The sequence below is a fragment of the Sphaeramia orbicularis genome, chromosome 12, assembly GCF_902148855.1.
Source record: "Sphaeramia orbicularis chromosome 12, fSphaOr1.1, whole genome shotgun sequence".
NCBI lineage: Eukaryota > Metazoa > Chordata > Actinopteri > Kurtiformes > Apogonidae > Sphaeramia > Sphaeramia orbicularis.
The window spans coordinates 44,524,350-44,596,438 of NC_043968.1; the positions used below are offsets into that span (position 1 = coordinate 44,524,350).

Here is a 72,089-nt window from a genome sequence, read left to right on the forward strand (position 1 = left end):
CTGTGCAGTGACCTTAGACAGAATATTTACACAAGTTTTGATGTTATTTCTCATTTAATTGGTATGTGTGTAAACAAATCAGCTGAGAAATATATGGTGATTAACAGGATATAAACCCACTGTAACTGTTTTGATTACTTAATGCATTTCTTTTATGTCTTGGTGCTGATAGAATGTTATTTTAATAACTAAATATACACAAAAGCCATCTTTAAGAGGGTGCAGACTGTGTAAGGTACTGCAAAGATCAAGAGCTCAAATATACAGGTCTTGTTTCTTAATTGATAGGCATGAAATATACATGAATTATTTTGATGTGAATTTTTTTCGATGTTTCTTCTTTCTTTCTTTTGTTTTTTACATGTATGGTTAGACTGTATATAAACCGCAGCAAGTGCTAGTTTGCCAGCATTATTTTTTCATGTTATCTCACTGTCAAACAGACCTGGTGTGTTATCAACCTTAGCTTGGCTTTAGCTTAGTGACTTCACCCAAGACAGACTTTTTTTTAACTAAATTTATAATATGTAGCAGTTCCATAATTATGCCAAACAACAGACAGAGCCATCCCAGAGGATGTAGTAACATAAAACTTAATGCGCAGTACCCAAATGTAAACCAGACATTATTACCAGCCTTTTATCGTCAAAACCTTTAAAGAAACTCTGCACATCACCTCAGCAGCTCAGTTTCACACATTCAATTTAGAACCCCAGGGACTTGGATCCCAACAAAACCTGATTTACACCAAAAGTACAATAATGCTTCTTTATGTATCAACAATATTATGTGACTTCATAAGCCCACATTGAATCTACATTTTCAGAACAAGACGCCAATAAATGGATCTTCAAGACTTGTAGCAGTCATTTGTAATGCACCCTGCTTTTATAACTACTGGTTGATTGCACGGGTGCAGTTTTTTTTGTTGCTGCTTTTTGTTTTTAGAAATTATCTGCGTCAGAGCTAACATGTGCTAAATCTTACATACTTTAATAGGATGACTTAAAAACAAAATGACAAAGTGTGGGTTGTTTTCAGTGTATACAATAACATTTATACACATAAATTGGTTTATGTACATTTATACAATAGATTAATACATCTTCGTCTAAAACAACCTGTAAAGTGAATGTATTTGTAATGTGCCAACAATGTTTCGAAGTAGATCTGGTAGCTCTGAGACTAACATTCCTTTTGAGTGAAACACACTCTCTCATTAATTCTCAGACTTTATCTAAGTACAGTCACCAGGATTTTTGAATTGATTTTTCTTTATTAGTCACTCAAACTTGGTCAAGTTTCTCTTTCACAGACTGAAGGGTGGTAACAGTGGCTTCTCTAAGCTCACTGCTGATGTCTTTTCTCCTTGGGATTGTGTTAACATACACCTGAATGCTTCACCTGCTAAAAATTCTGCTTTTTGTAGAGATGGTCACACTGGTTGATGATCAAAAAATCACAGACATATGTTTAACTGCAGTCGGCTCCGACGTACACTCTTCATTCCAATGGAAGCACTAAGGATATACTTTGTTTTTCATGCATCCCTTCTCTATTTTGGCTTCATTTTTGTCAGTAAATAATGAAACACTGGAAAATATTATGTGGTGTTTTACACATGAAATTAGAATTAAATAATTTTAATAACCTGTTCTGGACCAGATTTTTTGTGTCCTAACATATAAATCCATAGAATTCATTCACTGATGTTTATTTCAACAATTATGTAGTTTCTAAAATGTGAGGATGTAAAATGTGTCAGTTATCTTTTTTTTTTTCAAGGAGGGAACAATAATGGCTAATTATATGAATCACTCAGTGATCTGCTTTTCCACACTCCAAACTGTTATCAGCCTTAAATGTTCACTAGGGTCGAACTCCAGCAAAACCTATTCAGAAGTTAATCTGATGATAATTACACTTTGTTCATTTGAATATGACACATAACATGACTATAAATGACTACATATATGTATGACTATCAGCCTTTTCAGCACAGAAGTCCCCTTCTTTAACCATATTACATCTACTGCTGCTCAAAAAGCACAGACTCCAAGGAAACACTGAAATTGGAAAATACTTACCCAGTCTACTTCTGTACATTTCTATAAACAGTATTAGCAGAAAACAACGAGAAACAATAGGCAGAACAAGGGCTGTGAATTTTGTCCCCCGTGACTTACATCATAAAAGAATCTACAAGTGGCCAGAGCAGAATTTCAAACAGTAAACCACGCCTGTTGACAGTGGCAGAACTCAGAGGTGGAACTCAGTTACACTGAGGAGAAAGTCTGTCACTTTGAAATTATCTGCTAACCTGTCGAACCTCATTCCCTCCAGAGGAAGCAAATACTTGTCTGATCTCATAGGCAACTTCCATCAGGTTGAATTATTGCTTCAGTTAAACTTGTAGGCGTGATGATGGAGGAACTCATGAAAACTCCCAACTAATGAGGTTGTGTTTACAGTTTTGTTGTGTCGCTGACTCAGAAACTGCTTCAGTCAGTTTTGTAATGACATAAGAACAACCGATTCACTTAAACTTTAGTCAATATGATGACTTATCAGTTCAGACTCTTCTCATCATTCATATGAATTCACCTCTTCATCTACCAACTAGTAAAACCTGGTGTTTAAATCATCTTTTCTTCAGCGTTAACTGGACATTCACAAAGTAAACCGTATTTACCATTTTTCTAAGATGTATTAAATGCATCCAATTAAATAGTACAATCCATTGATATTAAAAACCATTAACAAAGATTCATAAAAAGCAATTCATTAAACTAACTAGAAGTTGGAATGTAGTTCCAACTTCCAACATATCATGATTTGTCCTGTATTTTAGTAGTAAAACAGTATTCTGCACACATACTTTATTTGCAGGTAAGCTAACTATTTGGTGTGATACTTTAACAATTTTTTCATCAATCTGAAAGAACAATGTTGTCTGCGACCAATTGGATATCCACCCCCTCCCCCACTTCACGCAACATCAACAAATACCTCAGAAAGAGTTAAGTTTAACCAATAAAAAATGACTTACAGATCATTAGCTTCTTTCCACATCCACTGTACTTTATCTTGTTGTTGTTTACTTTTCTTTTTCTTTTCTTTAACCGTGATCCAGCTCCATGCAAGCTCATACGTAAACAACTGGTCCTGTCATTGTGTTGATGCATGCCACAGTCCTGGACAGATCCTGGTTGGCTGATACACATGTTCTTTCAGATATGCAGCTTTTGTTTGGTATAATAAATAAATATTGTGATTAAGAGTTGAAAAACATAAACCAAAATGCACATAGTTTTTTTTATCCAGTACTTAACATTAGATTCAGTTCCCAACTTTAAAAATAAACTATTCATTCATGCAATTATTACATCTACAAGAAAATCTGAAGTATAAAGTAATCTAAAAACACTCTCACTGTTTAAATACTGTAAAGTGATCAGACATCTATAAAAATACATAATTCTAAGTCGTTAATGTACATTTGTGATTAAAAACTATAAAACAACATGCAGGTTTTCAAAGTGACTGCAGTGATGCTGTAGGAGCCATAGGATCTGAGGTCAAAGGTCAGCTCTTTCCCCAAAAAATTCTCTCTCCTCTTCTGAGCACGCTCCAGGACAGCAGACGCCATGGAACATGAAGCTGCTGAGCGCCATGGACATCACTGACAGCCGGTCATCTACACAATTAGGGGACAGATAGAAGATTTGACCTTTTTAAAATGAAGAGACAAACAACGAGTGAGAGTGAAAGCATGAACTGAACCAGATGATGACGATGTGAAATCACGACAGGGATGAGTTTTATTCAAAGACCTGCAAATGGTCACAACACTCACATCGAGTCGCACTTTTTATTTATTATTTAAAGTATCCAAGGCTTACAATTCAGCTTCCCTGATAAACTTGAGTTTAGTGGATGAACAGATATTTAAACTGGTCCAAAATTAAAGTTTTGGCTATATGTTGGTATGTACGCTCATGTTAGCAGATGAACCCATGTTTAGCAATGACTCAGCTGAAAAAACGTGTTATCACAGTCCATACTATTGGAAATAAGAATGGCTGATGTTCAGTTCTGTACAGTATATATCACTTACATAAGCAAACTCCCTTCAGAAACTATAATACTCAGTCTGCAGTATGTTTCAGTTGAGGTTAAAGAGGAATTAGGCACCACATCGGTTTCTACATTGTACAGTGACCACTACAGTGGATGTATTGATGTTGGCCGCAACGATTATTTTTTAGTGACATACTGTGTGTACAAATGGCATCTTCTACTGAAAATTACCTTATTTCTGTATTCCTGGGAAGAACTGAGCTATTTGACCTGGAGTCTGAAGCTTTCTAACTGTGGCTTCTAGAAACATGTGTAATATTAACCAGTGGTCAGTGACCCCAACTTATTACCTGCACTTGGTGTTTGGCCAGTGTTCATTTGTATCCTTTATATTAGCTACAAATAAAGATTACTTAGACAAAAAAGTTGTTTTCTAGATGTTTTGTGTCACTGCTAAATTGAAAATAAATAAATAAATAAAGTTGTTTCAGAAAACCAACATACTGACCTTCGTCAGAACCGCAGCCTCCTCTTGAACTCTGCAACTCTTGAACCTCAAACCCAACTGACCTGAGGACAGAAAAGGGGCAGACGACCCACAAAACAGCATGACGCAAGTATTTTTTTCAATACATGTTTTTGTTTATGTTTATGGAACGCCCTTGGCACTTCCTTTTTCTATAAACAAAGCTGTGAAATTATTGTCCTCTACAGATGATACACATGCATTGCTGTTCTCAGGAGGATATAAGGAGTGCACCATTGAGTTTTGTGAATATTCCCATGTATATTTTGTCCCAATGGATGACATTAATCAGATTTATTCAAATCTTCCAGGTTAAATGTGAAATGTGATATGTTGAGAAAAATGGACGAAAAGAAAATGAGAAGGAAGTGAAAATGAGAGGGGGAGTCCCACTGTGTGTAGGTATTAGTGAAAGATATGAGAGAAGTAGACGCTCCCTGCACACTTTGTCGCAAATAAACATGTCTCGTTAAATACGGTCAAATTTAATTGTAATATATCTTATGCTTGGAGACTGAAGACATGTTTAAAAAATACAATCATCAGCTTCTGCGTCTACTGTTTTTCCACATAACAGCTTTGAAATTAGATTCTATTTTCCTTCTTCATTAAAAATCCACAATCTGTTACCACAAAATGAAAAAAAAAACTTTGATCATCCTTCACATTTACTGCAAAATTACTTTCACAGAAATGAAAAGCTTTACTTTGACATTAACAAAATTTGGAAATAATCCAGATCATTTTTATATTAAACCATGAAGTTTTAAACCAAATACTGGAATAAGTTAAATGTTGATGAAATTTTTGATCAAAAGGTATGAATGTGATAGTAAATAGTTGATAGACTGTATATGTCTGCCTGTGATGAACTAATGAACTAATTAAAAGAAATTCATCTTACAGGTTTTTTTTGTAGGGGAACTAAAAATATGTACAATAAATAGAGCTTCTCATATATAATGCAAGTATCAGTCCATTCTTATATTGTTCTCAGTGAGAATTTTATCTAAATTTAACATACTGCATTTCTTTGTTGCATGTCAGTAAACTGTATACTGGCTGTAGAAGATTACTACAAGATTTTATATATTTTCTGAGACTTTAAAGGCAGCTCTGTTTGTCAGTTAATTAGAGAAATGAATTTGATAATTGAAATATCCTCATACACGCGTAGAAATAACCAGAACTGTTCAAAGGTCAGAATGTAAGAATAATAATTGCTTTGAAGGTAAAGAAAACAGCAGGCGTTTTTGGTTTACAGAAAATTAACAGCAGTGTTGGTATCAGTGTTATCCAGTCTCACCATTGTGTTGGAAGTCGGCGTGTCTCAGAGTTCCTTGGATACAGTGTAGGGGAACTGCTGGGGGCGGAGCTACAGGTGACAGTGGTGTTTGCTTCATCCTGATTGATTTACAAGGAGGACTGGAGGATGGTTTGTGGTTGGGGGCAGGACCAGTGGAGGGGAGGTGGCTGATATTATTTTCTGGCCACGCCTCCTTCACTGTGACTGGTCGGTCTCCAGCTATCTCTGCGCCCGTTGCGATGGAAACAGCTGTTCCACACCTCTGAAGCCACAAAGAATCACATCCATACCTTAATAATACATTAGATTACAATCTAAGTAATAGTGATGGACTATAAAGTGTTACCTGTTGCTTGTTTGGAGAAGATTCATCAGTGCTCTTTAGTTTTCCCACTAATATAGCACCTCCTAGTGGACAAACAGAGGTCAGAGGTCATGCACTCTGTGGCGTGGGTGTTGTGCATGTGTAGGACAAATTACAGGTACATCTCAAAATGTTAGAATATCATGAAAAAGTACAATATTTTTTGTCAGTTATTTCAGAAAGTGAAACCCATATATTATACAGTCTCATTAGACCAGTGTTTTTCAACCTTGGGGTCGGGACCCACATGGGGTCGCCTGGAATTCAAATGGGGTCAACTGAAATTTCTAGTAATTAGAAAAAAAAAAATGTACTAATAAAAAGTGTATGGTGAGTTGAGGGAGACAATCCCAGTCCATAAAAGACATGACAAACTGTGAAGCTGAAACTGAAGCACTGTGGTACTGTTTATCTGTCAAATGTTCATTGTGGTCGGTTTCAGATGCTGCAGCACTTTCATAATTCATAGTTGAGTTATGTTTGTTCAGTATTAATTGTCAGCCTTATAAATCCAAAGCTTGACTGACTGTACATATCCTGACCAAGGAAAATAAAATTCTCACTTTGTGAAGTAATCTCCACCTGCTTTTCTGCCTCCGTCCATAATAATATACATTATATAGACTAAATGTCATCTAAAATAACATTATTTGCAGCATAGTATAGCAAACTATTACATGATCAAAACAAATTAATTTAATTTAATAAAAGGTCTCCGTTTTGAATGTCTGGGGTCACCAGAATTTGTGATGTTTAAAATGGGGTTATGAGCCAAAAAAGGTTGGGAACCACTGCATTAGACACAGAGTGAAATATTTCAAGCCTTTATTTCTTGAATTTTGATGATTATGGCTTATAGATAATGGAAACCCAAAATTCAGTGAGTCAGAAAATTAGAATATTACATAAGATCAATAAGAAAATATTTATTTTAAACAGAAATGTCAGGCTTCTGAAAAGTATGTTCATTTCTATGTACTCTATACTTGGTTGGACCTCCCTTTACATGAATTACTGCATCAATGCAGCGTGGAATGGAGGTGCTCAGCCTGTGGCACTGCTCAGGTGGATTGGAAGCCCAGGCTGGTTTGATAGTGTCCTTCAGCTCATCTGCATTGTTGGATCTGGTGTCTCTCATCTTCCTCTTGACAATACTCCATAGATTCTCTTTGGGGTTCAGGTCAGGTGAGTTTTCTGCTCCATCAGTCACAGTAACACCATGGTCAGTGAACCAGCTTTTGGTACCTTTGGCAGGATTGGCAGGTGCCAAGTCCTGCTGGAAATCAGCATCTCCATAAAGCTTGTCAGCAGAAGGAGGCATGAAGTGCTCTAAATGTCCTGGTAGATGGGGGTGTTGACTGTGGACTTCAGAAAACACAGTGGACCAACACCAGCAGATGCCATGGCAGAACAAATCAGCACTGACTGTGGAAAGTCCAAAGTCCTCTTTTGAAATGAAAGTAAATTTTGTATATCATTTGGAAATCAAGGTCCCAGAGTCTGGAGGAAGAGCGCAGAGGCACAGATCCATGCTGCTTGAGGTCCAGTGTGAAGTTTCCACAGTCAGTGTTGATTTAGGTTGCCATAGCATCTGCTGGTGTTGGTCCACTGTGTTTTCTGAAGTCCACAGTCAACCCCTCATCTACCAGGACATTTTAGAGCACTTCATGCCTCCTTCTGCTGACAAGCTTATGGAGATGCTGATTTCATCTTCCAGCAGGACTTGGCACTTGCCCACACTGTCAAAGGTACCAAAAGCTGGTTCCTGACCATGGTGTTACTGTGCTTGATTGGCCAGAAAACTCACCTGACCTGAACCCCAAAGAGAATCTATGGAGTATTGTCAAGAGGAAGACGAGAGACACCAGATCCAACAATGCAGATGAGCTGAAGGACACTATCAAATCAACTTGGGCTTCCATTCCACCTGAGCAGTGCCACAGGCTGAGCACCTCCATGACATGAAACATTGATGCAGTAATTTATGTAAAAGGAGGCCCAACCAAGTCTTGAGTACACAGAAATGAACATACTTTTCAGAAGCCTGACATTTCTGTTTAATATGCTTTTTTATTGATTTTATGCAATATTCTAACTATTCTGAGACCAAATTTTGGGTTTTCATTATCTATAAACCATAATCATCAAAATTTCAAGAAATAAAGGCTTGAAATATTTTACTCTATGTCTAATTAGTCTGTATAACATATTGGTTTCACTTTCTGAAATGAGTGACAAAAATATTAAACTTTTTCATGATATCAAATTTTTTGAGGTGTAACTGTATAATGTTAGTAACTTTTAATCCATCCCAGTTTAAACGGGTTATGGTCAGCTGTTATGGAGCGTTTAGATTCAGAACCCCAAATATAGCATATGGGGGCTCAGTGCAAAAGACATAGGGAGACTGAAGAGGATGTAATTAGCGTTATGGAATATAATATTCATAATTATATTTTACTTTTTGTGTGGAAACCATTTTGTTTCTTTGGCTTCCTCCTCCTGGGAAATTGCACGTTTTTTTGCAGCTACCGAAGCTGAGGGTGAGGATGGTACTCCTAGCTGACTGCAATCTGCAATCACTAGATGTCATAAATATTACACACTGAACTTTGAAAGAGATGGGGAGTGATATGTGACAGTTTATATGGCAGGGGCAGATGTGTTCATATTAACCACATCCTGCTTTGTTATGATGAATCATAACACGAAGTGAGTTTGAGGCTGCCAAGTTACTGCACAGTGTCCTTGAGCAAGACACTCTACCTGACTCTACCAGTTCATTTATCTGTGTTCTGCTAAGGTACACACACCTATAACTGCAACTGCCTGAAATGGGAGAACAATGCAAGACAGATATCCAGAAAAAACACACAGTCACCCTTTATCTACACAGTCTAAGCAATTTGTCTATCATGCTAAATGTTAGAGTTAGGGTCATCAGAAAGCTTTATGACAGTTCCTGTGTGTGTGTGTGTGTGTGTGTGTGTGTGTGTGTGTGTGTGTGTGTGTGTGTGTGTGTGTGTGTGTGTGTGTGCGAATTTACCAGTAGCAGGTGTGGTGAGGTCATGGTGAGTTCTTTGAACAGGAAGGATCTTCAGCCTTGGCGTCGGTAACCGTCCTTCCTCCTCTCTAAACATGCATATTAGAAAGGCAAGAATTACCACCCAGAGATGATAAAAATAAACTTGTTTAAAACAAGAAAAATATTACATGGGGTATTAATCAAATACACATTCTCACTGTATTGACATGTATTATTCCACTGAAGAGAGTAACTTTGAATAATATCCAGTTTAAAAGATATCAAAGACTCAAACATGTTTTTAAGCGGTAGATGGAATTACATTTAATTGTGATGAAACACATCACAGAATTTGTATTTTTTAAAAATTTGGCATCACTAGTGTCTCATTCAGTTTGGCTATATCCTCTGTGGTTACAATTAAAAAAATGTTTGAAGAATGTGAATCCACTGAAGATGTAAATATCAGAACATGAAAAGGAAAAACTCACTCATCTGTCTCTTCTTCTTCATCTCCTGCCAAAAGACCTTCAGGAGGGAGACTTGGAGATTTTGTACATTTGTTTGTGTGTTTTTGTTTGTCTGATGAAGTCGTCCATCTCCTGATCTCAACACAGATGTCCGATGACTGGAGATGCTGGAGTGGCTGCAAATAACACATCCATTTAGTCCTAGTTTACTTTAACTCTGTAAAAAAGGTGAATGTCTCACCTGGCCAGGTCCAGGGCCTCCACACAGGGGGGCTACAGCTGTGTGGATCTGCAACACTGCCCTGCCCCGAGGACTGATGAGGGGTGGGGGGGTCAGTGGCAGAGTCTGTGGTGTCTGTTGGCTCCCACAGAGTGTTATGTTGAGACTGCAGCTGCTCAAGTGATCTCTGGAGAAGTTCGTCCCCCAGGCCCTACGACGGTACAATAACGCCTGCTGCCTCAGCTCCTTCACCTGGACAGGCAGACAGAGTCTTTGAAGTGTTTTGGAACCCATGAAGAATTTTAACCAGGAACAGGCAAGATCTGAATAAACTTGTTTAATTTAGTTTTCAAAACAATCTAACCAAGCTGAATATGTCTACACTACGAGCAAGATGAATTGGTTATATTTAGGAACATTTGGTTCTTTTGAACTTTTCAAAATGATCATCAAACATAACTGCTTTGACTTGTACAAGATAAGAAATAAAAGTTTCCCAAATTAAATAAATACATTACTAACATAATGCTGGATATTGGATAATCAGCTAATAATCAGTTCTCGTGGTACACAACTGGATTTCTAATCTGTTTTAGGATATACACATGAAGACAAGAAAGCCGGAACAGAGGCATGTGATGACTTTAAAACTTTTCTGAAAGTTGAAAATGAACCTCTAGATATAAAAAACAACACTAGACAAGAAGCAGGAGGAAAGGCATGTGTTGTTACTGCACATGTATTTAACTAACATCAGAGTAGAAAATCTGAACGGCAAATTTCAAGGGACTTGGTTGTGACAGTTTGTGTCTCTGAATCCAAAGGGTTTAAAAAGCACCTCAGTTTGACTTTGTTTTGATTGAGTGTTTGATGTGACTTGTCGCTTTCACAACAGATTCTGGTAAACCTAACGGTAACCTGACCTGACCCAGCCAGGACTCTGGACAAACCCAACCCACTTTCAAAGTCAACCTAAACCTAAACCTCAACCCAAAGATGAACAGTAAACCTGACACTACATGCCTCTCTGCTGCAGAAGATGAATGACAGCAATCTGTGAAAGCTATTTGATTTCCTCAGAACACTAGGTGCATGGCGTCAGCTGACTACTTCCCCACACATAATGAAAGTCTGCACAGCCACACTAACCACAGAGATGGAAGTTAAGAGGCCGTTACAAATAAAGAGCCTCCTCATTTGTTTAAATTACCTTTCTAAGAACAACTTCATTTCAACTTCCTTAGTGCATGTACATGTATCTAAGGTTATGAAGTTCATCTGTTAAATCTGTCAGTTACACCAAGGGTAACTAATACATTCAGGTTTCCTTTCTTCAGCTTTACGCAGGGTTTCAAAATCATTTAGGTAATTGCAAATCACCTAGAAAATACCAGCGTTAAGTGATTCAAAGCCTTAACAAAAACACATCCTGCAGAAGTTCATGGTTCTGTTATTTCTTTACATATTACATTCAGACTGTAGTATAATAGCTGATTACTACTGATCCCAATAATTTGCATCCTGATATAACACTAAGTAAAACCCATTCCAGTAATGATACAGTTACTATAGGGTGTGACATCACCAACAGCAAGTTTGAAGTCAATGGGAGGTATCTACCACCTGTGCACCATCACTACCCACCCCTAGCATGGTTAGAAAGTACTGTTGCCATGTCATTAGTGACAAACCAGATGAAATCTAAAGCATAGGATTACTTTTCATTTACTTTTGTGGTGTCAGCACCTGGCTCAGCTGGAGCTGCAGAAGGTGTACATGTCCTTAGACAAATTTCACCCACAAACCAAATCTCTCATAGACCTAACGATATGGAGCGATGCGACCTTACTTCAGGTAAATGCAGTGAATGGGTCAGGAACAGTCAGTAAGAATTTTTTTTTTTTTTTTTAATTTTATGAATAAATAAAAAATAAAAAAGTAAGAAATTTGTAACAGGGCTGTATGCATCAAATGCAACTGCCTTCATCTTTCATTTAGTGTAGTGTTTCCAACACAGATGGTGGATTTGAAACCAGGTTACAGATGACTACAGTTATAACTAATTAAACTGATAATATGACCATTTTATCACATGAGTAATGCACTAATGTAAAGGCACTTGCGAACACATCAGTCAAGATAAAAACTTTGAATTTGTGTCATATGTTTTGTGAGAAAAGTATCTATTGATAGAAATTAATATTTGGACGTACTGTGTGTACATAATTGATGCTAAATGTATGAGGGTAGCACCATGGGCATTAATCTGCTTAACAGCCTCCACTTGGTGTGAGTGAATGTCGAATTGCTTGCAGGTTCAGGTTCAGTTGGGTGTTGGATAGGGTGAAGGTCAAAGCTCTGCAGGCAAAACTGAGAAAACTAGTCTTTATGGAGTGTTATATTAAAACAAGAAAAAAGTAAAGTAAAAAAGAAGTGTATAATATTAAAACTCCAGTCACAGATTAAATTCTCTAAAATTTATATCTTTATTCTGTAGCTTATTTCTTTTAATTGTACTATCTCACACTTTCATCATTCAACCCCATTGAAAAAACATGAACATAATGCCAAACTGACAAATGCGATAGTGAATGTTTCATTTGAGTACTGAGTTTTAATAAATTGATGTCATCTAATTACAAATTCCTTTGCAGAAAGTGTTTGATGTTGCACAAATTGCCCCTCTCATCAACAACACTTTCCATAAGGTGGGGGAATGTACTGGTGTGCGTGTGTATGTGTGTGTGTGACTAACAATGGGTTGTTTCCCTGAAATGAAGCTCTGTGGTTTCTCTACGAACACTCAGCACCCTGTGTTTCCATCAGTGACACACAACAAACACACAGTTTAGTGAGCAGGCAGGCAAAAATGACACAAAACCCCTGACTATCAGTTAGATCTAATGCCTGCTGCTTGTCATGTGTTTAGACAGACAGACAGACAGATAGATGTACTTTATTTATCCCAAACTGGGAAATTACAGATGGTCTTCAATCGGACAAAAGCTACACCTCTTGATATCAGTGTCTCATACTGAATAAGGTTTTATTAAGTATTTAAATGCACATAAGTTCCTCTGTGAAATGCACCAGTTGAGAAATTACTAAACCTTTTTGAAATATAGATCAAGAGATGTATGAGCTTTTTTTAAGCAGCTACAATGCCTATTATTAAATATATATCGAGTTTGTTCAGAAAGTGTGATAAAGACTTAATTTAAGATTTTTAATGTTATAACTCATTGGAGGTAAATACATCAATGATGTGGTGATTCTGGCCTTAGAATAACCAATTTGACCTTATTCACTCTCCAGTTTGACCAAATCCAGCTACTACTACACTTGAGAAATGTCTCTAATGAGCTCATCTGTCTTCATGACACGTTCAATTTATGCTGCAGATGCACCTTCCTGTGGAATCAAGTTTGACGCAATCGAATTGAAGATGATTTGTTGATTCTTACTAAAGGATGGAAAAGCACTAAAATTTGGATCCATAATAAAAACATAAAGGAGCCAAAGAGTTTGACAGGTCACCACTGAGCTGGGATGTAGTGTTTATCCACTGCTGCCAAAACCAAACTGAAACTTCAAATGTATCTACGAAGTGTTCTTGTATTTATTATCTTGTTTTAATAAGTCATAGAGTATAGTAATGCATTTTATGAGACAAAAACCCTCAGTCTGGTAATTGAAGATTTCTGGATTAAATGTGCAGAAAGGTTGCAAAACAATGTTGATAAATATGATAAATAAAAAATCTGTGATGCTTTACATGTAGCCAAATTGGTTATTGATAGAAAGGATTAATCATCAATGAAAACTTGATTATCATGACACCCATGGTGCCACCTGTTTCCAATGAACAACCACTAAAGTTGAGCTAGCACAATCACCTGCTCACAACTCACGTCAGGAATCAAGTTGGCGTGACTGCGTCATACAGTGTCCTCCTGATTCAGGTACATCTACAGCGCAGCGACTTACAATATGAATGTATTTAGGAACTATTGTATAAGTTTACCATTGTACTGCATTGTTAAGCAAGAGTTAGCATAAATGTAACCATCACCACTCCCACACACCTCAGTTCCACACTCTGATCCAAATGTGATTATTTCTGGCTACAAAAAGCCACGCTCTTCAAAACAGTTTCAGAATAGTAACCCAAACCACAATGGGTGGCATTACAATGGCGACATCCCCTTCTTTAAAAGTCTATATTTTACATGTAGGTCTACCCATAGAATCTAACAGAATTTCTTAAGTGGAATCATTTTTCAATCAATAAAACCATTATTAAAGCAACATTATTTGTCAAATTATTGATAACTTCAGAAAGAATCTGTGTTATTATGGGGATAATGAACAGTGAACTAGTCCGTATTGTGAAATAAACCATGACAGTATAATGTAGGACCCAAACACAAAGTAATACCAAATATACTTAACATTAATACTTGTTTAAGATCTAAATTCCAATTAGTGGATTTTTAGTCTTTTTGAGGACCTGCTGAAAAACTATTGAATCATGGCTGAGATAGCATGGCTGAGAAGTCCTTTAATCTCAGCCATTACTATTACTAAGTACTACTCTACCAATGCAGTTATGCCTGTGGTAATGCTGTAATATAAAAATCAAATCTTTGATACTAAACAGAAGATCAGTTCTCTGTTTCTGCAACTTCTGTAGTGTTCTGTTGTCTCCATCCTAATCAGGTTTAGAAAAAAAAAAGAGTCTTTATTGTAACCATATTATGCAGTTATACTATGGATCAGACAAACATCAACTACCAAGCACCATCATAACTCCATTTAAGTAACAGACCCTACTCCTTATAACTGGAACCCATGCTAGGCAGTACTAAAACCTGACCTGAGGTGTTCCTCCATCCATGGCTCCACCTTCCTCTGGAATCCTGTAGAGAGGAGAACGAAAGCTGGACTCATATTCTGTCAACATCCTGTCAGACAGACACATGGTTTCATAAATATGATAAAATGATAATGTGCATGATCACAGACGATCACACATAAAACAGACCTGTGTCTCCTCTGAACCTGAGGAGGAGAAGCAGGGATAGGGGGTGACGCCTTTAGTGGTGAGTGTGACCTGATGTCCTCTTTTTGCAAGTCAGGGATTTCATGTTTGGGGTGGGTCTTGTTCTCTAATGACTCCCTCTTCTTCCTGTTGCTCTGGAGTTCACAGGGAAGTAAATAGTCAGTATTAGTACAAGTACAAGACAATCACCTGATCGACAATGTGACGATCAGCCAATATGTCCTCACACTGAACAGATGGATCTTTAGAGGTTTAAGACATTTAAGTGTGATGTTAAGATTAGGGTACAAACTGATGTATGCATTATGTCATTAAGTGTCCTCTGTATTTGCTGCAAACATGCATGTACCATGTTCATGTGGAACAGTGGTATTCTCTCATGTTCCAAGTGTTTACGAAGGCGGGGTCCAGTGGGAGGGACCTGACCCTGGAAACTCCGCTGATACTCTGTTTCCATGGATACAGGATTCTTCTTAAAGGGAGGGACAGCTCTGCTGCTTGAGTAGAGCAGCTGCTGGAGGAGATGGGGGCAAACAGTCAACAAGAATGACCAGTTCTGTGGTCATTTACATCAAAAAGTACAAACCGCATTTCATTCAATTGGTACCTCTCTGTTCTAATCAGTGCACTTGCATTAAAGAATATCAGGAGGGAAAACTGTCTCCACCTTGTGGCTGCATATTTGAACTGCACTCTGGTCATTTCTTAATCACATGAAGGGCGACAGGTTATTAATAACAATTATAGTTATAGACATAACTTATATTTATTCATTTTGAAAATTTCAGAATGGTTGCACAGATTTGTACTGAAGAGAATGACACTTTTTTTTTTCTAAAATATTGTCAGAGTAATGATGTAGCAGTCCTACATCAGTCACGTACTCTGTATAGTAGTAAAGTACTATCTTGTTACAGTCAACAGGAGTAAAGTTAAATGCATACATGTTACTGGCAAGCCACTAGTTATATACATTTTAATAATAATGACTTTTTTGTAATAATGGCTGAATTAGTAATAGTAAGGAATGCATGACTAAGTATCTTATGGTATTTAAAAATATTAAGTTATATTTATTCTTGCCTGTTCTGCAGTCAGCACAGGTGAAGTAGCAGTTGTAGGTTTCTTCCAGCTGAACTGTCTATGGTATTCTGTTCTCTGACTTCTTGACCTTTGACCTCCTGACCTCATCCCTGCCCTCCACCTCAGCGCATGCTGAAACAACACGGTGGAGCGTTAATTGATATTTTCAGAGTGATATTTGAAAAACAAACTTCAGCACAAGTCTTAAGGGGCTCACCTCCTCACTGGCTGATGGACGCTGCTGATCGGGGGCTGTCAAAGGGCTGGTGCTATGTGGTTGGCTGTCAGACCTGCAGGGCTGGGGCTTCACTAAGAGGAGACAAGGAGTTACTGGAGGCTGAACCACATAACATGACTTTGAGGAAGTAAAGGTGGCAGAAGTCAGTGGGAAGATCAAAACAAAATCATCCAAAATTTTGTTAAGCCATTCCACATATTCTGTGTGCGTATGAATCTGACAGGTGAACATGTCTATATAAAATACTGGAGACACTAAAGCTTATATTTTGTGAAAAGAATAAAACTATGTGGCTGTTGTTTCATGACTTGCTGCTTGTCTTCAACCTTTTAAAGCTGAACTACTTGCCATCCACCTGTTGAATGAGAAATTAAAGAACACTGACAAATATGACAAATTGCAAATCATGAATTGCAAATAGAGTGGAGTTAAAAACAGTATAGGTGGGTTTCCAAACAATGTGTAAAAAATACAATTTTAAGCAAATTGCTGTCATATACAAAGTTAGTGCAGTACACATGTTTTAACTCTGTAAACCTTTGGTTCCCAACCATTTTTGGCTAATGACCCCATTTTAACATCACAAATTTCTGGCAACCCCAGACATTCAAAACAGACTTTTTTTTTGCTAAAATTAATTTGTTTTTGACCATGTAACAGTTTGCTATACTATGTTGCAAATAAGCATTAATTTTAGATGACATTTAGTCTGTATATAATGTATATTATTATGGACGAGGCAGAAAGTCAGGTGGAGATTACTGCACAGAGTGAGAATTTGATTTTCCTTGGTCAGGATATGTACAGTCAGTCCAGCTTGTATTTACAAGGCTGACAATTAATACTGAACAAACAAGAAATCAAACTATGAATTATGAAAGAGCTGCAGCATCTTAAATTGACCACAATGAACATTTGAAAGATAACAGTACCACAGTGCTCCAGTTTCAGCTTCAGAGTTTGTCATGTCTTTATGTGTTGTGATTGCCTCTCTCAACTCACCATATGTTTTTTATTAGGATTTTTTTTAAATCAGTTACTAGAAATTTCAGGCAACCCCATGTGAGGTCCTGACCCCAAGGTTGAAAAATACTGCTGTAAACATTATTAATATTATATAATTGATACACATTACAATAAATCAAGGCCTCTTCTGAGGAATCCTCAAAATGAAAAAGTGTCAGTTTGACAATGTGGGTGACATCTAAGGCCATAAGTTAGCTGTTACCTGTATTTTTTAGTTACAACCATTACAAAAGAAAGATGAAATCTCCCAGAATCCTGAGAATTGAGCAACATTTCAACTCCAGGGCAGTGTCACAAGCAGCAGATTCAAGCTAAAGACAAGACTAGTTTAAGCATTTTTTTCCCATTATTCTAAATATTGAGATGCACTTGTATGTTCCTCCGAACTGGAGCAGAGTCCAGGTTTGTAGTAGTAGGCAGCAGCAGACAACCAGAAGCCACATCTTAAAGGACAAACACTTCAACAGAAAGGAAAACCCAAATGCTTCATGAGGCTGCATCTGCTCACCACAAAAGATAGACTAAATTATGTAATGTAGTTTCACCTAATTTTTTCTCTGCAGCTCTTGGTTCAGCTGGGGGTTCAGGGTCTGCAGCAGGTCGTGGTCCAGGCGGAGGCTCAGTATCTGCTTGACATACAGGAGGTGCTGGTGATTTTGTGACCAGAGGTGACCCCTTTCTTTGAGCTGAGGAGCTCCTAGGGGCTGGTTAGAAAGACAGACACCTGTTTATTAGTAGGATGATTATTACAGTGTTAATGCCTTGACAGAACCTTACTGGAGGTTCCTTTATTCCACAGTTCAAAAGAGTAAAGGCAAGTGAAATAATGGACTGATCAACATTTGTACAGCTATAATTTGTATTTCAACATAGACTGAATACCATCAGGAGGTGGGGTCCTGTGAGCTTGGCTGATCGCCTCAGTGAGGGGTGTGATGTTGATCTGACGGACAGAGCAGAGAGCTACAGGACTGAGCAGGACCGACAGGCAAAAACTTCTTCCGTCGCTGAAGACCTGGCTCACTGCTTATACCTGAGACACAAGGTATAGAGTAAATTCTGTATAATTTGTTCTCTGTTTTTAAAGTCCTAGTGAGTCCTGGCATGTTAAGTCTTCTGAAATGCCAAATGAGTTAACAAAATGGTGATTTAGCCTCCGACCCATTGGCAATATATGATTCTTGCATGTATAGTTTTTATGAGGTGGGGGCTTCCTACAAAAAAATTAGCATCTACATACATTTCCATCAGCAGTGACCTCATGGCATCTTTTGTGGTGATATTAAACTGTCCTCACCAAGCACAGTAGCCATAAGGATAGAACTACATGTCGCCAGATTTAGCTTTTATTTATCTTACTCTTATTAATATAAATATGAAAAAAAAAAAACTGTGTTGGGGTGGTGCTGTGTCGTCATGGGAATCTCAGATCATTTTAAGAATCTGGATCATTCTGAATCAGTCACTGATAGGATCCAGATAGTACATGTTACTTGTGTCACTTGAGTCATTTGAGCGAGAATTACCCAGTCACACCTGAAAGGACAAATCTGAATCAGAGGATTCACAGTGTAGCGGATTGTGTATGCAGCCAAATCTGAATCAGAGGACTCACATTGCAGCTGATTCTGTGAGTAACCCAGTCATGAGTAGTTTGTCTGTCTGCAAGTGAATTTCAGGAAAGAGATTAGATTATGGATTCACTCGACTGTCTCACTTTAGCTCAGACTGTTGGGTTTACAGAAAGATTTGGCTAAAACAGTCCCTTTCCTCCCTACAATTCAACCTCTTACTGTAGTTTATGGGACTTTTGGCAGCCTCTATAGGAGTATATGTTGTTCTGAATGTATGTTGTTGTATCTTCTAAAAGTTCCAAGAGGATTGTGGGTGACACCATTTGGAATTCGAATGTGGCAGGACTCAACACATCCGAGTACATAGACACACAGATCCATGACTCGTGAGAGTAGAGATTCACTTGGTTGTCTCCAGATCAAATCAATTAATTTCTAAACCTACTAAATGCAGTTAGCGACAGTGATGGTAAAGAGGATATCAGTTCTGTGACCCTGAATTGGACTTGGATGACATTTTTTTTTATGGGCCTTTTAAGATAAACATCATTTTGTGCTGACACTCTGTGGAAAATGTCTTGTGGACCTTTATTTAGTGTTGAAGTAGGGCCTATTTAATTGAACTTGTTTATTTTTCCAAGGGAAAGGGGATTAATAACTCTTTTCGCCTTTTCTACAGGGTGGGGAAGCAAAATTTACAATGAACATTTAGTTGTTTTTTCTCAGCAGGCACTACGTCAATTGTTTTGAAACCAAACATATATTGATGTCATAATCATACCTAACACTATTATCCATACCTTTTCAGAAACTTTTGCCCATATGAGTAATCAGGAAAGCAAACGTCAAAGAGTGTGTGATTTGCTGAATGCACTCGTCACACCAAAGGAGATTTCAAAATAGTTGGAGTGTCCATAAAGACTGTTTATAATGTAAGAAGAGAATGACTATGAGCAAAACTATTACAAGAAAGTCTGGAAGATACTATTAAAGAAGAATGGGAGAAGTTGTCACCCGAATATTTGAGGAACACTTGCGCAAGTTTCAGGAAGCGTGTGAAGGCAGTTACTGAGAAAGGAGGAGGACACATAGAATAAAAACATTTTCTTTTTTGTAATTTTTCTTGTGGCAAATAAATTCTCATGACTTTCAATAAACTAATTGGTCATACACTGTCTTTCAATCCCTGGTTCAAAATATTGTAAATTTTGCTTCCCCACCCTGTATACTTAGCGGAAAAAAAAAGATCCCAAACACATTAAGATTGCATCTCTACACAGTGTGTATTCTACAACAGATAAACAGTGAAATTATGAGTTAGTTATAGTTCTTAATTGGAAAGGCCCTTTACCATTAACAGAAAAAGCAACCAACATGCATCTTAATCCAAAGTTGTTGTTTTTTTTTGGTTTTTTTTGGTATCTGTTTGTTACTATTAGTTGTATCATTTAAATGCCTCATATTTAACCGTAATTACAACTTGTTCCATTTTCAAGTATCTAACAGACAGTAGATGTTCTGGTTACATTGTTTTTGTTTATGTAGTGGGAAAACTACAGACAAACTTGAAATCTATCTTGAACATTTCATCCACTGAGAGACATGGTCAGGTTCTTACCCATCTGGTCAGAGCGCAGGCCGGCAAATGGGCACAGCGCTGAGGAGAAACACTTCTTGACCGGGAAGCCTTGTAGCTTTTCTGATATTCACTCTGACACTAAAATAAAGAAGCAAACACACAAAGCATTCCTGACTCTGCTTTACTTGTTCAATTCGGTTTTTCCTGTAGCAGGAAGATTTCTTAAGATATGATCCCTTTTTCAACAAACAACAATCTTATCATAGTGGAACAATTTTTTTTTTTTTTTTTTTTTTTGGGGGGGGGGGATCCTAAAATTAATAACAGAATTTCTGATAAAATTTTCTGCATCTGCATATAGGTGAAGTACCATTTACATACACATTTTTCCTGCTTTTAGTTTTTAAAGGAGAATCATAATCGGTATATGTTAATGGCCTCTCTTCCCAAGCTACATCATGTTTCTGAGACAAACAATTTAAGAAGAAGATAAAGAATAAAAAGGTTTATGATCAGTTAGAGGGTTGTTTTCTCAGCTAATTTATCAATCTACTTTATAAAATTTCCAAACAATGGCCACAATGCCTAAATTACTTTTCCGACACAGTCTATAGGTTTGACCATTAATTCATTTTCTGAAAAGCTTAATCCTTTAATTATTTGAACTTCAGACATCTTACCTATTAACAAAGTACGCTCATATATAAAATATAAATTATATTTTCTGCACAATCCACTGGATGCTCCGAGAAGCAGATGAGTGAATACAATGTGTGATGGATTAACTCTGATTATAGCAGATTTAATCACTTTAATCCTGACTCTGCAGACTCGTACATGCTTCTGTCCAGTAAACCGATACACGGACATGTTAGCGATGGTCATTCATATCCTTAATTTAGTAATTACCTAGCTGTAAATATTACAATTAGTGCAATGACAACAGTTAGCTTAGTTTGTCTGACTGACATGTTGCTAATGCTAACACTTGCAACTAGTTTACCTTGAACCGGACAGTCATGGCGTTCTCCCCCGCTGAAAAAAACACCGGAAGAGATCACTTATTTGTCATTACACCATGAACTGAATTAGTTAAGGCGCTAGTTACAGTCACAGACAACTTGACTAGCATGCTAAACGAGTCCTTCACCTGTCCAGTTTCCGGGAACAAGCTGGAGCCGTTGCTATAGCAGCTCAACGTCCTGCGCAGGCGTATTGGTGACAAAGCGGCTAAACCTTTACCACAATGAAGCATCCTTCCAAAAACACCAACTCATGAGTAAAAACCATCAAAGTTACAATGTATGTGATGTCGTAAAATATCTAAATACCAGTTTATTTATTAAAATTCTTTCATAAACAAACATTGTAATACTTTTTTTTATTTCAGTTCCCCAGATTTGATCATTTTCAATTTCCTGAATCTTTCTGTGGAAATTGCAAATGTTTAAATAGTTACATTCTTTCCACAGATCTATGGATTGTCTATTCAAAGTCTAATATCCACAAAGATGTACAAATGAATGCTATGTTTAAGTGTGTTGGTAGCTGACTACCATTCCAGGGTTGGAATTCAACTGCTGGTACGATCTTCCTGCAACCACTGTCATTCTGACAGCTTGTCTTTAATGAGGATTAGGCAGTAAAGCGTATTAATACTACACTGCTGTAAACTGCAAGTCAGTTGATAAAACATCACAATTCTTATTTGTATTTTTCTTGAGGATACACCAAATTGGAGGGGAATTTTGAGCTGAAACAGTTTCAAACCCCAGATCCAGGTATCTGATCCACAAAAACCGCAAATCATATGTTGCTGTTACAAAATTGCACCACTTTTATTCATTTAAGGCTTTTAAGTTTTTAACTTTACATTTGGCTTCACCCCCACCCACCCACCCCTAAACCCGCTGCTGCTGTGGGTTTCTGGACTAGAAGAAACCAGTTCAAGCCACTTCTATACCAGTAGAAAGGAAGGTTTTTACCCTAACAGATAAACCATAAAAATGAAAATGAGTTTTGACCTGATATTCAAGTGGCTGAGCAGGTTTCTTTTACATTTCACTGGTCATCATGCCATACAGAGAAAAAGAAGCAGATTTATTTCAGCAATGTAAAATAATTTCTTCTCAATGTGAATGAATCATTCCAGTTTGCATGTGGCTGTGGTTGCACTCATCACTTCAGTTCCACTTTACACAACTCGTTTGCCTCAGATAAGAAAATTATAATCAGTTTAATCTCTAAGTCCAGTGCAGAAATAGGTCCAACATGTGTTCAGCTTAGCTAAACACAGATACTGGAAGCAGAGAGACATGGCTAGACTTGCTGCATCAAAAGTAAAAAAATATATCCATCCTAAAGGATACACAATTTTTCATTATCTGGCTCGGAACAATCACATATATAGACAATATATTTGTTGATGTCTTATATGAAATAGTGGGATTTTACACTACAGAAAATCTGTTTAAATCTTCATATGGAATTTTTGTTCTCAGACAGAAAAATTGAAAAATTGAGAATCAAAATATCCTTTAACCAACGTTTACATTGGGATAAAGGCCTCAGTATGCTTCAAATGCAGAGCTCACAATAGATTGCATAACAGCGTTAAAAAGCACCTTTCTGCAGGCGTAATTAACAATTTCTTCAATTGAAAAGCAATTGCACTCATTTACCCAGTGATTATGCTTTATAAATGTGCAACATGAGATCATTCAAAAGCTCTTGTAGTTTGACAACTTATTCATTTGAAACATATTAAGACCTTTAGCTCTGACACATTAATGTGACATATCTATTTAATCCCAGTCAAACATTATAATACCAACAAAATTCATGAAATGACAAATGCTACCACAGCGTCTGTTATTCTGGTTTTGCTCCCCCCTGTTTGATGTGAAGAACACACAAAGAACAACTTAGGTTGTCATCAACATGCATCCAAAGGGAGCAGTAATAAGCTCATCCACCCAACTTTACATTGTAACGTTTTGGAGGTGTTTTCAAAGAATAGGTTTTTTGAAAACACCTGCAGGCTTTCTTTTCTTTTTTGGAAATGCTGGGTCATGGCTGCAAACAGACCATCTCCTGGAAGCCTCTGCTCGGCATGCAAAGTGCTGCAGCACCTCCTGGAGGTCAGAGTGAGTACTGACAGAAACATAAACATGCTACATGACTGAACACACTGGAGGAGAACCAGAATACTGACAGCAGTACGACACTGTACTGCAGCATTTCAGATACTACAACTGTGCACAGCATTCTCACAAAGGTCACTGGGCGGTCCAACTTTTTATGTAAGCCATCACATTTCAACGGTAACGGATAGTTAAAGGCGTTCTCTGGCTGCTTAACAGGCCACACCTACAAAAACATGGTGGTGGGACTCCCACTTCAAGCCCAACTTCCACCCTCAGCTGTACTGACATTAAAAAAAACACTGAGATTAAACGTTCTCCTTTAACATGTAACAACACTGAAACCAAAACTAAGTGTCCCTTTGCTCCATATTAACACTTTCACCATGTTAGCATTAGCCACCATCACTCAACCAACATAAAACTGAGGACACAAAGGTATGGCAACGTACAGGCTCCACTTTTTGGTTAGGTCTGGACTTCCCTTTAAAATAGTTATAGAGGAAGAACTAGTGCTGATATAATTTTCTGTCTAACCTCTGTTCAATAGTCTTTCATTGAGAATTCCTTTCATCTGTCTTCCTAAAAAAAAAAAAAAAAGAAAAAAAAAAGGACAACTTCCCTGGCGTCTTCTGTTGTAAAAACATCAGTGTTGTTTCTAAACATCAAAAAAGAAAAATAAAAAAAATCCATACATTACATTTTTGTATATAATAAGACATCATGGTAGCTTTTTCCCAGCCTTTTTCAGACTTTTCAAATGTAGGTGCTAATCTCTGCAGAACATCTAAAAACACTACAGTAACAGAAATATCTGGATTTAGGGCCAAATCCACACATCCATTCCACCAGCCTCAGTCTGTCCAGTTGCTGACGTTTCACAAAGATGGTGTCTGCTTGTGGGAAATTCTGATGGACAACTGCTACCATAATTGTAAATATGACATTGTCTATCAAACTTCACCATTACTCTAAAGACTAATGGGATGAGGCTCAGCACATACTCTGAATAAGATCATGGAGTTTTCTTGTGTTTTTACCACTTCATTCTGGCTCACTATATCCATCATCACTCCTAAGTCAATGTTTCCCTCTCAGCTGTGTTGTATTAATAACGTTAATAATCAGGTAATAATAAGGTTAATAAGACAGAAACAACACTTGTTGCCTGCCCTGCTCAGTAAATATAACACAAAAAGCCTCCTGGGTTTTAAGGGTTGTCACAGAAACTGGCCTGGTTCTTTGTTGTTATGTGGCAGATCAACATCCACATTCACACACACTCACAACAAGCAAACACATACACTCACATATAGATATATAGGGAGGGTACTGGACCAGTGTGAGTCTGCTGTTTGAAGGCAACATGTATGCCCTGAGCAGCAGATCTAGAGTCAGCTCACCGCACTGCTACACTGAATGTTAGCCTAAATCCTTCTGGCACTAATACCCAATACATTCCAACAAGCAATTCTCAGTTAACATATCTATGATTTCTTAACAGACATTCTTCAGTTACTAACATTTCATAGTTGGTGTTTTGAAACTGTTCTTGAGAACTAGTTCCCTTCCTCACAATATTCCTAATACACTATTTACACAGTAACAAGCCTCCATTTGTTTCTTCTAATCACACTGCACAGACACTGTGTTAGCTTATTTAGTATTCCCTCTCAGCACTGAAAATACATGGTATAAGCTTCCAGCAGGAGAAGCTATTCCACAGACATCTGATGAGAAAGCTTTTTAGTTGTTGGTGCTCTACATGCAATGACTTAGTGGTGTTCACATCACAACACTGTTAATACAGTCCTATTAAACCAACAGGATGGTCTTTCCCCAGCTTTGATGACATCCTAATTATGCTAACATCCTAAACACCATAACAAACTCTGTTTGCCGCTCAGTCAAAAGCTACAAGCACAAATCACAAACGATAACACTTCAACACGATTGAAGTGTTGCTTTGTTAGCATTCCCTCACAATTCTCCCAACATATTCCATTAGCCACTAGGACAAGCAGCTAACATTTGTTTAAGATAATAACAATTAAGCTAACACCCCTCACACACCTGTTAGATTAGCACGTGGAAGAACAGGTGACCCAAAACTGTTTACACATAGTTTCACTGGTACAATGCTAACAATCAGCATTTTTTTGTTTGCTTCATTAGCATTCACACAATACTCAAATATATTCGGCTAGCCTCCTGAGTTAGGGGCTAATTTTGGTTTTCCTTGGGGAATTGCTATTAATGCTAATAATGACAGTAATGATGTTAATGCTTAGCAGTGAGTCACAAAATGGTATGTATGTATTGTAGATCCAGTTTGGAAGAACATGCTAAAAAGCTAACACTAATCAAACAGGACATTTGTATAGTAATTAATGCTAACACAAAGCTACTGGTGCGGTGAGCTGAGACCATGACCTGTTGCATCCCTTATCCCACCCCCACCCCACCCCAGCCCCCAAACCAAAAACCAAAAACATTACATGACTTTAAATCATTTCACAAAAATCATAATTATAACCACTGTAATAATAATCACTGTAAGGATCCACAGGTTCAACCAGAGCCACACACACACACAGTCAGCCCTGTTCCCTGTGACATCGTCAAGGCTGACAGTGAAGTGGTCAAACTGCATGCGAGTGGCTCGGGACTGCTGGAAAAACATTTAAAAAAGAAAGCAAAGAAATATTTAAAATTAAAAGCAATAAGCCACTTCCAAGCGCAAAATGGCATAACAGAGGGCATCGTGGGAAATGTGGTTTTTAAATTGGGCAGTTGTTTGGACAGCCCCATTCTTGCAACAGCAGAATCATCCTCTTCATCATCATCGTTATCATCATCAAAGCAGCCACAGTTTTTGATGTTTGGTTTTAATGTTTCCAAGGCAACAGTCTCTTAGACAGTGTGGTGAGGGGGTGGGAGATGTGGTTGTCATGGGAACAGAGGTCAGAGGTGGCTGATGTTGATGATGACATAGTTGTGTTAAAGGGGCATGGCCAGCTGGAAGATGTCCCTGTGATTGGTTGGTAGTCGGTCAGGTGAGCAGAAACTAGAGAAAGAGAACAAGGGTGTTTATAATCACGTGTGTATGATAAAACTGTATGTATTTAATGACGTAACAGAATGTTTGAAACCTACGTGTCATTAGAGAAGTTGACAGGTGGACTTTTTGCGAGCTTTCCCTGGAGCCGGACTCTTCCTGTTGATCTGTCGCACAAGGTCATAGAAGATCTACACACAAAAACAAGCATGAAAATGGTTTGAGCAAAAATGTCAGCTGTGCAAAGTTTGTGACTTGCACTAGATGTAGCATTGAGTCTCTGGGGCTCTTAATCAGCCTGCAGGAAAACTGCCCTGGCTAATAACAACAGAGATACATTGTCCTTAACAAATTATGTTTGATATTTGTGATGCTATTTTTGGTTTTGAGATTCCAGTGGCCCAATACACAATATTTAAGTACCATTAAAATTTTTCAAATATTAGGATGCTGACCGATTTATTGATTTTTTTCATGATTAGTCAAAGCAAGTTCATAAGTCTTCATGTTATGGTTTTCTTATTCTCTTATTTCTACATTAACTAATAAAAAGTATAGTTTGCTTGCATGCTGCAAAATGAATGGATACTAGCTGTACCAGTTAATCAGTTTGGATAATAGTAATTTCAAGCAAAATGTCATAATTGTTGCAGCTTCTAAATATTACTAACCAATGACTATAGTGGATCATACACTTCCTATATTTGGGTTTGGATTGTTGGTTTTGTAAAAAAGACTGGTTTGAAGTAGACTTAAAGTTATACTTGATAAGAAAGTGTGTGTTTACCTCATTGACATTGATCTTGCTCTTGGCTGAGGTCTCCAGGAAAGCGCAGGAGTTCCACTGGCGGGCGAGGCCGTTGCCAGACTCCTTAGCCACCACACGCTCCACCTCCAGGTCACATTTATTTCCAACCAGGATCATGGGAACCTGCCGACACCAGATATGACAACACTGTAATATGGAGTTTCATCTTATCTTCATTTTCATTACTGCAAATGGGATGTCTGTTCTAAAACAAAAGATCTGAGGACTTCTCAGTCCTAACAGTACATGTTATGACATTTATGTATTTTTTGTGTGTGATTTTACTGCTGTCAACCAGCATTCTACAGTTTAAAACAAAGCTTTAAAACATGGAAGAAAATCCCCAAAAAATCTGCAACTGAAGTACTTTTATTTCAATCCTCCTAAATTAAAGTCAATTGATTGGTCTCTTATTGTTATGGTCCCCGAGAGACATGTTTGACCAAATAATCTGATGCGCTGCTTATGAAGAATAACAATTTTGTAACAATTTTGCAATTCAGTGATAAAGACTTAAGATAGAGTAAAATGTTACAGAAAAGGAGAAAAAAATTTTACAGAAAGACCTCGGCACAAGACCATTTGCCAAACATCTGTTCCCAAACTGGAGAATAAAGTGCAGGCCTTACATCCTCTGTGTCCTTCACTCTGAGGATCTGTTCTCTGAGGTCCTGAAGGTCATTGAAGGTGGACTGGGCTGTAATAGAGTAAACCAGAGCAAAGCCCTGACCGTTTTTCATGTACAGGTCTCTCATTGCAGTGAACTGCTCCTGCAGAGGGACAAACAGATGTGGTGGTGAGGCACATATTCAGTATACACACAGTACATTTCCTAAAGAAGAGTTGACAGTCAGGATCTAGTGATGCTTTAGATTTGATTCAATTATAAATTGTCTTGTTTGCACTCCTTCATCCTCCAGCTGTAACTTGAAAATTAATGTGAAAACCTGTTTGTCTGAATTTGTTTACTGATTGGTCAGCAAATCTGATATAAAACAGTAAAACGCATAGTGGACTACTGAGTAAATAGATTATTTTACATTATATTTCTAATATTACCTGATCCTAATAATCAGTAAATTTCAAGTATAGCTGCATATGGGTTTACAAAAGTATTACTGTTTTGGATGTGTAATTTGTGGTCCAATACACAGATGTTTGCCAAAGGGAAAATATAAACTGTTAATTTTTTGGTTCTGTTCATTTTAGTTCATTTAAGAAATAACATTAAGCAGCTGCATACTCGAGTTTATCATTATGATCTCTGAAACAACAGCTTGAGCCTAAAAAGTATCACATTTACTGCATATTTCTATTGATTTTACATAAGGCTATGTGTGTCCTGTCACACATATTTATTCAATAACAAGGATAATAAGTTCAAAAATAAGTTCAATAATATTTCTCCACTGTCCTTGAATCATGCAGATCTTGAATTGCTGGGAGTTATGTCCAGAACTGTATTTAGTAGGACCACAATGACGTTAACCCAACAAAATCTAAACAGTTCCTCCTTGTGTCCAGTCAGTCTGACACAGCTTCAAACCTACAGTCAGTGTTGGATGTATGAAGTTACAGTTGCCCATCATACTGCCACCTACTTTAGGAAAACAGTTTAACTACACCCTCAGAAGGACATTTTTGGTCTTCTGTCCTCAATTGCAAAATCAAGGAGAATTGCTATATCTTAGCCACCAAAAATACGCTTCTTTATGGGGCACCATAACTATTTTGATAAACACAAATAACAAGAAGTAACACCTTTTCTTGATTTTCCTTCAATAGAAAATCCAGTTGTCTGCAGCTCCATACATCGATCATCACAACTATGGGATTGTAAAATTGTTTGTTGTTCAATGAATCCTCCTGCAAGGTCTAGCCAATAATTACCTCCGCTAGAAGGTATTGTGATCACTTTGCTTTTGTGTGTTTGCGTGCATGTTTGTTTGTTAGCAAGACAACTCAAAAAGTTATGGACGGATTTTCATGAAATTTTCAGGAAATGTTGATACTGGCACAAGGACAAAATGATAAAATTTTGGTGGTGATGGGGGGGGGCAGATCTGTCTTGGTGGAGGTCTGCGCTCTCCAAGTGCTTTTCTTGTTTTAAATAGTATCTACTTTTGTTTAGGTGGTTAAGGTTGTAAAGTTGCTTTTTACAGCTGTGATTTTTTTTCTCAGTCAGTGTAATTTCAAAAACATTTACTGCTGGTTTGTTGATCTTATAACTACACTGTCACATACATTTGTTCAATAAAAAAAAAAACAAGCGTGAAATTGTCGGCAATAGTTGGACTCAGGTTCAGATCTATAATCATCACTGGATCTATAAAATACATGGTTATTCAAAAAGAATGAACCAATTTCATGATGCATTGCTTCAGTTCTCAAGTATCATTGTGGAATGAGTCAGTGTCCATTTGAAAGAGGAGTTTCTAAGTTTGAGCTTTTTTAAATGAAAAAGTGCCCTGGTGATGGATTGGTCAGAAGCGGGCCCAAGACCTTGCTCTTTGTGCTTGACCTGCGAGATCCCCAGACCTAACAGTGTGTAATTTTTTCTTGTGGGGCTACATAAAAGTTTATGTTCCATCGCTACCCACTAACCTCAACGACCTTAAACATCGAATAACAACAGCGATCAACTCAGTGGATTGCGATATGCTGATACGCGTCTAGGGGGAATTCTCTTATCACATTGATGTTGCCCGTGCTGCAGGTGGTGGCCACATTGAACACTTGTAAGACAGAAATAAAAGTTGATTGTGAGTAGAATACTTGTGACTTGGCTGAAGTTTTCTATTGCTTTTCCTTATTAAAATATTCTGTAATGAAATCGGTTCATTCTTTTGAATAACCCTGTATAGAAGCATCACCAGGCAGCAGGTGTTCTTTAGACTGTGGAGTGTTTTACTGTTTCTCTTATTGTGCATCATTAGCATCTACTCGGCAAAGTACCTTATTTATTGTGTAGCAAATAAATCATCTACGGTTTATTAAAGACTCTTTTAACTAATCTGTTATGACTGTATCCACATGGACTCATTAGAAAATAACGTAAATGGTTAATGAGTTGGGTGTTATGTAACTAATGGAAAGAGCCAGACATTAGACGGTCAGTGATCTTACTGTTCCTGCTGTGTCCAGGATCTCCAACATACACTGCTGCCCATCAACCTCGACTTGCTGAAAAAAGAAAGTAAGAGTCAGATCTTTGCATTCCCTTTAATATATTTAGCCTAATATTATAGTTAAATTACAGATGATCGTACTTTCACTGCTTTTTAAACAATGAGTTTGCAACACTGTAAATATAAGGATTTTCTTGAAATCTCATCAGTGGATCATGCATTCACTACAGAAGAGGATTAGGGCCTCTGGAAAAAAAAAATTTAATTAAGGTCCAAAATATATATATTTTTTATTATTATTAATATGAGAAAAAAGTCAGAATTCTGAGATTAAGGTCAAAATTCTGAGGAAAAAAGTCAGAATTCTGACTTTTTTCTCAGAATAATAACAAAAAATATATATTGGACCTTTTTTTTCCCAGTGGCCCTAATCCTCTTCCGTAATTCACTCATGTGGCATTAGAGAGTAACAAACTGTTATTTCAGTGAAAATCCTTAAACCACTTTGCAACCATCCACAATATGAGATATATATCACAAACAGAAGATAACTTGCAAACAAAATAAAACAAAAAATAAAAAGCACCCGCCTTAGGTTGCCATTATATGTTAGATTTTTGCCTTATTTTTCTCTTTTCCTCTTCGCATCTACTGATTTGTGTGTGTGTGTATGTGTGTGTGTGTGTGTGTGTGTGTGTGTGCTCTTGTTGTTGTTCAGCCTTTGTTTAGCACATATCTTACAAGTTAGTGCAAATACAAATGATTTACAGTTGACTGCCAGGCCAATAATGAGACAAATGTTTGCAACTAATGTACACAACAAAATTAAATGATGAAAATGTGATAACAAAACCATAAAAATAATGTGTAATTAGAAAGAAATTAAGTTAAATAAAGAGTAAATTAGTGGAAAATCAATGCATTTTGAATAAACTTGAATTATGAAAACATTATGGAAATTACATATTAACCCTTTGTGTGCCAATGTCACAATATTGCGACAAGCAACATAACTGAATGGAAAAAAAGAAACAAAAAAAACCCCAAACAAAACTCAGGTGCCCAAAGGGTTGAGAAATAGATCAAATAAAACGCTGAAATTTTAATAATGAAACCAACACATGAAAGTAAATTAATAAAACTAAACAAATAAAGGATAAGACAAATATTGACAAGACTCCAGTCACCTCCATCAAAACTAGACTGTCTCCACATCACTGTACACGTCAAGCTCATGGAGAGACAGACGGGACACTGTCTTACCTTCCTGTAAGAATCCTCTATCGTTGGGTCGTATTTCTCCACAAAGATTCCCTGAACGAACTGGACAGTCTGGAAAACAGACACAGAGACAGAGACAGATAGAGAGAGACAGACACAAAGAGAGAGAGACAGGCAGTGAGATAAAGAGAAGTAGGCCAGTAGTGTTAATGGAGCTCTGTTCTGTCCTCTATTGGAAGTCATTAGATTGGAATTAATGTGACACACTGACACATCTCCATTATATCATCTGGAGTAAAGCACTTCATTGTAGTGAGACTCACAACAGTGTGTGTGTGTGTGTGGGGGTGTGTGGTGTGTGTGTGTGTGTGTGTGTGTGTGTGTGTGTGTGTGTGCTGAGCGGAAGGACCAACAAGGATGATCATTGAAAAGAGATAACACCAGCCCACACAAAACTCACTACCAGTTTTGTGAAATATTACAACAAATGCACAATATTTTAATGTAACAAGGCTTTATTTCTTATATCATATTCTTCATGTGTGTATGTGGATGTATTTAGATATTTAACTTTGTAATATATGCATTTTATTTTTTGTAGTAACTCTATGTACTTTCCATATGACAGGTTTGAGCTGTATTGCTTTATTCTGATATGTATTCTTATGTTTTCCCTTACTGTTCCATCTTGCTATGTCTTTTAATGGTGTTGAATGTTTTTTAATGGTTTTTATGGATGTGGCATGGGCAGACAACCAATTTCCTACATTGTGTGGGATGATTATGTGAATCTTTAATTTTCATCACGAGACAAACAAATAAAACATCACATTTACAATATATAACAACCCACTAATCACCACAACATCATTATGAAATATTACTGTAAATTCAAGGACTAATATAGTTTGATCAGTGGATCTAGGGCTCAGTCACTACTGTGTTCACACATTTGGTATTAAACAGTAATTTCACAGCTATTTAAATGAACTCATCTTTAAAATCTTTGACTCCACAACACAACCTAAAATGCTAAATCTACCCATGATGTTGCAGAGGTGATGATACAATCTCCATGGTCTCAACACTGTCAGAAACACTTTAATAACACCGCAGCAAATCCTCACCAGTACAAGAATAAAAATTGTTATAACCCAGTCTGGGATAAATTCCTGCATGTTTATCATTCAACAAGATCTCCAAAAGTTGATTTACAATATCTGCACCATTTCTTATAGTTTTTCAACATTAACTTCAGTGAACAACAGTTGAATGTAAGTCTATTCCCTGGTTTTAGACCTAACCAATAGGTCTGGAGCTACTAATAACCACAGTATATTGGAAGAAAGATAAAGATGGTAAATATACTAAAATTTACAACCAACGGACAAGTTAAAGGATAAGCGTGTAGGATTTAGTGGCATCCAGAGTTATCCCACTTTAGAGACTTCGGTTAGTTTTTATTTGTGTTTAGTAATTCAGTTTGATTTTTGATTCCAGATTAGTGTTTCCCAGGACTGTGAGTGCATAAATCATTTTTGCTGTTATTTTATATTGAGGAATTGACAAGTTTTAATTTAGTTTTCACTTCAGATTAATTATAAGGTTAATTTTATACTTGTACATATCAGGAAAGCCTATGTAGATTTATAAAAGGCCCATTCTTAGCTGCATCAATACAGCATGCCTTATTTTTGTGATTATACACAAATGAAAACATATGTGGAATCTTATAGTCTATTTTGTGTGATGAAGTGGTAACACATCCAAGGTGCCCCCCACCTTCACCCAGCGGTAGCTGAGATAGGCTTCAGCATCTCTACATCTCTCTCGATGATAAGAGCATTCTATTCCCACTAAGTGATGAAACTACATCTCACATTCTGAACCTTTAACTTCCTTGAGTGTCTTTCAGCCTTGTAGAGTTTATCTGCCTGGTTCCTAAACATACTCATATTGGAATCAGTCAATCACAGAATAGAATCATGCTTGAAAGGTTCAATGTGTGTTATATACTGATATCTAGTGGTAAAGTTGTAGACTGCAACCAGCTGAAAGTCATACCCCTCCCTCATGCAAACAATGTCCTTCATGAAAGTCAGTCTTAGGTTAGAATATATGAACTGTAGCCCACACTCAGAGCAGGTGAGCATAATGCACCTGAACACTGGACACCACTCAGAGTAAAACAGAAAAAAAGAAGAGGAAGTGTGTTTAGAGAACATGGCATCACAACATAAGGGATATGGGTGGATGTTCCAGTCTCTTTGTAAATATAAACAGCCATTCTAAGATAACAAAAACACAATGATTAATATTTTCAGGTGATTCCGGTGGCATAATAATGAACATTATAACCCATTTGGGAATTAGAGCCTTCTAAACCTTACACATTGGACCTTTAAACGCTGATGTAAATTGCAGCATTTCCAACTCAAGGCAGTTTTCATGGCAAAATCATAACTGCAGAAAACAAATTCAGTCTTTATAATTATTATCATCATCAGATCAAATAACTAAGCAGGTTCAGTAACTTACCAGAGCTGACTTGCCGACACCTCCTGATCCCAAAACAACCAGTTTGTATTCACGCATCCTGACTGTCTGTCCTCCTAGGGGAGAGAGAGGGAGACAGCGAGGTTACTATCTTCACTCCTGGGTATCACTTCCCAGCAGCCAATCACAAAGCAGCATTCGTGTAAGCTCCGCCTGCTGCTGCAAAGCACCTGGTGCTGTAAAAACTATCAATTACACTCGCAGATGATTATCTCCTCCCTCTCACTGGGAGGTAATAATTACCCAGCATGCACTGGAGTGAGTTAATAAAAAGAGAGAGATCACATGACCACACAGCTGGTGGTGATGTCACAACAGTGGAATCCTTCTTAGTTACTGTTGCTATGATCTTCAAATGTATATGTGCATATTTGTGTGTCTGTGTATTTGTGTATGCATACCAGTCATGCCTCATTGTGTGTGTGCAGCCATTGGTGTAGTTGCAGCAACAAGAAGAAACATGACACAACACACAGCTTCTCATCTCTGTTAATAAGGGTCTGTCAGGGTTACCGTGGTGATGAGATGAATGTGCAAGTGTGGTTGTTAAGCAGGTGGTGTCAGAACTAAACAGTAATATCTCTATCTTCCATCTGACCATGCATCTTCTACCTGTATGTCTTCCTTCACCACATCCATAAATCTCCTCTTGATCTTTCTCTTTGTCTTTTCAATATACTGCACTTATACATGGTCCAGAGAGATTTTGTTTCATTTCGAGTTTAATCTGAATGCATGTAGAGAAAAAAAAAAGAGAAGTTCTGCAATCCGTAACAGTGAAACACAATCCAGATTCACTTATATGGCCATACTGCCTCGCCTGACTAGAGGAGCTTCCCACAGTCCTGTAATTCAATAAACTTCCCCATCTCAGAATGTAAGAGTAACAGAAGACAAAAAATGCAGGCTCTGCCCCTTTTTATGAATCTGTGACAGCTCAACTGTCACAGCTTACCTCTAACAGAAAAAGGCAATATCTGTAGAACCACACTGGCAACCATCACTTTCATGTTTATCAGGTTCATTTTAAACACTGAGCACTTCACCTGTTCCTTTATTGTATTTCTTACATTGAACTGTCACATTTAATTAACTGTGTGTTTGTGATCTTGTGTCATTGCTGCTGCTGTACAACATGTTGCCTCTAGGGACAAATAAAGTTCTACTTGGCTTGAATGTGCAAATGTGATTTTAGGAGACAAAATTAAATAAACCGGACATAATATATTAATGAACAAGCACTTTGCATACTAAAGAATACAATTCTAAAAACAAAGAATGACAATTAAGGGAAGTTTCAGCTAACCTTCTGTTAGTAAAACATTCCAGAAAGATGGATTTTATGCCTAAAGGTCTAAACAAAGCCTGCTGCACTTTGATGCAACAAGTCCAGACGAGTTCAAGGAATCATAGGAAGATCTGGAGGGAAAGTGAAATCTCTGCTAGAGGACATGAATATCTACACATTAGGTGCATCAAATTCCTGTTTAATCTTGTACATATAGGAAATCAAGACAGAAAACCAAAACAATACGCTGAAAGTTGATACTAAAAGCTATCGAGCTGCAGATTTGGTGTTAAAATCTGTCAAATGAATACACTTTTTCCTATAAATTCTAACTTCCAAATTACATAAAAGTGCATGCAGATTTGACAGTGTAGCACCTGTTTAGGATGATAACATATCTTAGGATCCCTACTGGCAGCAGGAGAATTTACACAAACGGCAAATATGGGTAACAGAAATAGCACAAAATATAATTTCGCCTCACAGAATAATGACCTAAGTCATATTTTTTTGCAGGTCATAGCCAGTGATGCAAAATGAAGCAGCGTGTTAGGAAAGTAAAGTTATGCAGATATCACTACTTGGCCAAAAATATGACTTAGGTAATTATACTATGAGGATAATGATATGTAACATTAAAATTAACAAATATTACTTGCTTTTAGGCTGTGCCACTACCATCATTAAGGCTGGACAGTTGAAAGGCTTAATAATATTATATACTGTGTGGTCTTGTCAGGTCACATCACATTCTACTAAGCACTCATACTTTGAAAATACATCGTCATTTTTTACAAACACAAAAACAAACAAACTAACACTAACACAAATCGAGGTTAAATACATTTAGCTAGAATCTTGGAACATATTTTACATTGTTTTTGTTGTTTTCATCTCATTATATCTTCATGGCATGCTGATCTGTTATGTCTTTTATATTTGTTCAGGAAAGTGCTTCACCAGTCACATTGGTATAGGTTTCACTGACAATTGGCAACCTTAGAAATCACTACAGCAATACATTTAGGGTCCTTGCCCTAAGTTTGGGACAGGAAAGTGGAACAGTTGAAATGTCCATCAGGAACAGAGAAAAGATTTATTCAGCAAACAGAAGGTTTGAAATCTATTAATGGGGAAATTTTAAAGATGGGCCACTAGAAACACTTATTACAGGGTCAAAATAAAAGAATTTAGACCAACATCACCATGAAAAAAATACTGACAGTGTTTTAGGGAGAAGTTCAATGAAAGTCAACAGGAGCAAAGGCTTTTTACAGCGAGCATGTAGTGGTTGTCACCGGAATTAAATCTTCAGGACAACTCCACATTGGCCTCACTTTGGAGTCCACAGTCCTACAGTGGCCAGATGTTTAAGGACAGTATTTCAACTTTTTGAAAAGTGTAAATTCAATGAAAATATTAATGAGTTACTATTAAAGTCTTCAGCAGGAAACCACAGATAGCAAGTCAGAGAGTACTGATGCCAATACAAAATACTGCACAGCACACAAACTGAGACCTGAAAACTACAAGCTCAGCATGGATAAGGCAGAGGTGGTTACTTTGGAGAGAATTTAGTTGTGCGGGTGTTCCTGTTATTTTGTCCATTACATCTTGAAAATATAACAGAGTTTAACAATGGGAAAAAATCTAATATCACATTAAATTTAAAGGTGTAACTTGATGTAAATACAGAGACAGTAACGTAATTACTTCCTACAGTAGCATTTCCAATATGGACTCCATAAGGATTTACAAGAAACTAAATTGCTCCTTTTCTTCCAAACCACATTTTGGAGGTTCTCTTCTCTCCCACTTTAAATGTTTTTAATGATATGGGGTTATATTTATAACTAACTAAAGACTCTTTGGAATTACATCAAAGCACGTAAATGTGACCTTAAAGATCTGAATGACACTGATTGAAGTTTTATTGCAATTCACAAATGTACAAATGATGATAAAGCCAAGCCCATACACAAACTAAACATACTGATGGTTCTGACCAAGTCTTCCTCAAACCTGACTGATTCCTCTACATAACTTCCTTTATTTTGCACTCAATGTGCAGTCCTGTCTTTTCCAATAAGCACCTGAAGGCAGCACGATGTTAATCTACTAAAGTAAAGTTGGAAGAGGAGAGGGATGCAGACAAACACACAGAGATCCCTGAGTCAACCAGAACTAGGTGGGGCCTGTCAATACTCAGTGTGTGTGTGTGTGTATGTGTGTGTGTGTGTGTGTGTGTGTGTGTTGCTGACAGTACAACAGCAAAAGCATAAAACCAAGCCTTGTCTATATGCTACAGACAGGTAGACAGACAGACAGACAGACTGACAGACAGATAGATAGACATTTTCCTCCAAACTCCTGAACTCCTCAGTCTGCAGCAGAGTTACTTCTCATTACCTCCCCTTTTTCTTCTAGCAAAGCAGCGGGAGTTCCGCAGCTCTGTACCCGCCTTAGAAGACTCCCTACCCGGCCAACTGTGCCAACAGACCCCGCTAACGGACCGCGGGACCGGAGACAAACTGTAGACTGGAAGAAGACAGACCTCTGCCAGCGCGAGACAGTCACACGGACAGACAGTTAGCTCTCACGCCCGCCATGATGGGGCTGAGCTGTCTGTCTGTGTCTAATATCAACAGTATTATCGTCACCAGGTCCTGTCTGTCGCTCCGTCTGTCCGCCGGGTCGCTTCCGCAAACCCAGCCCAGCTCGGCTCGGGCACCGGCCTGTCTGCTTCCCTGTCTGTTTGTGTCTGTCTGTCGGTGTCAGTCCCGGTCAGTCCCCGGTAAATCAACATCAACATGATGGAGGGAAGAAAGAAAAGAAAAGAGAGGAAATAGGGGGAAAAGAGAGAAAGGAAGCGCTACTTACAGTCATCCACTCGTCCGCTCCGCTGGCGCTCTCCCCTCGCTCTCTCTCTCTCTCTCTCTCTCTCTGTTTCTCCCAGTCTATGTAAAAGTCTCTCTACCAGAGCCGCTCCCTCCTGCTGCCGCTGCTCTCTGACGTGAAGCTCACGCTGTCGACGTACCGCTTCCTGTTACGTATTTTCAAAATAAACCAGGAAACTAATTTTGTACAGCGCACATCTCTTTATATAAAACTAACCATAACAAGGACGTATCGGTAGTAATCTAACATTACCGTGAAGCCAACATTATTGTGTTAACTTTACCAAATCCACAGCGAGTTCCCCGTATTGGACATGTCTTTTAATACAGCCCGTACTTTCAAAATAAAAGCCATAGCATTATCCGGTATTTCCTTGTCTTCATTGCACAGGTTTAGGAGCATGGGCGTAGGATGTGCTTGAGCGCTGGAGGTGGATACATTTATTTGGGGTCCTCCATTAGAGAATTTTGAGCATTTAATTTTCTGCATTCTGGTGATTTATTATGCATCAGCTTGTGCCATTTCTTTGTGATGGACATTGTTGTTGTTGGAGCACAATGTTGATTGTTCCCTATGTAAAGCACAGACTCTCAAACATATGGAAAATATACATATAGTGTCCTTCCCAAATACACATTATGAGAGTGACTTGAGATCTGCATTTATGATAAAGGGGTAAAAACACGAAAAACCATGAATTAAAATGTATTTTATTACAGATGTTTATGTTTATGTTTATGTTTAGTTTATGTTTATGTTTAGACAGATGTACATCTATTTTATGGTAGACTGTAGTTGCTAGTGGTATGTTATGTTTTAATAATGGTTTGCTCTCATTATGAGATTTTATGGAACGCAATCTGAATTTTATACTGCGTTTTAAGTCACTCTGGAAATGTTGTGATTTTTAAAATTGTTAACTCTGACTTTTATGCTGACTCTACACCTGTTAAATACTGGCACCAGCATCTTTATACTTGTTATTGAAGATAGGGTGTGTGCATGCGTGTTGTTTTTTATATTTATAACCCTTATTATTATTATTAGTATTATTTTAATGTTTATTATACTCTATGGACTGAACTATTTACATGTCTGATACAATAAATAAATGAAATGAAAAGATGTACATCATTGAAATCAACAATTTGCTGAGTAGTCTTATGCTATGTTTCACACCACTTCATGTTATACTTACACTAAGAAATGCGATTATGTGTCTGAATCCACCAGTCATGTGGACTGGTAGATGGGGGGAAAAAGATAAAACAATCCACTCTCTGGGTTAAATTATTAATGGGTAAAAGTTTAGTTGCCATTTTTAACATTAAAAAACATCTGTTCAATCAAAAGGTCGATGAAAAGCCACTGCTTCTATCATGTTTTCACTGGGATAATGCATGAGATGTAAATCTTGAGCATCAAACACTTTTTTTCTTGCATTCTGGTCCGTATTCATGCATCAAATTCTTTATTTTCTGCTATCAGTTTACAGTGGAAGTTCCGTGAATAATGCTGTAACGCCCTTCAAGGATGATGCAAGCAACCTCCAGAACCTACACTTTAACTTTTCAAAATATTTGTCCTAAGGAAGTGATCTTGAGGAAGATAATAGAGGTAAAACAAAATCAGCTCTCTTTTTTTAAACTCTTGCCATGATGTTTTAAGATGTTTCTATTAAGTAAGATATGCATTTAATCACAGTACTAAACCAGCAATATTATGTTTTATTTTCAACTCTGGGATAAAAGCATGGCGATGAGATCATATGTCTTCTGCAGAGCACCTCATTTTACCGTCAGGACTTTGAGTTGTATATGGCAACAACAAAAGTGTGGTGCTTATTCCTTGCAGACAGTTTCATTTAAATGTCAGCCTGATAAAACAAGCATGCTGACCATCACCTACTCTGTCAAAATCCCTACCAGTCATGGGAATATAATAGATATATACAGTGCAGCAGGCAGTGCAGTTGAGGACATTTACATATTTACTTATATTCAGTTGAATATAGATTGATGGCTATATATAGATAATCTAGATAATCTAGATGACTGCTTAGATAAAAAAAAAAAAAAAAAAAAAAAACATGGTCAAGACTGAACACATCTGCAAATCATTCTCACAATCAAGCCAGAAGCAGCTGTAAGAGCAGCTGCCGGAGAGAAAAGAACAGGAGGAAATAGTACCAAAACAATGAAAAATAAAGTAACCTAGTACTTTAACATGACAGCCCATCATAACTGACTGATATTACTTCTTTTCTTTGCTGTAAAGAAAGACAAATAAATTTTACCTTCTTAGATAATGAGCATTGTCCCTGTCAAATATATACTCTTGGATGCACTAAATCTGGACTTAATAAAACCTGGTGTGATATGACAAGGACCATTAGAGCACCAGCACATTTTAGAGTCTATTGTCTATTTTAACCCTACTATTATTCTTAGGTTGCTCTATTTCACCTGAATATATTGTGGCTAATACAGTTGTTGGTTCTAAATAGTGTTGTTATGTTATTTTGCCTTTGAGTAAGTGATGCTCAAGGTGTTTAAAATATATATTTTCACCAAACTGTGGTGTTTTAGGTGGTTTGATGCAAAACTGGTGACTATTGTAACTAGAAAAGCACTCGGAGAGCGCAGACCTCCGCCAAGGCAGATCACAGCGCCCCCCCCCAATTCACCACCAAAATTTTATTAATTTGTTCCTTGTGCCAGTATCACCAATTGGCTGAAAATTTCATCCAAATCTGTTCACAACTTTTTGAGTTATCTTGCACACGGACGGACAGACAGACAGACAGACAGACAGACAGACAGACAAAACCAATGCCGGCAAAAACATAACCCTCCTTGGCGGAGGTAATGATAGTACAACATGTTACAGTACGTGATGTTTCAGACTGTCTGCTTGCAGGCTCACAGTGGAGGTCAAAGGTCAAAGCAACTAATGAGTTCACCCTATACAAGTGAACATTAAAGCCCCCAGGTCCCAGTTGTGTGTAGTGTGTGCGCTTGTGCAACTGCAGAGTCAGAGACGGTGGGGAGCGTGTCGGAGCATGTTGATGGGAAGACGCCTCAGCTTATTCACACACAGCCGTGTTTACTACAGTGTTATGAAGCCACACCCAAACAGAAGGACGTCACCAAGAATAGAGCTGGCTCCCCACCCATCCAGCTTCCCTTTTACTCACATAGTTCCTCTGTCAGGCTTTACTTAAGTAGAAACACTGTTACTGCAGTAATTCACTACAAAGAGCAAATGAGTTTTTTAAAACAGTATAGATCTGAACTGCCTGATTCCTGTGTGAGTTCACTAAGAAAAGTAAACTCTGCTTTAGATATGAAGAAAAAGCCTCATAGTAACTGTAAATAGTATTGTATTCTGCTAATTGATTTTACAAGTATCATGGAGAATGCAGTGAAGGAGGAATGTCACTGTTTTTCATGATGCCATTATGGGTGAATAACTGTTTATTGTGTTTTATGTTCATTGTGTATCCTGTCTGTGTTTCGTATTGTTTGGATTTTGTATGGCTGCTACCTTGGCCAGGTCTCCCTTGCAAAGGAGATTTCTAATCTCAATGGGACTTCCTGGTTAATAAAGGTAAAATAAAAAAAAAAATTAAATTAAAAATAAGTTTGTATGTGCAAGTTCTTGATTCTTGTTTGTCAGTGACAGCATCCTATGGGTGGATTATTTCAGATTATTGCCATGTACTTGTAATGTATTTGTTCGAGCCAGTTTTCATTGATTCAGTTATTTTACATCAACATTGAGTACAAAATTATTCTTTAGTAATTGCCAGGTTATGTAATAGCAGAATAATGTACAAGCCACCCATTATTATGAAATAAACCTGTTTCAGGGTGATCACATCATGCATCTCCCAATCTGAGTTCATTTCACAACAGTGAAGAGTTCACTGTGCAGTATCGCTTACATCAAGGGTTCTCACATTTTTTCAGCTTGAGATGGAAAAAGAAATTTGGAGTCCATTTGGGATCCAGACTTAGAAAAATCCCGTTTATGGCTTGCCAGAACATTTACAATTTTTACCAACACTTTCACCATAAAAACATTAAATAAATGCTACCTATAGTCCACTTAAGACCACGAGTGGGGATGGAATGTCAGCAAGTACTTGGAGGATAATGTCAGCAAATGTAGCTTACACTGATAAGCCGAATGCTACTTTTACAAATGAGAATGTACGCAAACAAGCACTGATTTAACTGTTATTATTCTTTCCTTACCAATGGTACCTTTCAGTGGGTTGGATATATGAGGCAGCAAGGTGAACATTTAGTCCTTGAGCTCATGTGTTGGAAAAGCCAAATGAGCAACATAAGGAACTGAGTGACTTTGACCAGTCTCTACTGTAACGATGATGACTGGGTCAGAGCATCTCCAGCAACTACAGGTCTTTTTGGGTGTTCCTGTCTGCAGTGGTAAGTAAAAAAAATGGACTAGGGAAGAACATCCCAGTCTCAGGACAATGATCATCTTTGTAGGTGTTGGACAAATACGAGGGGGTCTTCAAAATGTTCATGGAAGAAAGACAGTTAGCAAAAAGGGTCTAAGTTCTGTTTATTTTCAACATATGTTCCATTTACATAAATATATTCTGCAAGCGCGATACAGCCTTAAGTCCTTCTGTGTAAAAAAGAGGGCCATGCAATTTAAACCATGTCAAAAGCTATATTCTATTTCCACTAACGTTTTGAAGCCCTTTCGTAATCTGATCCATGTAGACTCCACCTTTCTACTCCCAGACTTCAGGGACCTGCTGACGTCTTGGCCCAGATCCATAGCACCACCTTCAGAGGTCGGTGGAGTCTAGGCTCGGGTCAGAGCTGTTTTGTAATGTTCTGCTCCATAGATGTTCCACTGGTTGAGATCCAGCTGTTTGTTCTTCAGACATTTTGGTAGGTACTAACCACTTCACACTGGGAATGAACAAGATATGGAGATGCTCTTGACCCATCACAGTTTCTTCCGTGTCAAAGTTCAGATCCCTTCTCTGGCCTATTTTGCTGTTTCCAACACATCAACTTCGAGGGCTAAATGTTCACCTTGCTGTCTAATATATTCCACCAACTGACAGGTCCCATTGAAATTAATGAAAAATATACCACTTTACCCTAAGGGTCATAATGATTATGGCTGAATGTATAACGTTTTAATACCTCTCCTGTACTTTAAATGTTATTGGTGTAGCAAAAAAGTAACTCTCACCTTGGAAATGTAACTGACATATCCTAGAATTGACATGTATTTACTCAGTCAGTCACCAAATAACAACAGGTTCTTAAGTATGGGAAAGGTAGCTGTACATATCTCACACAACTAATAGTAATTTAACATTAAAACACTGGTATTCTTTTATTTCTAAATGTATCCTAGGTCTTACCTCCATCCTATTTGGTGGTCTACATTTGTTGGAATGACTTGAATAATTACAGCCTCCATTCCCAGGATCTGTTATTTTTACGAGTTCCAAAACTCAGAACAGAACTGGGTAAGAAAGCTTTCAAAATTCTGCTCCCACTGCCTGGAACAACCTACAGAAGACAATTAAACTGAAGGAACTGGTCTCTTTACTACATTCAGAGTAATTTTAAATCAATGGGAAAAGGACAAATGTGGATTGTAGATGTTTTCCAACTGACCTGAATGGGTTCGGCTTTGAGATGCTTTTAAGGAATATTGTTGTTATACTTGTTAGTACCTTTTAAAATAATGATGTTTTATATCTCTGTTTTATCAGTTTTAAGTTTGTTTTAGTACTGACTTTCAGTGTGTTTATGTGATATTAGTGGATGTATGGCGTGATTTCCATTTGTGGAACTCTGCTGCTGCTGCTGTTTTTGGACAGGACACTCTTGATAAGAGATTTTTAATCTAAGAAGCTTTTTCGTGGTTTAAAAATGTTATGATAATAATAAACCTAAAAAAAAAAAAAACAAATAGGAATAGTCGTTGTAACAGTATGTGAAAGTCACAATGGATGAGATCTCCTTTCTATGGATTTTTTTTTAACTCACTTTCAGCTCATTTTGATGCTCTCAAAATAAAAGCACTAATAATCCAATTTATACTAAGGTCATGCACATTTAGTACTTTGCCAAGTTTCTACAGTGGCTCTGAATGTACTTCCTTGTCACCTTGTTTCAATCCAGATCAGACTAACACTGTTTTTCACCTTGGGTCGGGACCCCACGTGGGATTGTCCGAAATTTCGAGTAATTGGTAAAAAAAAAAAAAAAAAAACAACAGGACAAAAAGTGTAAAAAAAAAAAAAAAAAAAAAAAAATATATATATATATATATATATATATATATATAGATATATATATATATATATATATATAATATATGTATATATATGGTGAGTTGAGAGAGACAGTCACAATCCATAAAAGACATGACAAACTGTGAAGCTGAAACTGAAGCACTGTGTTACTGTGTATCTTTCAAATGTCCATTGTTGGTCCGGTTTCAGATGCTGCAGCTCTTCATCAATTCATAGTTTGAGTTACTGTTTGTTCAGGTATTAATTGTCAGCCTGTAAATACAAGCTGGACTGACTGTAAATATCCTGACCAAGGAAAATCAAATTCTCACTCTGTGCAGTAATCTACACCTGGCTTGTCTGTCTCCGTCCATAATAATATACATTATATAGCCTAAATGTCATCTAAAATTAATGTTTATTTGCAACATAGCATAACAAACTATTACATGATCAAAAATAAATTAATTTGAGCAAAAAAAGTCTCTGTTTTGAATGTCTAGGGTAGCCAGAAATTTGTGATGTTAAAATGGGTCATGAGCAAAAAAAGGCTGGGAACCACTGGACAACCCTAACTCCAGCTCTTTAGCATTGTTCATAGTTTTATAGTAACTGTAGTTGAGGATGACGAGGGGCTGCAGGCTACGTTTGACTTCATCACTAGATGCCACTTAATATTAAACACCTGAACCTTAACTGGTGAACAAAGTGAAAGCCAATAAGTTTCAAGTGAAAAGAATGTCTATATTCTCACTACTTCCTGTGCCTGTTTTGTCATTTTGTTGATTCTGTGCCCTACCTGGGAATCAATCCTTGCAAAAAAAAGTTCAATAGCAACTTTTAAATACAGTTTTTTTATACTTTTATAGAGTGTACTATTTTTGGCAGCTTCACTGTGGAGGTTTGAGACATAGAGACTTGTCTAAAGATCAGTCCATCAGAGCAGAATAAATTACTGAACTTCAAGAGGAAAATCACCAGCATGTCAATGATCAGCCAGATCGACACATACACACACACACCTACACAAAGCGTAACAGACACATCAAGTCAGCTGTTGCTAGGAGACCAGATAAATGAGCCTCATTTGTTTTCTTTGTTCCTGAATAAAGCCTCCAATCAGTGCTGAGCTTAAACCTCACAACACAAAATCTTTTTAATTCTTAGACGTATATCAGATCCGAGTTTCCACCTGAAACCTACCTCACAGCATCTGAAGTCAGCTGACAAACCTGTTGAGCTCCATTAAGTCTTGACACCAAATCAACTTAAACCTCCTAAAATATAAAAATACACAAGAGATGGAACTTCGATCAAAAACCTGGGAAATAAAACTCTAACATCTTAGCTTTTGCTGAGACTACAGATTACATTTCAACAGAATAAACATGGTGTGTTTGAGGTGAATGAGACTAACATCTTTGTTGAAAACAAGAATTAACAACATCCTCTTTTTAATTTAGTGCACTGCTTTATAGGCACTGCCTGGTATTGACAACACCATGTGAAATGCTTTAACAATCAAAGCTTTCAACACCTACGAAATGTACAGTGCGACTTCCCTTAATCCTCTATGTAGTTACATTTATAACATGGGAAGTAATAGACTAAAAGCTCAAGGAGGCTGCACTGAAACACTGAAGCGACGCTTTGTTTAAAAGAAAGAAATTGAAAACAAAAAATGATTTAGTTTATAAAGCCCATAAATCAGTGGGATCATAAACGTGGAAGCTAATCATTACCTGTTTGACCACCTGTAAATAGAGCTGGCAATATGAGAAAAACACTAAATCTCAAGTTTTTTTTAATCAACTGTTTTCTTGCTGCATTAACTGAAGACTAAGCTTAATTAAAAAATACCCTTTTTTACTAAAACTATATGACATATATGACTAGACAAACACATTCACAATTAACATATTGCAAGAAACAGATTGCTTTTTGAGTTTTTGTTGAGGAAGAAAACTACTGGAATAATCTTGACTTTACAGTTCTGGAATTTTTCCTGACTTTCAGAGAGCACCTTGATTTAACAAGTTAATTTGATATATTGCCCAGATACACCTGTATTTCATTTAAAGATAACATTTGTCATTTCTACTTTAACCCATTCAAAAATGACTTAAAACGGTCAGCAGAGCATTAAGAAACAGCTTAGACGATGTGTGTGTAGTATATGTGTAGCATGCCAACCATCTGTCCCTCTACCATCCTGTCACATTTTAACACCACGCTGTAACATTAGAGTAGCATCACTGAAGCATCCATTCTATTGGTTAATGAGAAAACTGCACGCATTATTCATAATCTTGAAATATGCCTTTTTTTCCCAAAACAAAAATACAAACTTTAAACTAGGCTAAAAAGGACAAAAAGTGGTGACTCATTTGGCACCACAGTGCCACTGATTCCAAGATAATAATAAATACACTCTGGGTGTTTGAGAGCCTTTTACAGTTACATAATTTCCCCTGGCCGCACTGTAACATGCATTTGATACATTGTGCAGCTCTAGTATCATGGATGCATTAAAAGAAATATCACATATCCACGGTTGGTGCTAGATTGAATCAGCAAGAACAGCTCTCTGCTCTGCTGTGATTGGTCTATTAGTAGCTAGTTCACTTTGATGAAGCTGACACCAAAAAATTGACCTTCCTCAATGCAAATGCAATACGTCCATTCAGATGGTGATATATGCTAAAAACTTCTCAAATGCCCCAGATCTCTATGGCAAAAACAGTGATATCAAGCAGGAGGCGGTTTACTGCCAGGTCAATCTTTGTATGCTACTTTGAACTAACATATTAATAAAACCAAGTAACACAATAACTGGTCATAACCAGTAACTCCAGAATTCTGAAGAGAGCGCTACAAGGTTTAGTTCCTCTTCAGAAAGGGCCATCTAATGTTTTTCTTAATGTTACACTTTGATTACAATGAACAACCTACATATATGCAGAGCATTTATGTAGCCTAAGTATAGTACAGGTCACAGAACAAAACAAGACCACCGCTTTACGATGATGTCTGGCCATCAACCGTGGAGCGCCAGTACAAACATAACAGCTACAGTAGGATGGTGTACGGGATTACAAGCAACTGCAAACCTACATGCAAAACAAATGGTGACAGGATGGGGAAAAAGGGAGTTAAAATAGAATGGATGGCTCTTGTTTTCTTTTTAAAATTACATTACATTCCTCTATTCCACTTGCATCAATAGTTCATTAAAAAATATGAACACTTAACGGCTTCTCTGATTTCTCTTTACAGGGTGGCGTACATCTCATCTACAAATTGAAAAATAAACTATATGTGTGGATCTCTGCAGCTGCTACAGTTCTGCGTGTTTTTCATGTTTAATGTAATTACACTCGTTGATATTATGGAAAGCATGCATGTTATTTGCACTGCATATAATTACATGTTCATTGTACCCAGGGGGTTAGACTTTGAAACTTGTGGCTATATGCAAAAGAAACGAGCCAGAGTATGAAGGCAGCAGAAATGGACCTTTTTATTTTCCTTGGGCGATAAACAACAGTGGAATGTCCTGACCAGACCAGACTAAACCAGACTTAACCCCCATTTCAATGGACCCATCCAAACATGGACCACCGTTCACCAAACTTTACTGGAATGATCAGGTCCTGGCTGACTGGAACAAATACTAGTCAGAATAGTGTGACTCCCAACATGGATTTCTAGGTGACATTCATGCCATGTGTTACCATGGTAACAGTAACACAGCTTTACAGGACTGTTCAGTTGGGTCTGGTCAGAAGATACCTGGTCCAATAATCTCTCCTTTCCTCTTTCCTTCTTCCTTCCTGGGAGTGAAGGGGTTGAGGGCAGGTCTATTGAATCAGGGGGAAATAAAGAAGCTGATTGGTCCACAAACAGTTAAACCCCGCCACCACCGTCATTGACCCCCAAGCATCCTATTGGTTGCCTACATCTTTCGCAAAACAGAGCGAGCCCTTCTCCCATTGGTCACCACAGCCTCAGGCAGGAAGGCCGTTTTCCCATTGGTCAGTTTTGATAACACGCTAACTGTCAGTCACTCAGCGCGGCCAATCAGGTTACAGTACAGTACCTGTGGGAACTTTCTGGAATTACAAAAAGAACAAAAAGAAGAATGATGATGAACAGAGAGATCAACTAACCAGATGACCTCACTAAAAACAAACAGGAAGTGGGAGGAGTTTCCAAGCCTCAGAATGAACTTTTTTCTGGAATTTCTTTTTTTTTCTCTTTTTGTTCTTTGTTTTTTGTTCTTTTTGTCCGTGTGTGTGAGCCGTACATCAGTCTTCTTCCTTTCTTTCCCAACAGCTGATTTCAGTGTAATGCATCATGGACAATCGATCGCTAAGAGAGGGTGTGTCACTACAAGTGTGTATGTCTGTGTGAATGTGTGTGTCTGAATCCTGTTGTCATGGAAACATGCTGCAGGGTTAGCGCTCCAGCAGCGGGGTGGTGCCATGTTGCATCATGGGAATATGTCGTCTTTTAGCTGGTTGTCCATGGATTCCATATTGGCAGAGCTGGAGTCCCTCTGGATGGAGTCGAAGATGGCCGCCAACTCCTGATTGGATGAGATCTGGGACTGGAACTCTGACATCAGTGGCGACTTCTCAGCCTCTGGGATTGTTAGCAGTGCAACGACGGCTCGCATCGCAGACCGCTTCAACTCATCCTGCTTCTCGAATTCTTGTTTCACCGAGTTTTGCCTTAACCTGTGGAGACAGACATTTCATACTCAAAACATAAAGAACCGTGTACATTTACTCATTACATATTAAACTTCATGTTTGCGGTTCTTGCACTTTAAGATGCACTGTCCATCTATCTGTAAATTAGTTTTTTGTTGTAATTAATTTAAACACAGCTCATTTTCTTTCCATAGCTGTCATTTCATTTATGTTTAAAATGCTGGTGAATATACACAAGAAAACCACATAGCTGTCAAAGTCCCACTTATGACAATGTCAGTTTTTCAATACTTGGTCACTGTGGTCTTATGATTATTTCTGAAGCTGTATTTGGGTTTTGACATCTGAAAATGTCATTTGGTACTCTGGGAAACTGCAACTGAAGAAATGCCAACCAACTAGGGTACTGAAAAGGTTCAGATCATCTCACTGCAGTGACTCCAACCATGCTGTAGTCTTACACAGATAATGGTGATTTACTAGAGACTACCATGTATAAATCTAACAGATAGACAGGACAGAGTGAGAGGTGAAGGTGAATGACAAACTATATGCATGTACCTTAGTGGTGCAGGTGGCTCTCAGCGGTTCCACCAGTCTGTCCAGTCTCTGTAGAACTGCACTGGGACACAGAGATGACAGTCTAGCCAGCATCAGGAACGTCAGCATCTAAAAACACGACAGAAAAACAGTCCAGTCAGCAGGCGCAGATGCACAACAGAGTATTTGTAATTTCCAGTTCAAATATAGAATACATATAATATGGATTAATCAGTCACAACAGAAGAAATTCAGACTAGGAGCAGGCAACCTATTTTAAATTAAAACATATTTTTGCTGGGGGTCTCTCAGTAAGAATAATCACAAAATATATGGTTTGATGGACAGCATGATATAGTATAAGCAAAATATAGATTTTCATCCATCACCACTGAAGGAGGAGTAATGTGACAAAAATAACTGTAGAGAAGGTGCAACATTTTTGGATGTTTGAAGCCTTAAAGCTGCATAGCTCTCTGGTATCAGTGTTTTTAACACAGTAGTGCATTATCAGTATTTGGCCCCTTTGAATTACTTTGTTTCCATCACAATTCATAAGCTGAAAAAACATTTTAAAATTAAAAGATTTTCTTTTAAATAATCATATGCTTTTATTTTGCCTCGCCTTTTCCAAAAACATTCAACATTCAGCATGATCATATCTACAACTTAATTCTAAACATTACACTTCTGCTGTGGTAAAAAATGTAGGTTCAGCTGTGACTTAAGTGAGTGAAACTGGAAAAGTATTATGCATCATTCATTAAGTAACTAGTGAAAATGAACATATTTCATGTAATTAAAAAGCTACAGCATGTCTGTAGTTTGAGTATATTGTTATTCTGAAGGACAGATATTCAGATAGTGCTTAGCACTCAGATAGCACCAAGTAACAGGTTAGAAACTCTGCAAACACAAACACTGCCATGAGCTTAATCAATCTCTTCCTTCTCACTTTCCCTCTATCCTTGGCCTCTAATTCTTGTATCCCATAAAAATCCTTTCTGTGTAAATCAGTGTGTGTCATTAAATACTCTATGACAAGTAGTTAAAAAAAACTGTGAAGTAGTTGTAGTGATCTGCTGTAAAATTTACAACACACCGAGTTGTAGTACTAGTACCTTGATGTCGTAATGGTCCTTCAGACCATCCTCTACGTGGTTAAGGAAGGTGAAGATGTCTAACCGGTCCAGGCAGCTGTCCAGCAGAGTGTACATGCACTCGAATGCAGCCTTCCGCAAGTCTAAGCCATCATCCACTGTGTGTTTGAATGGACCCATCTCCACCTGCACACAGACACACTGATATCAAACCCTGAAAAACTAATCTACCGGCTACATTTGTGTGTGCACCTCATGGTCTCTAACCTCTCGGATCAGCTCCTTCCTGACTTTAGTTTCATTGTACAGTTGTGGTAAAACTGAGTCCAGCAGCTCTCGGATCAGACTGGGTTTATTGTGGGCTGCTGAGTTAAATGTTACCAAGGCAACACGACGTACGTTCAGGTCTGGGTCCTCCAATGTCTTCAGGAAATCACCTGAACAAATACATCATCATGTACTTAAAGCTACAATTTATCAGCTTGTTTCACATTATTTTTACAGTTTGTAATGAACTGCTCTATCTCACTGTGAACTGGGTCTGTGTGTCTTACCTATGCAGTTTCTTCAGTAGTGGGTCGATGGGCGGTGGCTGATCAGAGATGGTGAATTTTACTGCCGTACCACGGAGCTCCTGGCGTACGACGAACCTGCAACACAACCAGGGATCAACAACCAGTATTTCACATCTATCAAGGCTTCAGCTACCATTTACAACCAGCTTCTATGCTAAGAATTTCAGTCATTAGCCATGTCTGCTTTACTTGCAGCAGATTTCCATCCAAAATCGTTCTTCACTTCATTTTATAGACTAAATCTTAAGCCACTGATAGGATTAACTATGAGGCAGGAACTTATTAACCACTTGACAATTTCAGAGAGAAAAGGACTGAAAGTATTGATAAGTCCCACTGACAGAACATTTTATGTATTATTTAATCAGCCAATGATAATATGACATGCACAGGACTTATTGATTGATTCATTAGTTGATCAGTTAATCATTACCTGTTGTCATCTTTTGTATTAAAATTTGGAAAGGTTTATAGCAGGAGTTAAACATGTGGGCCACGGGCCAAAACCAGTCCTCCAAGGGGTTCAATCCAACACACAGGATGAATTTGAAGTCCAAAATTTAGAAAGAAGACATTCTGTAATCTATGACAACTACAAAAAATTTAGAAATCCCTTTTCAGAGTCAGTCTTTGTCTTTTTTGTTCAGAGGTTTTAACTGTCACCTCGGATTCACATTCAAACGTAAAAAGTCAGTTTGCAGATACAATATAACATGGTGGACCCATTTCCTCTGTAGATAGAAGTGGCTCATTCCAATGCAATAAAAGCACAATGATTTTGATTTTCATGTAATTATACACTGAAAAACCCTATACATCTTTTATTTACTAAGTCAATTAATGTCAATAGAAAAGACTTCATTATTGATCTTGTATGTCAGCGTAGTGACACAATGGGGACTACTGTTTATTTGATTGCAGTATAGTTAACTGACAGCATGGTATCCTTTGAGGCGTGGCAGTAAGGTTTCAGGGTCGATCAGTGTCAGTTTGCCCAGACACTCGGCCACAACATTTCTGGTTCCTTCTTCCTGACACTCACAGTGTTTGAGCAGCAGAGACCACACTGACTCCACATATGGCTTCAGACCGGATACCGAAGCTGAACCTGAACACAGACACACTCTTTACCATCTAATTCAGACACAGACAGACTGAGAAAGGGTCTGAACTCTTCTACTTACTGATGATCTCTTTGAGTGAATGCAGCAGCAGGTACTGTCTCTTAGAGGAGGAGATCTCCTGCAGAACGAAGGGCAGATATTCTGGAAGGTTCCCCACTGCGATGCTACCCAATGCGTAGGAGGCTGCTGACTTCACCTGAAAAACACAGATAGGAAGACAGAAGACACTGGTCAGCATCCGCCAACACATAAACCAAATAAACACACTAATGCCCAAATATTCTTAAATGAGCATTATTTTTCCAGTTACACCCATCTTTCCCCAGTTTTTAGTGCAGTGTTAAGGCAAAAAAAAGCCCTACTTTTTGGGACACAATATCTTACTTCAGTGTTTCTTTGTGTGAATAATCTCACATAACAGCATTTATAGCACTACAGGGTTTTGTGCCTTTTCTAACAAGTATTGGACGACACACACAAAAAATGAGAAAATAATAAAATAAGAATAAATTAGGATAAAAACAGCCAACATGTGAACATTTGATATGCTGTCCAGCACGTCTCAATCCAAATACAAGTGGTGTGTTTCTGGTGTCCTTTAGTCGAACCTGAGTTTAAATGCCACTACATCTCCACCACCTGCTGCTGTTTATTGAACAACTGACACGTTTTAAGGAAAGACAGATTTTAATGCCACTTGGAATTAAACTTAAGACAAATTTTGCAATAATGAAAAGAAAAGAATGGCATCAGTTTCTCTATTAGGTTATTTTGAAACCTCTTTATGTTAATTAATATTTATCAATGCACACTGGTAATAAATACAATGTAAACATGACAATAAAAATCCTTCCTTCCATCCTTTCAACCTGAGCGGAGATGTTGTTTTCAATCAACAATTTCCTCACTGTCTGCGCGAATTTCCTCATTCCACTGTGCTGTTGTGTCATAAGTCGATGGTAACACACATCAATACAAACAACCATTATCATTATTATGTTAACTGCTTATGAGCTGGTCAAGGAGCCTGTTAGGGTCTCTAAAGGTACAGCTAATGCTCAGTTAGACAGCTGAGCTAACAGCAGAAGCAAGATAAAACAACAGTTAAGTTGGATTTACTAGCCACTTTAGTATACATTCAGTAAAGTATCATCTGAAAAATACTCTAATACTATCAATTTTCATTACAAATATTTTTGCAACTGTAAAAAACAGTCAGAGAAAAGGCTACATAAAAGGTGCTATTTATTGTTTTCATTACTGATTCGTCGGTCATTATTTATTAATATTAAAATAATTCTTCTAAGAACCAAAGCTGACATCCTCAAATATCTTTTTGATTCACAACACCAACATATTCAGTTTAGCATCATAGAGTAGTAAATAAACCACAAAATATTCCCATTTAAGGTGGTAGAATCACAGAATAATGACCATTTTCCAAAAAACTGTGAGAAATTATTGATTAAGAAAATAGTTTAATATTCAACAACTTGACAGTTTAAAGACCAGTTTTCAGTTTAATTCATATCACATTTAGTGACATATATTCATGTTTTATCATTTAATTCGCAAACCGTCGAAGCACTGACATAACATTAATGTTTTAATATAGAGGATGTGACATTAATGACAGACAACTGAATGAAACAGTATTACACTTATTATTAGAGATCACCAAACCAGTTGATCAAGTGAAGCTTCTCTTACCTCTTCACTGGAGGATGAGAAGGCATCCAGGATAACTGTCTTCAGCTCTGGTTGGCTGCTGAGGTCCACATGGTGCCCCACCTCTCCCAATGACAGTAGAGCAAGCAATCTGATAGAGTCTGTCGAGCGGCTGTTCTTCACGTCCTATGAGATAGATGCCCCGCCCCGCCGGCAAAGATGTTAAATATGCTTCCTTCAGGGCCTGATTTACAATGACACGTGCAGGCAGACAGGTACGTTACCTGGATAAACTGTCCAACCACAGCAGGTCCTTCAGTGGGACAGGCTCGGGTCAGAGCAGCCACACATTTGGCGATGGAGCAGTAGGCCTGTTTATGAGGCAGAGCCGCACTCTGGGAGTAACGGGACCAGTCAGCATCCTCAACAGGTCCATGTAGCCCAGACCAGGAGTGTCTGTGGCCACCAGTGCCTGAAAACACATAAGAGCACACAGTTAATACAGCCAACTGTGGAAACTGACTTTGTGAAATCAATGCGCCACTGAAATCGGCCAGTTAGAAACCACTAGTGGTCTGTTGTAATAGCTATGTGTAAGGTAGTTGTCTCAAGTTATTCCACATAAAATAAAACAACAAAGTGTATGTGATGCTGGTTAAGTCTAAAGCAACGTTTGGCTGCACCACAAAGATGTAAGCTTAAACACTCTGAAATAACATCTGAACCAAGTAAAATATAATCCTGACATCACACAGGTGATATTACCGTTATGCTGTCCAGCATCATCAGTCAGCTGACAGATGGAAACCGTGGCCACACCCTCATAGTCACTACAGTGAATCCCTTAGAGTTAGATATTATCTGTGATGATGTGTCCAGTCAGTCTGTCATAAAGTGTTTGTTTAGTCCACTTCAATATCAGCATTCATACTTTTTCATGTATGAAGCAGTGTTTCCCACAGAATTAGATAAAGCACACGGCAGTGATTAGCAGTGGTGTTGAAACATCATGATCAATGCCTCAACTGATACGCTAACAGAGTAGTTTTACTTGTGGCTGCTGTTTGTAGGTAATGCAGGACAGCAGGTTTCTGTCTCTTTTCCTCTTTCCCTCTCTCTTTGTCTCACCCTCACCACCAGTAACACCTTAATGTTCAATGGAATTGCCTTCAGTGCTAGCTTCTGTTGGTGTGAGTAAGGCATAACTACGTTTCATGATAGCAGAATATTCACCATCTTCTGTTAGTACAGTTCGATACAGGCTGTATTCATGTAAAAGTATAAAAATAACTTGAATTAACACAGCAGCCAAAATCTTTAAATATTTTTCTTTAATTTCAGTTAATTCTTTTTAGGCTGCTACAGCTGCCCCCAGTAAACAATTTTGTAAATTAAATCAGATGGGACAGTTATGGAAACAATGCAGCACTGTCATAAAACCCTTATGTTGCTGGTGCAACCCTGTACTGGTCCAGAAACATAAACCCCATCCTCCCTTTTACCTGGTAGAAGTCGAGCATGGCAGCGAGGGCTCCTCCTTGCAGCAGTGGGGATCGAACCAATGCAATGAGCTGCTGCAGAATGTTCCCACCACTCAGTTGACCTAGTGAGGACGGATGTGTCACCGCCAGTGTGGACAGGAAGCTCAGCGCCATCTGAGACACATGCATGTCACTCTCTGAGATCAGAGGCGGGAGCTCAGCCAGGACAGCATCCACCATGACTGGAGTCACAGCCGAGCTGAAACACATGCATAGTGTCATTGGGCTGACGGAGCAGGTAGATGTTTTTTTTACATTTACATCTTTGTTTGGACCAGCAACATCTTAAACATGTCATTATTTAAATGAATCTTACCAGGTAAAAATAGGTAATCACCAGAGAACACCAACACTGGTTTGTGGGTTCTTACCTGTAGTTTCTGAGCAGGATGTCCAAAGCAGCCAGTGTGCAAAGCTTTAGAGCTCTCTGGTTTTTCCGGAGGAAGGAGGCGAGGATGGGAACAGCATCAGGTAGAACTGGCCTCAGATCGATTTTTAGTGGAGAGCCGGCAATCATTGTGAGAGCTGCACCACACACATTACACATACAAAGAGAAAAATTCTTAACAGGAACCAAATATAAGCCCCATTTCAGAATTTGTCTGAAACGAGGTAAACTCTATGAATGTGCTTTCAGATGTAGTATTTGCGGGGCAGGGATTCTTTTTCAAAACATTATTCTGCTTTCAGTTATTCCAGGGGGGCAGGCGTCTCACAGTCATCGTTGGCTGGAGGGTGGGGTTTACCTTTCACGGTCGTCAGCCTTGTGATCTCATTCTTGAGGCGTTCTAAGAAGATCAGCAATGTTCCAGGAAGCTCAGTAGGCAAGCGGTCACCTAGGCAATAAGACAAGTAAAACAAAGATGATGAAGTAACACATTAAGCTGCATTATAGATCACATATTACAGGGTTCCTACAGGTTTCTACAAGTTAAATTTAAGACTTTAAGATTAATTAGGACAGAATTAAAGGCCCATTTCACAGTCTATTTCATGGCCGTACTGGCAAAAATTCGTGACTCCTAGAATTTAGGTGTCACGAATGTAATGTTAAAATGTATTTATTTATTCCTACGCCTAGATTCCCATCTTTCTGAGTTGAATTGATTTCTTGCTGCAAAGTTAGTGATAATTGGTTCCTAATTTCAATATAGATTGTCCGGTTGGAATGGGTGGAACTGAGTCAACTAACGTTACTTTCTTTGCAGCTTGGACACTCTTAAACACAATACAGCAAACAACTTTATGGCAACATAACTTAAGACCTACCATATCAAATTTAATGCCTTTTAAAGACTTTTTTAAGGTATGAAATGCAGGTTTGTAAATTCAAGTCTTTGTAAGACCCTGCGGGAACCCTGTATTAGTGCAGCTGATGGCAGTTGTTACCTAGGTTACAGATGATCTGGCCCATACAGGAGATGGCTCGTTCTTTAACCTCCTGGTCTATATCAGCAGCTTTCAAGCGTCTGATTGTGCAGGTGAACAGGTCGTTGATGTAAGGCGAAGGGTCGAAGCTGTCTGAGCCTTCTGATTGGTTGTCCAGAGGTCGGATCACCTGGTTCACATTAAACAGAACTGTTCAGACAAGTACTGGCACAAGAGTTTGAAAACAGTATGGGACGGTTCTGTTCCTACCTTAACAAGCTGCTGGGTGACGAGCAGAGCCTCTGAGGTTATCTTGTAAAAGGGGTCCCCCACACACGCCACCACCGGAGGGACAAGAGCAGGGACATGGGCATGGAAGGCATGGGCGGGGTGTGTTACCATGATGACGTGGAGACATGCCAAGGCGTCAATTTTCAAATTAGAGCTGCTTGACTTATCGTTCAAGGAGAAGATGATACCTGCAAGACAAAAGACTCTATTAGTCTGCAAAGTACATTAAACCTGTCTTCAAAAAACAATATATATGAGCTATAATATGTAATAATCTGTGCAATAAACCTGAAGTTAAAATTAGAACACTGATATTTAGTTGCACTTTCTGTCTTTTTAGAAGTTATACAGATAGTTGGGGCAGCTGTGGCTCAGGAGGTAGAGTAGGTCGTCAAATAACCAGAGGGTTTGAATCCTACTCTGTCCTAGTCATATGCTGTTGTGTCCTGGGGCAAGAAACTTCATGCACTTTGCCTCAAGTGTCACTCACACTGGTGTACTAATGTTTGGTGGTGGTCAGAGGGGCTGTTTGGCGTGGATTGGCAGCCATGCTTCCATCAGTCTGCCCTAGGGCAGCTGTGGCTACAAATGTAATTTAGCCCAGTGTGTGACCGTGAGAGCGAATGAATAATGGATTAAAAATGTAATGCGCTCTGAGTGTCTTGAAATTACAACTATTAGTTATTTTCATTATTTAAGCATTGTGGCCAATTATTACTGTACGTTAATAAACTGTCATTCATTTTTGTTGCCAATGATTAATGTAATCATATCTACTATAGATTAAATACTCGATTTTTCTATAGAATATCAGAGCAAGGCAAAAACAATAGTTGTATAAAAAATTTTGTTATTTTGCCCCCCCCACTCAAAAAATACTGTTTATTATGAGATATGAGACATCATCACTTTCTAACATTTAAGGAGCTGCAGCCACTGATTTTTCTACCTGCTAAAAAACTGATGATTAAAATTAATTCCTTCAATTTATTAACTGATCACTTGATTAAGATTTGCAGCTGTAACATATTCATTTCAAAAACTTCCCTGTCTTCTTGCAAAATTAATTGTTAGTGAAGTTGTGATCTTCTTACCTATTATGAGCGATTATACTCCTAGAGTAGCAACAGTAGTTTTGGTAGAAGTAATAGTCTGGCTGGTGTAGTCTTACCTGGTATTAGTACTGGGATGTGCTGAGTCAGGGCTCCTGGCAGGACATTTACCAGCTCAGTCAGCATGTTGAAACAACACTGACGTGTTTTGACACTTTTCTCCTTCAGTTGCTTGTGAAGTGCTTTTACAATCATAGGAACCTGCATGGGGTGAGAAACATTTATGGAAACTCTGAGGCTCTGTTCTCACCTGGCATCAACATGCAACCTGAGTGATTCGATCACAAGTGGACAGATTGTGTGTGATCACACCTGGCATTAGACTGTGTTTCTGAATGTGTCTCACTTGGGCTGAGATTTGACTTTCAAGAATAAATTCAATTAATTTCTATCAAAGTACACACACTGTGGACAGTTTATGTTCACACAATGAACAAAAAAAGGCAGGTCTGTTCTGGTGTTCTCAGCCAGCACTACACATAGGCAGTGCACATAATAGAACATTCACATGTTTGTAAAAAGTTGAAACCTGATGTACAAACACACATTTGTAGTCACACTCATAAACTAATATAGGTACACTGTATGTGTCCCAGATCACCAGTCACTGTGCCTGAGGGCTTTGATCTCATTGCATCCTTAATGCATCCAGAGTGTGATCACACCAAGCGCCAGAGCTGTCAGTATTCATGTCCACATGCGACTGGATCACTGAGGTCACATGTTAATGCTAGACTGAACAGAGCCTGAGTGAAACAGGAAAGGGGAGATGGGCGACAACATTACTTCCTGCTGCGTGGGGCTCATAGTGCAGCACACTGAGGATTTCTTGTTACCATGACAACGCCTAACCTCTCCAACAACATCCAGGTTTACTGAATAACTAACAGCACCATCTGCTGCACAAAAACAGCACTACAACCTATGAGGGGTTAATTATTCATGTTTAACTACTTCATGTGCTACAGTTTAACTCTAAAGTAACGTGAAAGCCTCTAAACCCAGACATGCATTGTGCTTGTTTGATCAGGCGTATGTTGGTGAGCTCACCATCACACCAGTTTTATTATGTATTGGCTTAAAAACTCAGAGCTGTTACTTTACCTGGCTCTGCAGCATGGTCAGAGGTGTGTCTCCCTGCTCCATGGCATCTGGATCAGCCAACCAGCTCTGAGCTGGCCTGGTCTGTTTTAGCAGTGACAGGTATGCATGGAAAACATCCGCCTTCACATTCTCCTCTCTTTCCTGAAGACAGCAATAAACAAGTCAGTTCCACTGGCAGGACAGGCTTAATAGTCTCCAGTATTTTGAGATTTGGTCTGAAGAAGTAGAGATTAGCCCAATGTATGTGTGTGGATCAGCTAAATTCACAAATAGAAGTAATCCCAAATGGCAGGATCTAATAGAGCAACACCAAAAGTTGTCAAAGATTTATAACATCTCCATTATTCCTCTGAGATAAAAAATAAATAAATAATGACACAGGCTGTAGGCTCTAAACCAATTTGTCTGACTGATATTCCCGTCAAGAGTTTCCACTCTGATAATTCTGAGAAACTCTGTCTTACTTAGTTAATCAACCATTTTCTTACCATTATAAATGACAATAAACAACTATCTGCATTGTAATAAAGTTAAAGTAGTAGGAACTTCGTACAGGGTTCGTATACATTTTTCAAGTTCAAATTAAAACATTTTTCAAGCACTTTTAAGGGTCATTTTCAAAATTTTCCAGCACAGCACCTTATCACTGGGGTTAAATACATATCTACAAGAATAAATATACCCGTGATTTTTTTTTTACTTTTTATCACAATCATGTACATTGTCATATGCTATAAACATCTAAAATGACGTTTCATAATCGCAAAAAGTTAAGAAATTAAAGGAGAAAACAAAGTTTTATCCAAAAAAAGGCAGGCCATTTGGTGTTCTTCAGGCACACTCGCACTGAGCCAAAGACTAAGATAAAAATGTACTTGGAGTCGACCTGAGAGGACACGCTAATTTTCTTTTTTGACATCAAGTTTTTATTTTTCAAAATGTATCACCTCTTTGTAAGTACTTTTGGCTGACCATCAAACCTGGCAGAGTTCATAATAAAAATAAATAAATCACATCATAATTATAATTGTAAGCACTTTCAAGCACATAAACTAAAATTCAAGCACTCTTCAGACCATGAAAACACAACATTGAAATTCTAGCATTTTCAAGGATTTCAAGCACCCGCACAAACCCTGTTAGTAATAAACTTAAGTCAGAATATCACCTTTAAATACTTCTTCACATTCTGGGTCTAATCCAGTTTTATGCTTGGTCATGTTAAGTTTGTTGATTTGGTCCCGATTCATATTTGCTCATTTTTGTGCTTCTGAAAGGTCTGATGGGCTTGGTTTTTAAATTATGTATTTTTATTGTGCCTATTGTTATTTCCAAACGTTGTTGGGCTGTAGTTGTAACATTAATGAAGTAAAGTCCAGATATGAATCGTGGATCAAACATTTGTGGCTTTATTTTAGTTGCCTATGATAATTTATCACAATTATTTCAGGTCTACGTTTCCACAACATTGATGTAGTGACATTTATAGAATCAGAAGTCTGCACCGGGTGTTTTATTATTAAAAAGACGTTCAGTGCTATTCATGTTCCTGATTTCCTATTCATCTCATCTGCTCTATGCAACACTAAGCGGTCACATGACTTTCATCAAGAATAGACCACATATTTTTAGCGGATTGGAGAGCCGTTTCGGGGGGATGCTTCTAAAACATAATGCAGCTTACCTAGTGGAATCTAAGGTTGCAACGGTATAGGATCACATAGTATGATAATGTCTCATCTCAAATTCACTGTATCATATGCAGTACAATATTACACAATTATTATTATCAGTTACAAAGAGCTTTGAAGGAATGAAATTAGGAATGTTTTGGTACATTTTTGAAAGCAAATCTAAATAAGAAAACTATAAACCTTATGTTAGAACAAGTGAATTAAGGAGAGACAGGAGAAGCATTAAAAAAGGATCTTTAAAAATAAATTAAATTGTACTTCCTTTTGTACAAGAGGAAAAAAAAAAACATGCATGTTTCCATAGCTTAGGTGGTGTGCTGAAGTCAGGGAAAACCCAGGATGTAGTGACACAAGAAATAAAGAAATGAATAGTGAGGTAACGATGGAGTTGAAAGAGGCTGACGATACCTTGAAGCGACAGACGAGTGCAGGAGAAACAGAGCGATAAAACTCAGGGAGCATCTCATGACGAGTCGAAACAACAGCATCCAAACACTTGGCTGCCGCCCGCCTGACCTTCCAGCTCATGTCGTCATCGTCACTGTACTCATCGTCGCTGCCTGGACAGAAACAAGGACATGCAGAAAAGACTGTGATTTGGAGGAATCTGACTTGATGTGATTGATTGTGCTTAACTTTCCTCCTTCAGGAGAGGTTTGATACCTTGGTAATCTTCATCGTTCTGCTCGGCGTCCATAGCATTGTCATCCTCGTCCTCGTCATCAAAGTTGTAGTTGGGGTCATAGGTCAGGTAGCGCAGGCAGATAGAAATGATCGTGGGAACGTGTTGGTAAACTTCTTTAGGACACCTGAGAGGACAGATAAATAACCACATTTATAAAGCAGAATGAAACAGTGAAACGATACTCCCAATACAACCAGGTGAGACGGGAGATACACAAACAATACAGGGACTTAAAATTGTGCCATATGAGAATGTTAAAAGATGACACCAAAATAAGTGGATATTTATGAACAATATAAAGTTTGGAGTGTGTTTTACCTCCTTACGAAGGACTCGAAGGCCTGGATGCAGTACTCTCTGAGCTCATCATCGTCAACATTACAAAACTTTACAACCAGTGGGATAATCTTCTCCAGATACTCCCCTACAAATACAGACAGCAGTGTTCAGCTCTAGTGTTGACGCATTCAAGAGAGGTTAGGTTGTCAACTTTCAGAAGTATAAAACATCTCATAGAATACAGGACAGCTGTAGAGCCACAAACTGACGCACACTCAACACTTGGGACAACTACCATCTGGTTCCACTGTTAGATCTGAACTCTCATTTTTTATGTGACCAACAGGAAGACGGAGCTGCATTAAAGACACATTTATGTGGTAGTATGACTCTGGGATAACACTGGGATAACAGTGAAATAAAAGCTTTGAAACAAAGTCAAGCCCATATCAGACAAGAACATTTTACTCAGTTTTTGTCAACGATTGTTTCTCAGTGACATACTAATAAAGAAAAACACATCAGTCTGCTGCACTGTGTCATGCCTTTGTCTACTGAAGGGGACATTCCTGTTAGATCACGTTTGCTTTACACCTTCACATTTTTGTGGATTTTTTCTCTATACCATACCATACTACAGTATCTTCTCCAAATCTAGTGAAATTGAATTGATGGCTCTGTTTGTGGAAAGCAAACAATAGTTTGTCTGTGAATAGTTTATAAATCAATTTTAATTATGATAATAACAACAGATGTTACTTATCAATATTCAATTATTTTGTTGAAATAAAATAACATGGGCAAGATTACATTTATGAGAATATTCACCTATAATTAAAATTTAGTTAAAAATGAACATAACTGCTACTACTACTTCTAAATATTTAATAGTAAAAAACAAGAACAGAGAGAAAACTGTGATCTCATTTCAAATGGAAAAAAAAAAAAAAATCGCAAAATCTGGCAAAACAATTTTCATTGTTACTAATTTGAGGTTTAACAACATCAACCTTGATGAACAGTGAGTCTGACATGATGCATGCAAACTGCTGTGAGGTCTTTATAAGTGTTTATTAATGACTTATACAAGCATCATTACATGATAAAAACTGTATAAATCCTTTATATAGGTATCATTATTGTAAGGCGGTACTCTTTTATGTTCTTTGTATACATTGGCTTCAACTTCTTTCCTTGATGCCTTCTGTTTTTGTCATGTTTTTAATCTGCAGTTGAAATGATGAGCATCAAATTAGCTAATGGGAAATTTTTAGAGACTATCCTGTCTGTCTGACTCACCGATCCTGTGTCCAGCCTGTCTGCTGATGGCAGCTGTGCACTGGATGTAGGTCCTGGTGGTCGACATGTTGTCATTCCTCCCCAGCTCAGTCAAAAGGTGCTCAATCAGATCGATGAAGACCAAGTTCCCACAGGACATCACCAGGTGACCCAGAGCCATGATGGTCCTCTGCAACATTCACATCACAAAAACGACATCATACACAACAGTGGCTTGTAGAAAATATAAAGTAAAGGGCCAGACATACCTTTCTGACAGCCAGTCTGGGGGAGGTAAGCTGAGGCAGCAGACAACTCAGGATGGAGGGATGGAAATTGACCAAGAGACCCCCCTGTCTGAAAGAAACATTTTTGTGTAGTTTTAGATATTTTTAATCTGTTCAGTTGCAGGATTTCAGCACACATTAAAGATACAGTATATTAATTAATGGACAGAGGACCTTCAGCGTTCATGGATATAAAAATCATTAAGACAATGAATGATGTTTTAGAACAAAAATCACAAAAAACATCCGTACAAAAAAATCTTTCTTGTGAAGGTTACTGACTGTTTATAAGGAATTGGGGAAACCCTGTGCATGAAGAGCCAGGTACCTGCAGAGCATATCGGCCATGATGTCGAGAGCCTCCAATTGGACTGAGACGTCTTCCTGTTTGGCAATGGCACTCGTCAGACGGCCGGTTATCTTCTTACACACACTGGCAGCTAGAGCAGAGCCTGCAGACACACAAGTGGGAAACTGACTGTTATTTCTACCATTATCTCACAGGAGAAGGCTTAGTGTTCTGAGATCATGTTCAGCATTTCAGTGCAATTTTTAAAAGTTGGCTCCTGAGGCAAAATTAAAAATAACAAACAGAGCTCCTGTGGTGCTGAAATGACAACTTGGTTGTAGCAGCTGTAAAAGTACTGTGATAACTGTAGGGCTGCAACTGGTTATTTTCTTGTTGATTAATTGGTGGCTTAGTTTGTCAAGTAACAAATTAGGGGTTCAGTCAATAAAATGTCAGAAAATTACAAACAAAAGGTTGACCGATATATCCCAGAGCTAAAGATAATTAGGAAGCCAAGCATCTTTGAATGTCCCGTCTTGTTCACAATCCAAACATATTAATTTCACTATCAAAGATGACTGAAGTCAAAATAAAACAATCACATTTGAGAAGCCTTCATTTTAAGATATATTCAAGCTGATGCTTAAAAAATATTGATTAATCTATTAATTGACAGTGTTTGTACCACTGGAGGCGGGTGGTAACTCTCCAATCACAGTTTTGAGTCCGATGGATGAAATATCTCTGAGCTGCTCTTTGTCCGAAAGCATGTTGGTGCACAGAGTGTCCACGATTGTCTCCACCTGGTACTCTTTCACCTTACTGACCAGTGGCCCAAGGCTGATGAAAAAAGAACAAATAAACCCAGTTAAAGAAGCAACTTAATGATCAGATTAGCAAAAAAAACAACCAATCATATCAAATGTATCAGCTAGGAGTTCTAAGCGCTGTGTTTTTACCATTTGACAGCCAGGTTCTGAACTTCTCCATTTTTGTCCTCCAGCAGTTTGAGAATCATCCTCACCACCTGTCAGAAAGCGTACACGTCAGTATGTCAATCATGTCAGACACGGGTCTGCTAAAACTCTTATTACTGACAAACTCAGGACTTTACACACATTCTCTGTTGTTAACTGGTTTAAACTGACCTTCCTCTCACTGTCATCATCCAATTTGATCGAATCTTTTTGTAGCTCCGTCATCAAGTCATTAGTGGCCATAAACCTGAAAATACAATGGAACTAATTAATCAAGAAATCAAATAAACAGTGCCCTTTAATTCAATACAAGATACCAGTCAAAAATAATAAAACAATGGTGATATATGCATACTTTAATCAAGGCTGAAATAAAACTACACCAAACGGAAATGCCCACCTCCAGTACCTTAGCCCTTCTTTTCAAACTGCTCTAAATTCTTGCTGGATCCTTTATCATCTGTTGTGAAGTTTGATGGAATCTATATGCCTGATTAATTATACAACAATCAATGATCTCATTTGCCTCCAGGATGATCAGTTGGACTACTGGCATGTCCATAATTTGGCCCAATCGAAGGCCGAAGGTTATGTGTAAACATTCAATATAAGCGGTCGATCTTGGTACTATGTTTTCATATCGAGGCATACAGCATCTATAAAGCCTTGAGCATCTTTAAAATCACCAAATCCATGAAAACCACATGACTATAGAATCCAGGCATCAGCATGTATAGTCAAAGATAAAGGCCTATGTTTGATGTTGTTGATTAAGCCTCAAAGCTTTGGTTCAAGGCAGTGTATTAGGCAGAAATGGAGGAACAGGGTGTGTTTAAAAAAACAACAAAAAAAACAGGGTGTGTAATATTCCGGCTGGCATAAAATCGATGCATCGTGGAGTGTTTTGTCAGATCCTGTTCATTATACAAACAACATTTTAACAGCTTAGAATATTTATTCAACCATGTACAAACGTGCAAAAATAGTTTAGAAATAAATAATTAAATAATGAAAATAATAGGGAAAAATAATACAATTCTGGTCACTTTTCAGTGACTAGAACTACAAATTAAGTCGATATTGATTAAGATGGAGATGACTAGCTATAGGTTATATTTGTTAGATTATGCATGGCACAGTATGGACATCTCTGATTGGTCCATGTGATGCACTTTTCCACCAACAGAAATGTAGTGATACGTTTTCTTTCATGCAAGCATTTCCTTGCAAGAAACTCACTTAGAAGCCCATTTCTCTACCTGCACTGAACACGCACCAAACGTAATAACACTATCGCCGAAAAATTATGTTTTTATTGTGTGTCATAAATTTGGTTTTACATGCGTTTTCAACACAACTGACATCACAGTATTAGTTTGACATCTGCACTTTCCATACAAACTGAAACAGAGTTTCAACGAGGTTCTGTCTTGCTGCCACGTGGATGTGGATTAAATCGTGGATGTCATCAGGACGTGCAGACGCACCCAGGGACCATCTACAGTTAATTGAGGATTCGCTTCATTTTTGTGAAAAATAGATTGATTTAGCCAAAATTAGGCCGTGACAAGGTAAGAGAACAATATATTGATAATTAGCATGGCTTTGAGCAAGCCGTGCACCATTTTTTTGGGCCACGCTTTTCGAACATTAACCGTGCAAATCACAGGTGCACGGCTCGCTGCCTAATAGACTGGTTCAAGGCCAAATTATGCTCTCCTGCCATAGACATACAACCAATATGCTTGTTATTAGCATTTTTATGCTTCTGAAATGCATTTCATCTAATACACTGACTGTTTATCTCTACATCAAGCTTCTCCCTAGGTCTGAGCAGGGATAAGGTACTGTGAGGGCTTTTTGTTGTTCTAATTTCAGTGAAAACAATGTGTTTTTCATCATTTTGGACTTATATTTACTATAATTAAAAAAACAGCTCAAAGGGGAATTTTTTTTTTGCTTTTTTATGAAGTCAACACACGTTATGCAATTAATAGACACCCCACTCAGTTAAAAAGCTTATTTTAATTAAAACACACTATCTAGGCTACTATGTTATCTTTTTACTCCAGAATGAAAGAGAAATTACAGTTATAACAGAAAAACTCTGCAAGCGCTGACTATAAGTGGATTTAAAGAAGAAAACAGGCAAATTAAAGGAAGAATGTAGAGCTGCAATAAATAATCTCAGAACAATTCTGACTGTTTTGTTACCTGATTAATCCTTTCAGTTATTTTTCCAGTAAAAACTGCATATTTGCCTTTAAACCTTTTTATGTGTAGATTTACTTATTTGCTGGATGTTTCATCTTGGACAGCTGGATGTCAAAAGAAATACTGAGGAGTAAAACTTAAAGATGCTACTCACTCCAGGAAATTGGAAAAAAAAAAGTAAAAATAACTGATATTAAAAATACTCTGACCTGACTCCATGCTCATTTGAGTGTCGAGTATCCTCAAAGCTATCTTATTGCTGCTTCCTGTCCTTCATTTGTTCCTATGTGTGTGAAACCTGCTAAAGCTCTGTCTGATTCAATATTTATATTATGATCTGTAACACAGCCTGCATTGTGCACACATTAAAATTAGACAAGATGAAGTAAGAAAATAGACTCTCCATTCAGTAGCACACAAATATATCACCTAAAACAAAGTGTTATTATTTCTGTTGCAGACTCAGAATCAGGCTGGAAATGCCTCCTCTAGTTGTATTTGGTGAAAGTCAGTGGCAATTTTTTCAGCAGTAGGAGCAAATACTGACAAGTTTCAGAATCTCATAGATTTCTTGTACGGGGAGAGCTGCTGTCAGAATCAATGAAAATGATTAGTCAGGCTGCAAAAGAGGTTGCGATTTTCCTCAAGAAGCAAACAAAGTCAAGTGACGTGTGAATTTTGTCTATTGTGATGATTTTTGTTTTCGGTGTTCACATAATGCATGTCAAAATCAACCATTTAATTTATTATCTGCTGAATCACTTTAAAATAACATGTTAAAATTGTACATAAAAATCACACACTAAATCATGACCAAAATGTGCATCAATCCATTATATGGTTTTATTAAATTAGGTTCAAAGTACTTACATTACAAAAAAATCTTTTTTGAGGCATTTCATTTTAACATCAAAAACGAATGATATGGTTCTGTTGAAAATCATTAGAGCTTAATGTTAAATTCTTGGCCAATGTGATCCTACATTTTAGTACCATTAAATTCTGATGGAGCATCATTAACTGCCAAAATACCACACTTGTGTTTGGTACTGTATAAATGGTAAAAGGCTTCAGATCCTTCAAAAGCTCAGTATTTTCTAAGTCTAAGATTTTATCCCCAATTAGACACATCTATATCATTTTTGAGGGGAAAAAAATACTCACTAGACACATCACCTTCAGTTTTTCTAAGCTACAATATTTCTGCTTAATAATGAAGCTGTGAGAGCTAAAAGCATTGCAGTGACAGTAACTGTCTAAACTGAAAGCAGACATCACTGATAACATGACACAGTAGCTTTTAACTTCCATTGTATAGTAACTGAAAGCAACGGCTGCAAAAGTAGAAGTCAGACTAAAAATCAATCAATGCCTGGTTTTTGGATCAGTCACTGCACAAATTACATTTCTCAGAAAAACAGAATGGAAAAGACACTAATCTAGACACCACTGTTAAAGTCTGACATTCTTGGAACCAAGACAAATTGGTCTGTGGCAATGATTTTTCATTAACATTTCTACAATGTTGAAACTTCAAGTTTTGTCACACTGTGGGTTGTATTTACTGACTCTTTAAAGAAAAGGCTAAAGGCTGAAATTTAAATTGATGTTGCATCAATTAGATTAAAACTTAGACTGTAAAGACAGAACACATAAGTGGAACTACATAAGATACTGAATCATTACAGGTATGAATAGAATTCTCAGCTTCCAACTGTCTTTAAACATTAAATGTCAAACTTTCATAATCAGTACAATAAGTGTGCACACTACTCACTGAAATAATAAACGTATGGCTGGTGCATTAACAGACAAAACCAGAAAAACCTGATTACATTTCTAAGTATTACAAGACATGTTTCATCAAGTGTGTAGGGATGCAGCCAACAGTTAATTCATATAATTAACCTTTTCAAAAGAATACAACCTCCCTAAGCCCAAGGAGTCAAATACATGCAAATATAATTAGAATATAATTAGGTTTTAAACTCATTTCCAATATTTAGCATTTTTGAGAAACTGAGTAACAAAAAATTATAACGCAATTGCCCAAAATAGGAATCAACTACTTATGTTTAGTCTTAATATTACATACAGCACTCAAAACCCAAAACGATATAACAGAAGACGATAGGGACGAAAACATGAATAATTTCACTTCATCATGTATGGTTCGTCTCTTTAGACAGACTTTAGGTGCTACAACACAAGTATTTAACAGCGGTCACGTACATATTTCATTTCGCAGCACGTACACATCTAGAATTTGGTGCATCACGTTAAACCCCTGTAGATAAATTTTAAGTAGACAATCTTTACTTGTTGATGACCAAAATATTTAGCATGTCTCAGTGTGTTTACATGCTCTTATTAGCTGAGTTACCAATGCTACCACACCCCCAAAACAACAAGGACATTAGTTGAAAGCTCAATGTAGTCTACTGCACAACTTTACGTGCTTGCATCGCACAGTACAAATTAGCTGTCAGGCCTAAATGTACATATATGCAGCGACATGCACCGTAAAATGTCACATACAGGCGATAGCTGACATCACGCTAGCTTGCGGCATGACAGAAGTTGATGCTGGCGTTAAGCTAACTACACCATTAGCAGGCTAACTGGTGGCTTTTACCTTGCAGTCAGCGATCAGTTAGACATAACGAGCATCAAATTGCCTTTCTAGAAAGCCATTAAAGTTGTTGTCAATTTTAAACTGCTGTCGGACCAAACGCTAGCAAACATAACTGGTGTTAACTAGCTAAGTAGCTAGCTAGCGATGTGACGAAGATCAGACAGGTGGCAGGCTAGCAGTTAGCATGACAACCTGAGGCCTGACAGAGATCGTTAGCAGTACAGCCACTGTTTCGCAACATTTAAAGTTTGAGGCGATAATGCACAACATGCACAATGTTCGCCTTACTGTGGTTATATTTTACCTGAAATCCTTGTCGCTGGAAGTCATTTTCTCCAGCAGGTTGGAGATGTGGTACGAGGCGCTCGCCATGTCGGTGGTGTTAGCCGTTAGCCTCCTGCTAGAAGACTGAGCTCAGTGTGTGTGTTCCGGCTGCCGACTGACTGGATGGCTGTTTGTTAGCTGCGCGTTTGTCTGTTTCGCCTGTTTGTTTTTTGAGGTAAAGTGTGTGTTTCTGCTTCTTCTGTTGTTTCTGCCGCCTTTCTCTTCTTCTACAGCGACTGTCGCATCGCGGGGCGCGGAGTTTGGTGTGTTTGAATGGAGCTCCCGTTCTCTCTGCAGAGGGGCGGGGTTAGCAGCGCTGAACGCTAAGGGGTCGGAGGTCAGCGCTTGTAGTTTGTTCACATTTTCTTTACTTTAAAAAAAAAACTGTCCGCAGTTAAAATCCAACATTTAAATATTTTATGCCTCAAAGTCTGTAGATTTCAACGGAAAACCACCATTATTCACTCATTGTGTGCCTTAACATCATATAGCCCTGTTGGATGAATGTATTAAAAATGTGGTTATTTAATGACCAAAAATGAACAAACAAAGCTTAAAAAGACAAAACAAATAAATAAATAAACTTATAAAAACACTACAGTATATTTATTTCACAGCTGAGTTGCTCTTGTAATACGTTGACCTGTGTGCATATGTATGGTTTTCCACAGAATGATCATTTCATAATTATTAATTTTTATCATTATTAATCCTATGTACCAAAAAGACTACTGGAAATATACCAATCAACATATCATAGTACAAATTATCTGGTCCCTTGTTTCCAAGCCTCTGTATTTATATATCTTAAGAATGTCTTTATCTTCTAAATCCATTTTGTTCCACAAGGACCTCCAGATATAATCAAATGCCATAGTTGGAAATTTTGTTTTCAGTGTATTAATCCCTTGAAAACAATAGTCATCCGGTATATTCAGTTTTAATCTGCAGCCTCACCACTAGATGCTCCTAAAATCCACACATCTTAGCTTTACATCAACTTAGGAAGTCATTAAAGAATTCAATACCACAAGAGGGAGTAAGTACGGTGGCCCAGAGGTGCAACAGGCCAAAAAATTATCCACTAGACGAAAAAAATTATCTACTACAAGAAAAAAAAAAAAGAGAACAGCCTAAAAAAATTATCCACTAGATGAAAAAAATTATCTACTACAAGAAAAAAAAAGAGAACAGCCTAAAAAAATTATCCACGAGATGAAAAAAATTATCTACTACAAGAAAAAAAAAAAGAGAGAACAGCCCAAAAAAATTATCCACTATAAGGAAAAAAAAAGGGGAGAACAGCCTAAAAAAATTATCCACTAGACAAAAAAATTA

At 37.8% G+C, this 72,089-nt stretch overlaps 3 protein-coding genes and 1 long non-coding RNA gene across 5 annotated transcripts; all 4 read right to left on the minus strand.

Moving 5' to 3' along the window:
* Positions 1-1,575: 1,575 nt before the first annotated feature.
* mdm1 (Mdm1 nuclear protein) lies at positions 1,576-18,427 on the minus strand. Its single transcript, XM_030149239.1, is given in 16 exon segments — positions 1,576-3,673; positions 3,675-3,697; positions 4,589-4,630; positions 4,633-4,650; positions 5,913-6,174; positions 6,259-6,320; positions 9,323-9,408; positions 9,793-9,947; positions 10,013-10,243; positions 14,868-14,955; positions 15,036-15,187; positions 15,403-15,567; positions 16,137-16,268; positions 16,354-16,445; positions 17,946-18,104; positions 18,283-18,427. Coding segments are annotated over 13 exon segments (1,560 nt in total). The 5' UTR covers positions 16,245-16,268; positions 16,354-16,445; positions 17,946-18,104; positions 18,283-18,427; the 3' UTR covers positions 1,576-3,505.
* Positions 18,428-18,484: 57 nt separating this feature from the next.
* Positions 18,485-21,760, minus strand: LOC115429627 (uncharacterized). Its single transcript, XR_003936815.1, has 3 exons — positions 21,557-21,760; positions 20,593-20,691; positions 18,485-19,062 (listed from the first exon to the last, which is right to left on the minus strand). It is a non-coding gene; the product is annotated as an uncharacterized LOC115429627 (long non-coding RNA).
* Positions 21,761-22,634: 874 nt separating this feature from the next.
* Positions 22,635-38,754, minus strand: LOC115429662 (ras-related protein Rap-1b). Of its 2 annotated transcripts, none has more exons than XM_030149298.1 (8): positions 38,636-38,754; positions 34,450-34,523; positions 31,954-32,022; positions 30,689-30,745; positions 28,192-28,332; positions 27,542-27,685; positions 26,853-26,945; positions 22,635-26,763 (listed from the first exon to the last, which is right to left on the minus strand). In XM_030149298.1, exons 2-7 carry the CDS (start codon positions 34,504-34,506, stop codon positions 26,859-26,861), a joined length of 555 nt encoding a protein of 184 aa, XP_030005158.1. In that variant the 5' UTR covers positions 34,507-34,523; positions 38,636-38,754; the 3' UTR covers positions 22,635-26,763; positions 26,853-26,858. The 2 variants fall into 2 exon arrangements, with proteins under 2 accessions (XP_030005158.1, XP_030005159.1); XM_030149299.1 differs by lacking the exon at positions 38,636-38,754 and adding an exon at positions 38,165-38,364.
* A 9,693-nt stretch (positions 38,755-48,447) lies between these two features.
* cand1 (cullin-associated and neddylation-dissociated 1) lies at positions 48,448-71,057 on the minus strand. Its single transcript, XM_030149204.1, is given in 28 exon segments — positions 48,448-49,684; positions 50,211-50,335; positions 51,328-51,492; positions 51,574-51,766; positions 51,861-51,930; positions 51,933-51,956; positions 52,813-52,989; positions 53,066-53,201; positions 54,716-54,859; positions 54,958-55,079; positions 55,082-55,145; positions 56,176-56,413; positions 56,586-56,739; positions 56,961-57,050; positions 57,604-57,772; positions 57,853-58,061; positions 59,045-59,186; positions 60,090-60,230; positions 62,192-62,343; positions 62,447-62,592; positions 62,787-62,892; positions 64,047-64,215; positions 64,295-64,382; positions 64,641-64,764; positions 65,287-65,441; positions 65,561-65,628; positions 65,750-65,825; positions 70,732-71,057. Coding segments are annotated over 28 exon segments (3,756 nt in total). The 5' UTR covers positions 70,800-71,057; the 3' UTR covers positions 48,448-49,443.
* Between the last annotated feature and the right edge of the window lie 1,032 nt (positions 71,058-72,089).

Bases quoted from the DNA above. Each gene is read 5' to 3' on its own strand.
- LOC115429662 (XM_030149298.1), bottom strand. From the start codon at position 34,506: ATGCGTGAATACAAACTGGTTGTTTTGGGATCAGGAGGTGTCGGCAAG. The intron at 32,023-34,449 runs GTAAGTTACTGA...TCTGTTTTCCAG, and splicing joins GTGTCGGCAAGTCAGCTCTG to ACTGTCCAGTTCGTTCAGGG. The intron at 30,746-31,953 runs GTAAGACAGTGT...TTCTTTTTTCAG, and splicing joins TAGAGGATTCTTACAGGAAG to CAAGTCGAGGTTGATGGGCA.